At 43.4% G+C, this 60,948-nt stretch overlaps 1 long non-coding RNA gene across 2 annotated transcripts; it reads right to left on the reverse strand.

Moving 5' to 3' along the window:
• Positions 1–27,891: 27,891 nt before the first annotated feature.
• On the reverse strand, positions 27,892–57,932 carry LOC122935832. 2 transcript variants are annotated; one of them, XR_006388831.1, is made up of 5 exons: positions 57,783–57,932; positions 57,494–57,610; positions 52,206–52,294; positions 48,903–49,033; positions 27,892–28,225 (listed from the first exon to the last, which is right to left on the reverse strand). It is a non-coding gene; the product is annotated as an uncharacterized LOC122935832 (long non-coding RNA). The 2 variants fall into 2 exon arrangements; XR_006388832.1 differs by lacking the exon at positions 48,903–49,033.
• Positions 57,933–60,948: the final 3,016 nt, after the last annotated feature.

Genomic DNA, 60,948 nt, shown 5'->3' on the forward strand with positions numbered 1-60,948 from the left:
TGCATTTTATCAACTGTAGTACCTGTAGCGTTATCTACTATGCAACATGCCCATGTGGGTTAATCTACATTGGCATGACGACACGAGAATTGCGTATACGCGTTCAGGAACATCAGAGTGATATACGGATGGCGTCGAAAGTGGGAGCTGATGATAGGGAACGAATATTGAAGCTCAAACCAGTTGCACGACATTTTCGGTTGAAACATAATAATCGATGGCAGGACCTGAGGGTTCGTGGTATCGACAGGGTGAATTTGGGTTCTCGAGGAGGTGACCTCTTCAGACGACTTGAACAAGTGGAAAGTAAATGGATAATCAAACTTCAAACTCAAGTGCCATATGGGTTGAATGATAAGGTGCCTTTTGCATCATTTTTGTGAATGCTTCCTCCTTGGATCTCCGTGCTTTGTCCAGGTTTCTTTATGTTTATGTGTATGGCAGTGATTGAAAGGTGTTCATGAATAGGCGGTGGATAGGATGGGGGGCTGGTTGATGTATACAGAGGCTTGAGGTATGAAGAGGGGCCGTATGATGGGTCTATGTGTGATTTGGGATGTGGAGAGTGTGAACATTGGTGGTATTGGATTGTAGGGGATTGACGCCTGTACAGGAGAGAATGCGAAATCTTCACGGTGTGGTGGGGGACACTTCCCCCCCCCTATTTTTGAGGAATTTTGACACTTATATACATGGTCGTGGTTCACGGCCTGCACATAGCCAACTATATCTAATTTTGTTGCTTTAGATATAATTAAGTATGTAGAATCAATGTAATCTATACTGTTATTCATTCACTTTAGTTTTGTTAAACTAATAATTTCTTTTTTAGCACTTCATTCTACACTAAGGGGTCTGTGAGATAGGAGGCCTTAGATTACCAATTCCTGCCATAACAAATTGTGTATGACAGGAGGAGAAGAGGATGATAGTAATAACAACGTTTAATGTCCTCTCAGTATGTAATCAAAGGTCCCCCAATGAGGTTGAGCAATAATCGTTTGGGTCACTTTTATGGTACTGTGCACACTGCCAAATTATGCATCATGGCAATTTGGGTTCAGTTATAGCTATTAATAATTCTTCATTCTTCTTTCACAGCACTTATATTGGAATAGGCTTGCCCTATGCTTTCTCCTGCGCATGCGTCATAATTGTAGCATGTCACATCGAGTTGCTGAGCTATTCGATGCGCATGACTACTACCCCTGTAAAGTACATGGCATCTGTATAGTGCAATTGCACTTCAGGTTCCTGCACTTTATGAACATATACATATATGTATATACATTAGAGTTTAATTTAGATGAATGAGGAGAGGTTTCATGTACGTATATATATGCGCATTCTCTTCTGACGTCTGACGAATATTTGACTTAGACTGTTAGAATATATATATTCATGCCTTTACAATAACAACTGTGTTTTGCATTGTAAGATCTATATATGATAAGTTACCACCATTCCCTATAAATTAAGTTGATGTTTTCAACATATCACTATGTTCCATCTATGTGCCCTCACTCGACATGGCGGCTGTGGCGTGTCCGGCAATCTGCGCATGCGCCGCGCTCGTGTGCCGCCGGCCGCTCCGGAGTGACGTGTGTCGTGCAGGAAATGCGTGACTGCCTTCCTCCGGACTGGCGCGGCGTCGCCGGATGTGTGGTGGCTTGTGTGTGGGGGGCCGAGCGCTGCCAACGACCGCCGTGCGAGAATACTCAGGTGAGCCTGGGAAATACAATTAAATACAGGTTCAAGAACCAATGAAACGCATCCACCTGACCTATTTAGGGATAGCCTTTCCTTCTGCCAACCAGTACCCCTTGAAAAAGCTGTACGCGAAACGTGCGTTGGGGAGTGGACCGGTGGTGTTGCTACACGATATATTCAAATCAATTGGTCAGTATTTTTTCTATCATGTGCTGAATTTAATCTCAATTATCGTTACTGCCTTATTTTTGACAAATGTGGTGTATATCTCACACCAACTTTGTGGCAAATTTTGATATATATGCATGTGGATATTATTGTGGTATCTACTAGCCACAGCTTGTGGATACTATATGTCCTCCAATTGATGACCAATTGGGTATAGTTATGCACTTGCACTTTATATTCAGATATATATATCGGCAGCTCACCATCGGTCCCCTTGGTTTTTAATGTGTATTGTAACCTGTGTGTATTGTTCCATTTGTGACCAGTGCTGATCATGTGTCTTCTTTGTGATTTTCAAATAAATTGTGTTATTTTTGGACCATTGTAGTATTTTTTGAACTAAGTGTACCTTACTTATCTCACTCCTTCAATCGGTTATATATATTCTAATTAGGGGTGAGCCCGTAATTTTGTTAGGGCTACATATAGGTTTTTGAACTACTATAGAGACATCCTATGTAGTCAGTTGGCCGCTGCCTATCTGCGCCATCCTCTTGCAGGTCTGAGGGGGGGGGCCCTCTGCGTTCATGTTCCACTGCCATGACTGCTGGGGGGGGGGGTTGGCAGGAGCAGTTCCAGCTTCATCTGCAGCAGCCTGAGTCTAGAGTTGCTGATGAGCAACTTTCTTCACCTATAATCTCTATTCAGGTACTGCGCGATGCACTCCCTATGCACCTTCACTACCTGTCAGTGCCTAAGAACACACAGTATACATTAACTAAACACCCTGAGATTGGTGATTCTGAGTCTTTGTCTGTTCCACTGTATGTCCTGTGTCTTCTTTTTCTTTTGCTCTCACATCAAGAATGAAGGGAATTCGGGAGTCTGGACCCTATTGATTTAGCTGATATGGAGCTTGAAGAAACTACTCACCAGCAGCTAGACATAGAGCAGAACCTGAACCTGCAGGTGATTGTATAGTTGGAGTACAACCTTCCGCCCGTCATCGAAGATCCGCTGGACTGCTGGGCAGCCAAACTGGATTTGTGGCCGCAACTGGCCAAGTTTGCCCTTGAAAAGCTGTCCCTCCTGGTCAGAAGTGTGGCATCAGAGCGGGTGGTTAGTGCGGCGGGGGCCATAGTTATCCCTTTTTTGGAAAAATTTGTAGATAGCTGTAACTACGGTCAAGGACAATATATGTCCTTTATGGCCCACTGGGTAAATGTGGTTCCTGCCCAGCCACACCAGCAACTTGGCCAGGGGACGCCACTTTCGCCTCCATGTTCTCACGCCGTTGGCCCTGCGATAATGTCCGCCTCTGCCTCCTCATCCTCCACTGTGTCCTCACCCTCCACTGCAGGGACAATTCACAGTGCTCCTCCAGCATACCACATGTGCAGGGTATGGCGGTGTCACGCTGTTCTACACCTCATTTGCCTGGGCGAACAAAGTCACATGGGATGAACTGCTCCGTGTCCTTCATCAAGAAATCAAATCCTGTCTTTCTCTGCGACCGCTCAAAATCGGAACCATGGTGACCGACAATGGGAAGAACATGGCGTCAGCGCTGCGTCAAGGAGGGCTGAGTCATGCGCCTTGCATGGTGCACGTGTTCAATATGGAGCTTGAAGAAACTACTCACCAGTAGCTAGACATAGAGCAGAACCTGAACCAGCAGGTGATTGTATAGTTGGAGTACAACCTGCCGCCCGTCATCGAAGATCCGCTGGACTGCTGGGCAGCCAAACTGGATTTGTGGCCGCAACTGGCCAAGTTTGCCCTGGAAAAGTTGTCCTTCCTGGTCAGAAGTGTGGCATCAGAGCGGGTGGTTAGTGCGGCGGGGGCCATAGTTATCCCAAGAAGAACTCGCCGTGGAGAGACTGACCTGTATCATCATGAATCAGGCGTGGATCAGCCAGGATTTCCACCCACCAATGCCTGATGCGTCAGATTAGATCATCCATGCTGCCTCACCCAAACCTTGACAAAAGAGACCGGTTTCTTCTGGTTACCTGCCTTAGCTACTATTCTGATGCTGCCACCCGCCTGATGCCACACATCTCATGCCAAGTGCTCCTTCTTACACCCACCTCCCTACTCTGTCACCGGGTCACTCTGTGGTCTCCTCATGCTACTGCTACTGCTGCTGCTGCTGCAGCTATCTCAACATGTCACCTTGCCACTCTGTGGCTTCCTCATGCTGCTGCCACCTTCACACTCTGTCATTGTGCCACTCTGTGGCCTCCTCAAGCTGCTTCCACCTCACCACTGTGTCATCGGGCCACTCTGAGGACTTCTCAAGCTGTTCTCCCACCCTTCCTTCTCCATGACTGGGCCACTATTTTGCCTTTTTGGCCTGGATGACATCACCATTTATTTGACCCATCTTCTGATCTGTCAGAAGGAAGGGAAAATTAGATGCACAACGGATCCTGTCTATGTAGCAGCTGTAAGGCCTGTATGGTCCCATCACAATTGGCTTGTGATTTGGTAGCCAAAAGAAGGAGTGGGTACAAAACACAGAAGCCATGCAAATATTCCATTCACGTATCATATCTGTTTTGGATCCAATCCAGTTTTTTGGGGGCTTTAGCAATACTGATGGATTACTGACCAAATGCTGACGGAGTTTTTTTGGGGTTATTGTTCTGACGGATCAGAGGAAGGGCAAAATAATCAGCGAGGTCAACACAAACTTACTGCTAACACCCTCTCCACTCTGTCAGTTCATACCTAAGGTTATTTTTGGCCGTGTAACTGCCCAAATAAGTGAAGTGTGCAGTGATTCTAAGAGTGACGCCTGCCATCTGCGTGTCATACTGACTCACAGCACTGGTGTACCGCCCATAGCGGCAGACCACGCAGTTGCTATGGGGCCCGGGAGTTTGAGGGGCCCGGGCAGGCTAACTGGCTCCACCCCCTTTCCAATTGAAGTACGTCTCCCTTCCTCTTTGGCCCTGCAGCCAGCCACCAAATCCTTTCGTCTGCTCTGCTCCTTCCCCTGCATAGTATCTCTACAGCAACAGAGCACTGTGTGAGAGAGAGGACCTGGCAAGGTTAGCAGCGCTTCATGGCTCTAACCTCCTGACCTCCCAACCACTGACCTGGAGAGCCCTGGCCTGCAAGGTAGTACAAACTCCATGAGCTGTTGGGATTCTTATATCACACAGGGACACAAGCAGCAGACTGCACACTCTATATGACCGTTATCTAATCGCTCATACGCAGAGTTGCCGAGAGGGAGGGAGACACACTAGGGTGCTGACGACTGGTTAAACCTATGTGTGTTATGTAGGTGTAGAAGGGAGTTAGAGTTAGTGGTTGTGCTGGTGTGTGTGAATATATATATATATATACACACAGACCTGTTCACAGCTTATTCATCTCACAGCAGCTTCCCATAGATTTCAAACCCCCCACATAGACATATGCTTGAAATTCTGAAGGGGGGGTTCAGTCCCTGCCCCTCATTGCCTTATTACTATTTCTAATAGGGCAATGAGGGGCAGGGACTGGATTGCCCTCAGAATTTGAAGTATATGTCTATGAATTCTTATTAGTGTTGAGCAGACTTGTGTTTTCAAGTTTGGCGTACAAGGTTCAGGTTATCTAAGAATTCCGTTATAGATTCCGCTACCACGGACCATAACTTTTGGTCTGTGGTAGCGGAATCTATAACAGAATTCTTAGATAACCCGAACCTTGTACGCCAAACTTGAAAACACAAGTTCGCTCATCCCAATTATTATGTGTGTGTATATAAATATATATATATATATATATATATATATACTCACACAACTAATGACATCTGCATGTATTTTATTTTTTATAGGGGGGGCCAATTCTGAGTTTTGCTATGGGGCCCCATGATTTCTATGTACACCCCTGACTCACAATATTGTTTCACTACCACAGCAGACTCCCTATGCATGTTACTGCAAGGCAAAGTTTTCTACACCAATATAAAGGCTCTCTGCAGCCAGAAAATAGCTGTTTTTTAACGCGATTCACTACGAATAAATTCTGATCTAATTGTTTTGCAAAATTCGGAGAACCCGCCATCTCTAATCCAGAGTAACCGCCGTGTGCAGCAGGGACAGCAGCTAGACGGCCTGGGAGTGACTCAGTAAGGTCCAGGTAGGGTGTCATAGGTATCTGGAGCCATGCTGACTGCAGTGCATCCCACAGCTTCTGGAGGGTGTGTGGGGGAGGATCCATAGAGTAAACACTGTGATTGAAGTGGTTCCATAGATGCTCAATTGGGTTTAAAGAGGTTGTGTCACTTCAGCCAATAGTATTTATCATGTAGAGAAACTAAGTTAGTACAAGGCACTTACTAATGTGTTGTTATTATCCATATTGCTTCCTTTGCTGGCTCATTCACTTCTATGGAGTCAGGGCTGCGTGAAAAATATACAATATAGAACATTCTGTGATTTTTCCCTGAATGCAAAGATGATTTGTGAAAAACTCCTGTATACTGACCTATTCAAATTTAATGGGTCAGGATTCAGTCCGGAAGCTATGGGTTTGCTACACACATTGCATCTCGATGTGAAAAGTGCTTGTCTGAAAGAGCCCTTACCACAGCCATTTTGTTGCTATCAATCCAGTAAACCTGAGCTACCAAGTATGTTCTGTTCACAGCACAACAGCTACTGGCCTTGTTCACACTTCAGTGTTTGGTCAGTGATTTCCATCAGTGATTTGTAAGGCCAAATCCAGGTGCAGGTCAAAATCACAGAACAGGTGCAGATCTTTCCATTATACCTTATCTCTGTGTAGGCTTCACTAATGGAAATCACTGACCAAACACTGAAGTGTGAACGAGGCCTAACACTGTTTTTACGTTCTACATAGTTCTGAATTTAAAAACTCCAGGAAAGTTATATGTCAATGGCAGTCTTGCTAGAAATCTAGAAAACAGAAGATGCTTTGGTGGTTGCTTTCCTAAGAACTGGCTTTCCTTTTTTGTTTCTTATTTCCTCTTTTGATTATTGTATATTAATGATTATTACTTGCCCATACCATCAGAACAGTTTTCTTATAATTATCTATAACTTATTAATTTATAAGCTTTTTACTAGTTAAAACTGAATGTAATATTCCTTATAGAAATGTTTTCTTAACTGTTCTGCACTCTGTGGTTTTTCCACATCTCTGTTTACTTTTGGAGACTTGAACCAACTCCTACAGGTAGCTCATCATTTTCCATTTTATGCCGACCATAACATATCTGATAATGAATGCCTGAATTCAAATAATATGCAAGTAACATATTGGAAAAACTCAGCACTTGGCAATCCAAATGGCTTTTTCACAAATGTGGTTTACCCAGCTGGGATATTGCTGACCCTGCTCAGTTTTCCCATTTACTCAGGACCAGAAAGGTAGTCTAATTTTATGTCGGCAGCATTCTAACCAGCTCATAAGGGCTCATGCACACGACCGTGTGCTGGCCGGGCCCATGTTGCGGACAGCAGATTGCTGTCCGCAATGCACGGGCACCGACCGTGGGGCAGCTGCATGCGGATCACGTACCCATTCACTTGAATTGGGTCCGTGATCCGCATCCGACGATCCGCACCGCAAAAAAGGGCGAAGGGACGCGGGCTTCCGATCCGTGCCTCCGTTCTGCATCTCCCGGATTGCGGACCCATTCAAGTGATTTGGTCCACGATCCGTAATGCAGGATGCACACGGCCGGTGCCCGTGTATTGCAGACCCACCGTATGCGGGCCGAAGTACAGCCACGGCCGGGCAATGGCCGTGTGCATGAGCCCTAACTCACATGAGATACTAAGTGACAGGACTTTACACCATATTTTGGATTACCACTGTAAACTGTATATGCACAAAACCACTCTTAACAGACTTTGTGGCATAACCAGAACTTTGCATAAAGATTATGATTGACGGTATTGTAAGTACTGGATTAATGTCTGCAGTATCAATGTATTGGCGGGAAAAATCTGATAAGATTTTCAGATTTGTTGCAGAAATCCAGACTGAAAAGCCACCCTCGCACATAACCTGAAGGTGCATGCAATGTAAAGAAGAAAACCGCAGCATCTGTCACGAGAAGGGGGTGGGGAAGGTGCAAACTGACTCCACCCACACCTTTGTCCCTGCCTACTTGCACTTACCCATCCTAGGCAACGGAGCACAACTGGGTGGTGATCCCTAACCTGAGTAAGTGCGGGAGAGACAAACAAAACAGAAAAACACAGAGAGATCCAACTAGCAAGGTAAAAACCAGGAGGTCAAGCCGTTACCAGGGAACAAGCAGAAGCAGCGTCAAAGTACAAACCGGCAGTCAATACCAGGAGAAGCAAGTAAGACAAAGGGAGCAGACGAGGACAAGTCTAAGGCTCCATTCACACGTCCGTGATGTGTTGCGGACCAGCAACACACCAGCCCGGCACCCCCATAGAAATGCCTATTCTTGTCCGCAAGCTGCGGACAAGAATAGGACATGTTCTATCTTTTGCGGAGCTGCGGACTCAAAGATCGGGGACGCGCTCCGCAATTGCGGATACAGACAGCACACTGTGTGCTGTCCGCATTCATTCTGTCCCCATAGAGAATGAATGGGTCCGCACCCGTTCCGCAAAATTGCGGAACGGATGCGGACACATTCTGCGGACTTGTGAATGGAGCCTTAGTCAAGCAGAAGTCAAATACCAACAGAAGCGACAGTACAGGAGGAGCAAGCAAGGGACAAAGTCAAAAATCAGCCGAAATGCTAATACCAAGTAGCAATGTCAAAGGGAATATGCACAAGGTATAGGACCTTAATCACAGGCAACCTGTGGCCAGCAGGCTGCCTGTTAAAAGGGGGAGAGAAGGAGTCATGTGACGTGGCCAGCGTCACATGACTCATCCCCCTGCATACAGCTGAGCGCCTAGTTCAGCGCTCAGACTCTTCGCAGGAACTATGGGAGCAGGGGATGGGCGCCCCCGTTGCTCTAGATATGAGGACGCAGTGCATATCCTCGCTCCGAACTTATTGCAGGGCGCCAGCGGCACTGGAGAGACGGAGCGCGAAGCCGGCACCCTGTGACAGCACCATATCCATCACATAAAGTTTACTTTATTTACCAAATACTTAAAGGGATTTTCATATTGATGGCTTACACTCAGGAGAGGTCATCAATATTAGATCGGCAGGGGTACGTCTCCAAGCATCCTTACTGATCAGCTGTATGAAGAGGGAGCAGCATTCTGTGAGCGCTTAGGAATCTTCATAGACCTTGTAATGTCACATTCATCAGACACATGGCCTAGACCTCCGGCACTCCAGCTGTGGTGAAACTATGACTCCCAGCATGCTCCATTAATTTCTATGGAGTTCTGAACAACAGCCAAGCAAGTGTGCATCTTGGGAGTTGTAGTTTTACCACAGCTGCAGTGCAGGAGGTTAGCCATCACGGGCATAGACGCAGCTCATTCCTATTCAACTGAATGCGGCTGAGCTGTAATACCAAGCACAGCTGCTATCAAATGGATGGCGCTGTGTTTGCTAAGCTATGAGGAGGCTAGGTCACTTACCAAAGCTTCCGTGAGCTCCACAGCTTCCTCAGACAGCTGATCGGTGGGAGTCAGATTCCAGCCGATCTGATATTGATGCACTATGTTCATCCCAGCCCTATCCTCAGACCCATCCCATCTCATTAAAACATGACTCACTTGTTTTCCCTTCTTTTAAATATGCAGCCATTGCATCCATCTTCAAGATGTCAGCCCCATCCTCCTACTTCTTTTTTCCTCAAAACTGCCAGGAACATGTTTAGCTTGAGGTGACCTCCTACAAATAATCCGACCCCCTTTTTGGGTTCCAACCCCACTACTCCACTGAATCTTCCTTAATCACTAATGATCAGCTAACTGCCACAGCCAAGCAACATTAGGTCATTATGTACCTAGCCGGAGGCCATAAAGGGATAACCTAAACATATGCCTATGTCTGTACTAATAACATGAATCTTAAGCTGGCCTTATTAAACCTGCTTGTGGCTCTATTAGCCCAAAAACCTGTCAATCACCTACCTAAGGTGCCCAAGGTGACGTCCGTTAATACAGGGTGCCCGGCCGCACCCATCGCGTCTGGTGCCCAGCACAGCCTTCCCTGTCTATTAGTACGGACATGGGCATATGTTTAGGTTATAGGGGTAAAATCTCATGACAGAATCCCTATAAGGAGGGCTCAGGCCCTCTGTGAGATTTCAGACCCAGGAGGGCCTATGACCAGTCCGTCCTGTATGCTGATCACACCCAGATTTAGCTCTCTGGCCCAGATATTACCTCCCTACTATCTATAATTCTAGAATACAGTATATATTAGCTACAGACGTGGACAAAATTGTTGGTACCCTTTGGTCAATGAAAGAAAAAGTCACAATGGTCACAGAAATAACTTTAATCTGACAAAAGTAATAATAAATTAAAATTCTATAAATGTTAACCAATGAAAGTCAGACATTGTTTTTCAACCATGCTTCAACAGAATTATGTAAAAAAATAAACTCATGAAACAGGCATGGACAAAAATGATGGTACCCCTAACTTAATATTTTGTTGCGCAACCTTTTGAGGCAATCACTGCAATCAAACGCTTCCTGTAACTGTCAATGAGACATCTGCACCTCTCAGCAGGTATTTTGGCCCACTCCTCATGAGCAAACTGCTCCAGTTGTGTCCGGTTTGAAGGGTGCCTTTTCCAGACTGCATGTTTCAGCTCCTTCCAAAGATGCTCAATAGGATTGAGGTCAGGGCTCATAGAAGGCCACTTTAGAATAGTCCAATTTTTTCCTCTTAGCCATTCTTGGGTGTTTTTAGCGGTGTGTTTTGGGTCATTGTCCTGTTGCAAGACCCATGACCTGCGACTGAGACCAAGCTTTCTGACACTGGCTAGTACATTTCTCTCTAGAATTCCTTGATAGTCTTGAGATTTCATTGTACCCTGCACAGATTCAAGACACCCTGTGCCAGACGCAGCAAAGCAGCCCCAGAACATAACAGAGCCTCCTCCATGTTTCACAGTAGGGACAGTGTTCTTTTCTTGATATGCTTCATTTTTTCGTCTGTGAACATACAGCTGATGTGCCTTGGCAAAAACTTCGATTTTTGTCTCATCTGTCCACAGGACATTCTCCCAGAAGCTTTGTGGCTTGTCAACATGTAGTTTGGCATATTCCAGTCTTGCTTTTTTATGATTCGTTTTCAACAATGGTGTCCTCCTTGGTCGTCTCCCATGTAGTCCACTTTGGCTCAAACAACGACGGATGGTGCGATCTGACACTGATGTTCCTTGAGCATGAAGTTCACCTTGAATCTCTTTAGAAGTCTTTCTAGGCTCTTTTGTTACCATTCGGATTATCCGTCTCTTAGATTTGTCATCAATTTTCCTCCTGCGGCCACGTCCAGGGAGGTTGGCTACAGTCCCATGGATCTTAAACTTATGAATAATATGTGCAACTGTACTCACAGGAACATCTAGTTGCTTGGAGATGGTCTTATAGCCTTTACCTTTAACATGCTTGTCTATAATTTTCTTTCTGATCTCTTGAGACAGCTCTTTCCTTTGCTTCCTCTGGTCCATGTCGAGTGTGGTACACACCATATCACCAAACAACACAGTGATTACCTGGAGCCATATATATAGGCCCAATGGCTGATTACAAGGTTGTAGACACCTGTGATGCTAATTAGTGGACACACCTTGAATTAACATGTCCCTTTGGTCACATTATGTTCTGTGTTTTCTAGGGGTACCATCATTTTTGTCCATGCCTGTTTCATGAGTTTATTTTTTTACATAATTCTGTTGAAGCATGGTTGAAAAACAATGTCTGACTTTCATTGGTTAACATTTATAGAATTTTAATTTATTATTACTTTTGTCAGATTAAAGTTATTTCTGTGACCATTGTGACTTTTTCTTTCATTGACCAAAGGGTACCAACAATTTTGTCCACGTCTGTATATTCTACAAACTCATGCTTTCAAAAACTCAATATTGAAAAATCTTATTTCATGATCTTTCCCCCACCTCACTCAACCTCGCTCCCGCACCTGACCTACCTCCCTTTCCTCCCTCTCAAATGTCCATTTTTGATTCTGCTGTGTCTTTTAAACCACATGTCTTTACCACCTCCAACTGCCTCAAACTTTTCCTGTATCTGCTCATTTGTCAACAACAATGCTAGTGCATGTCTCATCATCTCCCACCTCTCTAAATATTTCTGACTTAATCTCTGATCCTCCATCTTTGCTGTCCTCGTTTGCTTCTCAAATAATTGTCTCACAGATTGCTTCCATGCATCCATACTCTTGAACTCACTACCCCAGCACATCAGACTCAACTCCAAACTTTCAAAAACAACCTCAAAACCCACCAATTCAGAATAGCCTAAAACATACAATAATACTGCTGCCACGAAACAACCATATGAGCATCTTCTACCCTCATCTAACATCCTCTCTCATTACCGACTGGTGTGCCACACAGTTCATGCTTCTTACACTTGTTTCTTTTGTCATAATGGATTATGTGTGTAAACCTATAACACAGTGGGTGTGGGTTCACTGTATGACTGAACGGATTTGGTTTAGAGTTACTCCTAATTGGGTTATATAAGTGGCTCTCAGTCTTGAGAGAGAGCAGAGCCACTAAGAGTAATGGCAACGCCCCTGTTGCCCCTAGCGGCTCATTTGGAAGTCACAGATCGGCAGAGAACCCGAACAGCGGAACAGGTGAGTACTCCGGTGACCATCTCCACTGGGTGCAAGGAGATGCTGGCGGGCACGACCGCTGATATTTCAAAGCCCCTTTCAAATGAACAATGTCCTGGGAGTAATGGTGCTTTAAAATAAATGACAATAATCCACTTATGGCTTTGGGTCAAAAGCCTCCATAAAAACTGCTACAAGAATTGGTACAAAAAATGCATGCAGTTTTTTGAACCAAAGCCAATAGTAAGTTCAGAAAGTAGAAGTCCTTTTATTAGGTTTTTTTTTACACTTTTTTTATTTGCTGCATTTTTAAAGGGGTTGTCTGCTTTTGTAATATTGATGACCTATTCTCAGGATAAGTCATCAATATCAGATCGCCACTGCAGGAACTCCGGCTAATTAGCTGTTTGAACAGAACACGGCTTTCCTACGAGGGCTATGTTCTCCTCGCTATTTACCTACTTGCTGTCGATATAGCAGCGACGAGCAGGTGTCATTATAACTTCGTTGTCCCTATTCACTTCAATGCGACAGCTTTTTCCTATTCAATTAAATAAAAGCAGCTGTACCATTGAAGTGAATGGGACCGCAGAGTTGTAATTACGTCTGCTCGACACTGCAATGTCGATGACGAGCAGGTAAATGGTGAGAACATAGCCCTTGTACAAGCTCTTCGTTCTTTTTAAACAGCTATTCAGCGGGGGTGTCGGCAGTCGGGTCCCCGCCAATCTGATATTGATGATTTATCCTGAGGATAGATCATCAATATTAAAAAAGCAGACAACTCCTTTAACAGCGATTTTGTTAGGGTTTTCTGTGCAGCCAGTCTTTAGTAAGTCTATAGTAAGTTATGAAATGCACTACAAGGCTTTGTTTGCTCACGATTGCAATGTATTTGAGCCTTGGTAGTATTTTTGGTGATTTTTTAAAATGCAGCATGGTATGAGTGTGGCTTTTTTATCTGGCTTTCTCTGTAAGACTTAAAATTAAGTAAACAATTGTGCACCAATAGCTTCATTAAATTAATCATATTTCAGCTTTTAAGATTTCTAACGGAGCCAGACAAGGATGCCCATTATCGCCCACATTATTTGTATTATGCTTGGAGACATTTATTCAGGCTTTGAGACAGGATCCCGCTATTGAAGGCCTGAGGGTGGGTAATAATGTCCATACTGTAGCGCGTTCGCAGACGATATGCTTCTTTTTTTAACGAAACCCGAAGAGGCATTACCTGCTCTCCTAAAACAGCTAGACAGATATGGCTCATTGTCCAACTTCAAAATCAATCTTTCTAAGTGCATAGCCTTAGGTATTAACATCCCTCGTTCGGTGTCAAAGTTCCTTGAGAGGGATTTTCCTTTTCAGTGGCATGACTCCCATATTACGTATTTAGGTATTAAAGTAACGAAGGACCCCAACCAACTATTTCACCAGAACTACCCTCCATTGCTTACAGACATCAAGCAACAGTTGACTGATATCAAATCCCTTTTTTGTCCTGGATAGGGAGGAAAAATCTGCTTAAAACCTATATCTTGCCTAAACTGCTATACACTATGCAGACACTGCCAATCCCACTTCCCCAATCTTTCTTAGCAAGGGTTCGCAGCCTTTTCTCCTCTTTTGTTTGGAGTAATCATAGAGCTAGGTTAGCATATAAAATCTTAGCTAAACCCATTTTTAGAGGAGGTTTTGGGCTTCCTGACATGGCCACCTATTATAGGGCTATTCAATTGAGGCTGCACTCTGAAATCAGCAATCTTATGACGAATAAATTGGGATGCAAAATAGCTAGGCATTTATTGGGCCCTAGGGGCTTGACGAATTTATGGGATCCCAAATTAGTAGTGAGGTGTAGCAATAGCCGAGATAACCTAGATCCTCTCAGAGGAGTCTTGGCTGTATGGTCTAAGATGTCAGTACTCATCCGCCCTTCTCCCTGCTTGTCACCATTTACACCCATATGTTATATACCTTACTTAGTTGTGAAAGGTTTTCAAGACGACTTGGGACTTTGGGTGGCACTAGGCACTGGAGCAATAGGAGATATATTGCAACAGCGAAAGTTCCCTCCCATTCACGACCTTAAATCAAGGTTCCCACATATTCCATGGTCATCCTTACATTATTCACAATTTCGGAAAATATGTAACCAATACATAGCGTGCATACCTGAACGTCTCGACCCCTCCTGGTATGACCCAATCTTGCTTCAGCAGACAAAAAGAAGGGGTCCATCTCTAAGATATACAATAAGATACTAGATAGTGAAGATCCCACTAGACCCCTTTTTATCTCCCAATGGGAAAAATATTTAAATACCACGTTTGACTCTGGCATGGTAGACAGGATCCTATGTCATTCCCACGGGTACTCTAGGTGTATCCGGATTCAGGAAAATTCCTATAAACTGGTTACAAGGTGGTATAACACACCGGCCAAACTTCATACCATGGACTTGTCACGGCTGAGGATGGGGAAAACCCTCAGCCGTGCGATGCCAGAAGATGTTACGCGCTGCTTGACCAGGACGACAGTATTAGGGAGCAGGTGACCTCCTATCGCGTCCCTAAACTGACCCTGACTCCTATCCATATGAGTCAACCCTGAAGGTGGGAGGACTCATGGACTCATACACCGGATACCTTGGGGTCCCTACTAGCCCTCAGGATTGCCCTGGAACAAGGAGCAGGGTAAGACGACCTGTTCCTTCTGGACACGAAGGAACAGGAGTCTCACTGGCCAAGCTGCAGGGAAAGGAACATAAACAGCCTATGGATATGGCAGGAGGCTGAAAAGCACTTTCACACCTACCTGCCACATAGACTGGATCCCGTGCAATACAGCAAGTGTCCACACCCAAACACCAGTGGACACAGCACACACACAAACACACAGGAACCCAGATCCATAGGAGCATAACATAACAAAGGAAAACATCAAATGGACATCAACATAAACTAAAGAGTCACAGATAGTTTGTTTATGACCACAAGGGTGGCCCCCACTGGCAGATGGAATGCACAGGAGGCTGCTCCAGCTAAGCATGGCTGAAGCAACCCACTGAGACATGCCAGACACAGAGGCTTTATAGGCCTAAGTGGCCACACAGACACACCCAGTGTCTCACACACACAGAAAGGGAGTTAACCCTTCCACTACCAGGGAAGGGAAAACACCACTAAAAGGGAAAGTGCACAGAATACATGATACCAAGTGCACACATACACACATGTCAAACGGAACCGCATGCACAACATAGCAAGCTGCCATGATACAGCTCAGACTGCTATGCTGCCACATACATACTGTTGCCAGCGGCAACCACAGGTGAGACAAATACCACAGCCCTCACCTGTGATTGACAACCAAACCAAAGACCGCTGACAACCGCATGCGGTTCAGGAGTCATGACCATAACCATGGCCGTGACAGGACTCCTCCCAGTCAGACAGGTGCTGGAGGTGCAAGAAAGCAAAGGGAACTTTGTTGCACATCTGGTGGGACTGTCCCTTGATCACCCCATTCTGGGATATGATATCTAAACATATTCAAGAGATATGCCTTTCTTCCTCTCCACTTACCCCTATAGGGGTCTTTCTTAATTTGCCTAGTGTTAATTTCAAATTAACGAAACACTCACTGCTGGCTTCATTAGTTGCAGCGGCGAAACTTTTAATTCCAATGTATTGGCTTTCCAGCAAGTTACCGTTACTGACAGATTGGATTGATAAAGTGCACGAGATATGCCAACTGGAGGAAATCTCTAGTTGGAGTTCCCTGTCTCATGACAAATATTTGAAGGTATGAACTCCATGGTTGAAGTGGCAAACTAGTCATTGTACTGTCATCAGTGCTAGGGGTTTTGCATCTACACAACCAGGGGGCTGATGTAATTCACATAGCTTTGTATGGCGTTCCTCTCTGGTTAGCAGATATAGGAATTAGTTCCTCGTTACTGTTGGTGTATAAACTCATATAAGGCTGGATAGCCTCACAGCTGACGTATGAGAATCAGAAATGTACCTGTTTAGCCATGATTTGTGGGGTAGGAACGCAACTGGGGTTTAGGATGAAACACGTTGGATGACTTAGTAGTCACGAGATATATACACATGCATAAGTTGTATCACTCAATTATCACATTTATCACTGCTTAATGTAATTTCACTCAGGTCTTTGCGATACCTCTGTATCAGATGAAGGATGTACCTTTTATATAGACGGAGGTGTGTGAAACTCCTCTTAGATCTATGCCTCGTTCATTTGACAAAATGAATGTTTTGTGCATTGACGGCGGACAACTTTGTCCATATGCGTGTAACAATGCCACCTGCCACACTGAAAACCCTCACTGAGGTGACCCTGAAGGCTGGGCAAGACAGTACAGGTAGAGCATACTATTCCAATCTGCCTGACCAGAAGTGCATTGTGTCAGGTTACACGTTATGTGCCAGAGAAATGCCAGAGTACAGGTAGGATTGAACCTGGGTGTTCAGGTGGTACATCTTCTTTTGCTGATGTTTGTCAGCCTGGTTTGGCATATGGAAAAATTTCTCCATCATGTTCATGATACGGAAATGGCTGTTGCAGCTTTTGCTGCTTGTAGTGGAGAGGGCAGGAGTTAGGTAACTTTGCAGAGGGCAGAAAAGGGCCATCTCATCCCTCGTCAAACACGCTGGTGGCAGGTGTCTGTGTCACGGTGGCGACAGTTGGCAGGACATCAGTGAGACTGGCAACACGTAGTTTGATCTGACATGTTTTGAGTTTGGATCAAATGACTTCTGTGTTGTTTCTGGTGCTTGCCACACCTTCTTTCCCCAGGTGTAGCTCGTAGGGTCATTTAACCTTCTCTATTTATAGTTGCTTCTCCTATAATGCTGTGCGGTGTATAGCTTCTGTTTGGACCTTTGGAAAGATTGTGGTTGGATCTTGGCTGAGTTCCTGGTGCTTCCATTGCTCCTTTGAAGTTAAGTCTTTCCTTTCCCTTTAGTATTTTGTTTGAGTTCTGTGTTTTGCATTTCCCTATTGTTTGTATTAAGCCTGAAGGAGACTCCTGTTCGTCTTTCCTTTTGGAGGAACAGGTAGTCTCGTCCTTGCCATTAGTACCAGGGTCCTATAGGGCTTGATAAGACTCTAGGTCAGTGATGGTGAACCTTTTAGAGACCGAGTGCCCAAACTGCAACCAAATACCCACTTATTTATCGCAAAGTGCCAACACGGCAATTTAACCTGAATACCAATATAGTATATCTTCCATGCACTTTATCATTTAGCTATAATAGCTTAATAGCCTACATTCAGTGCGCTGCCTGTGCCGTTCATAGTGCGTCCTGTGCTGATGAATGGCAGGAAAAGTCTAAAGCATATTGATACGCCATAGACTTTTTCCAAGGCGCGGGTGCCCACAGAGAGGGCTCTGAGTGCCGCCTCTGGCACCCGTGCCATAGGTTCGCCATCACTGCTCTAGGTATTCCTGCGTATGAACTCACCTACCTTTGGGGTCTGTTTATACTGGTAGTCAGTCAGGATTTTTAGGGTTTTCACTAGAAGGTGTCCATTTTCCTTCCCTAGTTCTCAGGCTAGTTCTCAGGCATGATTCCTTATTCCCCCCCTTCCCTCCTATGCTCGGTGTGGTGTTTCCCCCTCCACACCGAAGCGTGATATTATAAACCGCCATAACCGTCATTTTTTGTTTGTTTGTGTGCAGCCATGGATCCTATTGCTGCACTGGCAGGTGAGCTGCAAGGGCTATCTTCGGAGGTAGCTGACCTCCGCACAACCGTCTCGCAGATGCTGAATAGTGATAAGCGGCATAGGCAATATTCAAATTTGCAATATTTCACAAATTTTTGGCTGAATATTCACCATAAATTTACTTGATTGCGTCAATGTAATATATTCGTGATAAAAATTAGCGATTAGAATATTTGCGATCAACACTAAGGGGTAGGCAACCTTCCTATTGGTTGCTAGGGATGTTGCTAAGTGCCGATATTCGCTATAAATTCACGATTAGAATATTCGCGATCAACACTATTCGCGAATACGAGTATATAGCACTATATTCTAAATATTTGCGAATTCTCAAAGTGGCGATATTTGCGATTAAAATTTGCGCTCAACACTAATGTAGAGATCACAGGCTGTTGGTTCTGGTAGTGGTGGAGACCAAGAGTATCTGGAGCCTAAAATTGCCCTCCTGGACAGATTTTCTAGGGGATGTGATGATTTCATTTTGTTTAGGGAGGCATGCAAACTGTAATTTAGGCTACGTCCACACTCATCTGGGGATAAGAAACAGCGAGTCGGTGTGGTTATTTCCTTGGTTAAGGGGGATGCACAGTCATGTGCTTTTTCTCTGCCAACCAGATCGCAGTCTCTCCAGTCAGTAGATGAATTTTTAGAAGCTTTGGGTCTTATCTATGACGATCCGGATCGGACCTCTCTAGCCAAAACAAGCTGTGCGGCCTTCGACAGAGTGATCGTTCCACTGAGATGTATTGCTCTGAGTTTAGGAGGTGGGCTACGGATACGGAGTGGAACGATCCTGCCCTCTGTAGTCAGTTTTGTCAAGGGTTATCAGAGAGACAGAAGGACGCTTTGGCCTTTTATGAAACCCCAGTGTCTCTGGAGGCTGCCAAGTCTCTTGCTATACGCATTAATAGACGCATGAGAGATAGATCTAGGGGCCCCCACTCTCAGGACGTACTATCACATGTTGTATCGTCCTCCTCTGACACTTTGGGTGAAGCTACTCCTGGGTTTATGTCTGGGGACGAACCCATGCAATTAGAGGGAGCTACTCCTGGATCCGCTTTTAAGCATACTGGTAATAGGAAGGGAGTGTGTTTTTTCTGCGGACAGAAGAGATATTTTATAAGAGTATGGCCATACATTCAACAGCAAACAGAAAAAAGAGGGACATTTAATTCCCATCTGACTCTTGGAGTGGTGAGAGGAGAGTCAGAAAATGTGCATTTGTCTTTGACCGGTAGTACCTGATTTCTCCTGGCTGCTGAGGTGGAGTTAGAGTCAAAAACTGTGGGGATTGAGGTGTTTATCGACAGAGGGGCTGGGATGAACCTGATTTATGCTCAGTTCGTCCGTATGCACGGGTTGTCATCGAGTGCATTAGAAAAAAACATTTCAGTTTTTGCTATTGATTCTGCACCTCTAACTCAGAAGTGTTTATCTTAAGTGGTGCATGATATCAGATTAAGAGTGGGTGACTTTCATCAAGAATTCATCTCGTGTTTTGTATTGGAGGCTCTCCCTGCTCTAGTGGTTCTGGGTTTACCATGGTTAAGCAAGCACAATCCAACCATCGATGGGCAAGCTAGACAGATTCTGGATTGGGGTGATTATTGCATTGACAATTGTCTGAATACATTGTTTTCTGTTTTAACTACTAAGACATTACCCTCTTTTATATCTGATTTTGCCAATGTATTTTATGAGAGTGGATGCCAGGATTTACCTCTGCATTGGGAATATCAACCTAATTTCCTGAGCTAAGTAGCCAAAATCTAGATTGTATAACCTTTCTGGACCTTAAAGACTGGCCATGAGAGAGTACATTGCAGAGAGTTTGACTAAAGGACACATAAGACCTTCCAAATCTCCAGTGGCAGCAGGGTTCTTTTTTGTTAAAAAAAGGATGGAGGTCTTTGGCCATGTCTGGATTTCCATGAAGTCAATTGGATTACTGTCCGTAATCCTTGCCCTCTTCCGTTGATTCCCGATTTGTTTACCCAGATTGTTGGTGCCAAGGTGTTCTCCAAGTTGGACTTAAGGGGGGCATATAATCTGTTGGTGCCAAGGTGTCACGGCGGACAGGAACTCAGATACACAGACAACCAAATACACAAGTGTCTAGGCTAGATGCTGGGGACAGGTCACCTCCTAGCACATCCCTGACTTTTCTCCCTATGCTGCTAAGCCCACATTCAGACTTTGATTGTAGGTATGAAGTGTCCTCGTGCCTGGACTGCAAACACCCTAGAATCCCTGAGATGGTGAAAGGGGAGAAGGGGCAGAAGACACACAAATAGCCTAGACCGCAAACAACACAAACAGAAATGAAACTTATCTGAGCTGGAACAGACAATCCTTCCTTCCTGAATCCAAGACCAGAATGAATTGTATAACCCACACAGCCCTCTGGGATTGAAGGCAATTTAAGCCAATGACCCCACCCAGAGCACCTGAAGGAAGGCGGATCCAGCATGATTCCAAAACAAACAAAAGGTTAGACACGTGCTGCCAATCTGACAGACCTCCGCACACCATCCGAGCAGGGCATGACACAAGGTGTCCTCCAAGTTGGACTTAAGGGGGGCATATAATCTGGTTAGGATCAAGGAAGGGGATGAATGGAAGACAGGTTTTAATACTCTGAGCGGGACTTTGAGTTTTGGGTTGACCAATGTTCCTGCTGTTTTCCAGCATTTTGTGAATTACATTTTTCCTCACCTTGTGGGGAGGTTTGTAGTCGTGTATTTGGATGACATTCTAATTTATTCTCCAGACGTGGGGATACATCAGGATCACATTAGACAGGTGTTACAGATCCTAAGAGATTATAAATTGTATGCAAAATTAGAGAAGTATGTTTTTGCTGTTCACGAGGTGCAGTTTTTGGTCTACCTGCTGTCATCTTCAGGTTTTCGAATGGATCCAGAGAAAGTCCGTGCTGTATTGGACTGGGATCGACCTGAAAATCTGAAACCTCTTTGGGGTTCACCAACTATTATCAAAAATGTATTCAGAACTATTTGACAATAGTAAAACCCTTAACTGACATGACTAAGAAAGGAACAGATGTTTCAGTGTGGTCTGATCCGGCGTTGCAAGCCCTTTCTGCGATTAAGGAACGATTCTTTTCTGCCCCTATTTCGGTGCAGCCAGATGTATCACTACCTTTCATTGTGGAAGTGGACGTGTCCGAGGTAGGGGTAAGAGCAGTTTTATCGCAGGGTCACCACCAGGTAAATGGCGTCCATGTACCTTTTTGTCTAAAACATATTTGACTTATTTTCACCCACTTTTTCCACTAACTCAGGCGGCGTAATGAGATCAAAATAGGCGGACCTGCGCAGTGAGTAGTTAGCAGTAAAAGAGAAGAATACGCATACGTGAAAGACGAAGCCCATGATAAGATCCAATCAGTGCAATGTAGACGGAGTGAGAGGGGGGACACAGGGGGTGGAGAGGTAAGGAAATCTGCCATAATGCTACCCTATCAATGACAGGGTATCAACCCTTGCATTGTCTACACGCCTGAGACGAGAAACATTATTGGTGACAGGAAAAGCAGACGTCATCAGGAGAGTACATAAAAAGGGTTGCCCTCGCCGGCTCATCGTCAAAGACTGCCTGATTCCCCTGAGGATGTGAGTTGAAAATAGTGTGAAAATAAGTCTAATAATAATAATGATAATAATGACTGTGTGTGAATAAGTTGCAAAGTCGGTCACCTTGGTGTTAAATTGTGAATACTGAAGTAGGGCAAAACCGTGCTGTTTTAGATCCTAACTTAGAGTGGTGTCACAGGAGGGATGAGTAATGTTTGCAGGTAATAGTGGGAAATATTAAATAGCAGAAAAAGAGGAATGGCAGGTTTTCTCTCTAATCAAGCAACCACAATTTTTTGCTGAGTCTGCAAAAGTTTTCTCTACTCAAAGACTGCCTATTAACATACTAGATATAAATCAGGCATTCAAAGAAACAAGACATATAAACACTATATCCGCTCCCTATGGGAAGTCACTAGTCTTGAAACAGATCTGCAACAAAGAATTGTATACCATGGGATGAGAATTAATATGACACCAAATTCACATCAGGATGATGTAGAATTTATCCAAGGTTGAAAGCAATTACTCACAGAAAACTCGCTACGGATGCATCCTAGACTATGAGAAAAAACTTCTAACAAAAATCTCCAGTAAATTAGAAAAATAAATACAGGATATCCAAGAGTTTCGTACTCAACCTGACTTCACTAACCTTGAATCAAAACTGCAATCAAGGCAACTGGACGTACTGTAGATTTCTTGAAAACGTTTCACTCGTTCTTCCAACAAGCTTTCTCAATTCTGAGTGATTGTACAAAAAATTCTGGGAATAAATATGTAACTGAATCCTTACATCTGGTAATTAGACCCAGCATTGGATGAAAGGTGTTGATTCCATTATCCTAATTGGAGTCAGTAGGTGATAAAGACTTCCCAGTAAAAGGTGTCAAGACAGCATTATACGTGGCAGACAATAGATGTCTAACCCCCCCACCACCTCTATTCAAGCTTGGCTTCTCCATTTTTACTTGACTGTCTTCAAAGGTGTGACCTGTTCCTTTTAGATGTAAGTACACGGCTGAATCTTGACCAGAGGTTTTGGATCTTCTATGCTGGGCCATACGCTGATGTAGTTGTTGTTTTGTTTCGCCGATATACAGTTCTGAGCATTCCTCATTGCACTGGACTGCATACACAATGTTGTCCATCTTGTGTTTAGACGTTGGGTCTTTGGGGTGAACCAGTTGTTGCCTCAGTGTGTTGCTGGGTTTAAAGCAAACAGGAATGTGATGTTTATTAAAAATCCCATATATAGCTGGGGTGTCTGAGAAACTCAAAAGGATTTTTAATAAACATCACAATTATTAACACTTTGCATTTGTGAAGAACCCACTTCATTTCGGGAGACCAGCAGCGCAAGTACCGTTGAAACCTAGTGACTCATTTTATTTCATTTTATTGCAGAATAGATAAGAAGGAATTTGATTCAGGATAAATTTATCTCAAAAGAACAATAGGTAGATCCCTAAGTAACACAAACAAAAACTGGAGACAATATACAGACAGAAACATCTGAAGCAGAAGGAGGTACACTGTATCCAAAAGCAGGAGTAAAACATAAAGCGAAAAATAAAACCACCTATTCACAGAGGATAAATCCTCCCACACCCAGCCAAACAACATGCTTACAAAATTAAATGCAACAAAATACTGGGGCTGTACAGCAGCTTTTGTTATCGTCATCTTCTGCATATCTAGGACCAACAGGGCAGACTATCCCTCAAATTTCAAACACGATACCACCTCCCTCTTTTTTAGTACCAGCAGTACATTTAAGAGACAGGGACAAATGGGGATACAGTCAGAAAGCATAACTGGTGATGAAACAGATAAAAAAATATGCAAATTATCAACCATTCTAAATTAATATTACAACCGATACATGAAACACTAAGAAAAGGATTGTCCTTTACACCAGCTCCAATATTCGATTGCTTTATGTGGGTGAAAGGTATAAATCTGTTAGCAATACACAAAGAATATAAAAATAAAGAGAGAGGCTGTGGAAAAATACAGAAACGAGAAATAGCAGCTCTAGAAACTCTCGAGCAGCTATCAAGTAAAGGAAGAGGTGTACCCCCCCCCCCCCCATTCAGCACCATTACTCCAAAGTAAAAATTTACCCCACCCTTCAGTAGATATGCAAATATACAGGACGTTTGTAGATATAGTGACAAAAGACCTACAAAAAAGAAAAACAAAAAGTAACAATGTAAACAACAACCTAACAGAGGGTGAGAGGAAGGCAATGAAAGAACTAACAGAGAACGGCCAACTAATTATTAAACCCTCAGGCAAAGGAGGAAATGTAGTGCTAATGGATAAAGAGGACTATGTAGAAATGGTAATGACACTTCTTAATGATGACAGCATGTGCAAACTCCTTAGTGAGAATCTAACTGAAAAATATACCTCGGAATTGAAAACCATTCTTAAAAATGCAGTTGATAGTAATTTAATTACTAAAGAGGAAGTCAAAGTCCTCTTCAACCCACGACCTACTATAGGTACTTTTTATGCTATACCAAAGGTCTGCAAAAAAAGAGAACAAATTTCAAGAAGACGAATAGTTTCAGGGAATCAAAACCTATGTGAGGGAATAAGTGAATATGTAGACCAGATTATTTCCCTATTTCTGAAGCCTCTTCCGTCTTATTTAAGAGACACTAAAGACACTGTCATCAGGCTCCAGGAGATACAGGTCAATAAAAATACCCTAATAGCAAGCCTCGATGTTGAGGCACTTTTATACTATTATGCAACATGAACTTGGTATATCTGCTGTGGAATCCTTTCTCAAAACAAAGGGTATACAAAATCAAAAGCACAATGTTTTTGTTCTATCACTCTTACGTTTTTTGCTAACACATAACTATTTTGTATTTAATGGAAAATATTATTTACAGACTAAGGGAACAGCCATGGGGATGATTTTGTGCACCAAGTTTTGCGAATTTGCTTTTAGAGTGGTGGGAAGATCAAATTGTATTCACTGAGAAACATCAAAAATACACAAATCACATTTTATTTTGCGTACATTATATAGATGATATTTTAATTTTTTGGGGTCAACACTGATTCACTGTTTTTGAATTTGTAGAAAACCTAAATGATAGCACAGTAGGCTTATCATTTACAGCTGAGATTCAGCCAAAAAGTATGTTTCCTGGATCTAAATATAATCATGGAGCCTGACTGCAGTGTCCAAACCTCTGTATATAGAAAACCTACCTCTACTAATCATTTCCTGCATTAGAAAAGTTTCCATCTATCCCCCCTCAAAAAGGGAATATTGGTGGGCCAGTATTTACAAGCCATACAAAATTGTTCCACTATGGAGGCCTTTGAGCAGGAGAGTGGCCTCCTGTATAAAAGATTTCTAGCTAGAGGATACCCTAAAAGATGTTTAAACCGGGACTATATTAAAGCCAAAAATATGGATCGAAATCAACTCTTGGCAATTAAAAAAGGTGACTCTGACAACAAGATTATACAGTGTATTGGCACCTTTGATATACAGTGTGAGAAAGCACGAAAGATACTACAGCACCATTGGCATATCTTACAAGCAGATAATGATTTAAATGAAATATAGATTGGATAGATTGTGGTTGGATCTCAGCTGAGTTCCTGGTGCTTCCATAGCTTCTTTGAAGGTAAGTCTTTTCTTTCCCTTTTGTATTTTGTCTGGGTTCTGTGTGTTGCATTTCCCTATTGTTTGTATTAGGCCTGAAGTTCGTCCTTCCTTTTGGAGGAACAGGTAGTCTCGTCCCTGCCATTAGTACCAGAGTTCTATAGGGTTTGATAGGACTCTAAGTATTCCTGCGTATGAATTCACCTACCTTTGGGGTCTGTTCATACTGGTATTCAGTCAGGATTTTGGTTAGGGTTTTCACTAAGAGGTGTCCATTTTCCTTCCCTAGTTCTCTGGCCTGATTCCCTGTTCCCCCTTCCCTCCTATGCTCGGTGTGGTGTTTCCCTCCTACACCGAAGCAGGACAGTCTGCTTGCCAAAAGCTGTAGCAAGCTGCGTACACAGTGTATCCTAGTAATGAAGTAATTTGGCCTCCCTTTTTGAAACAGGAAAATTCCCCTATTTTGCTTTGATAGTGAGCACATAAGAACTGGCATGATGTACTGTCACACATCGCGCTGCTGGGCTATGTAGAAGGAGTGGTACCAGCTGGGAATCAGTTGTGTACTCCTCCTACACAGCAGCAGCACAATGTGTGACAGTACATTGTGCTGTTGGGGAGCACTGGCTGCTTAGGTGGATGGTGAAGTGGGGAGTGGACGGTTCCCTGCTTCAACATTGAAATCAGCTGTCTCTGCGTTCTATGGACATAGCTGAGAGAGACACATAGCTCAGCCGGGCAGCATTCAACAGAGTGCTAATACACAGTGGGGACAAGTCAAGGATAAGGAGGGAGGCGGAGAAGGCAGTGAAGGGGCATCAATGGAGGCAGGGAAAGGCTGTGCAGGGCTGTGAACAGAGGAGAGGGGTGTGCACATACACAGAGAAAGCCCCTTCCTGACTCTGCCCCTCAATAATGACATGTCGACAGGCAGTGCAGGAGGGGGGGGGGGGGGGGGCGATAGTAGTATGTTACCCGTCGTTGTGATGTCAGGAAGACAACAAACCAGGTCACATGACTGGTTTGTAAAGAGAGCAAATGCAACCGAATAGGTAATAGGCAATACAACCATATGTTATTAGGGCCAGGGCATGTTTAATGGAACAAAAAAGTATAATTTTAGTCCTGCAGATCTTCCACACAGCAATGCTTATGTCTTTCAGCACTGTGGAGAAAAACTCCCAGACAGGTGGATCTCGAACAGAAAGAGCTTGGCTTAGGTGTAGCACCATTTCCCAAGCTGACCATAATAGAAGCAGATATGGCCGTACCATATTTTTGTGGGATTCTGGCCGTACACTGCCTCTGCACTTTATTGCTGCAATCGCCCTCCTCCTTCTATATTCCTTCCTCCTCAGCACCCCGATCCAATTTCTATCCAACAAGCAATCATCTTCATCCTCACCCTCCATGCCACTTTCATCAGACTGTGATATGTCATTATGGGCTCCTTTGCCCCCCCTTCCTATTCCCTGCTCTGTAGATGCCCCAAATGCCACTGTAACTACCACTGCCCATACTGCCACCACTGTGGCTACAGGTGCCACTACTACCACCAACACAACTATGTATGTGGTCCCCTGCCTGAATGTCCTCCTCATGGCAGTCCAAACGGTTACTGTTCTCACACAAATCAACAGGAAGACTATCTGAGTTTATTCCACAGCATATGGGGATTTGTTGCCACTTCTTCGAAAAAAAGAAGGCGTCTCAGTAGCAGGCGGCACTGAAGACAGAGAGGACAAAACTAAACCTTCTCTGGGGTTGTAAGGAGGAGGAGCAGGAGGAATGCTGTGACTTTGGCTCCAAGGCACAGTGTCAGTGTGGTATCCACATTATCCTGCTGTGATTGAGAGGAGGAGTGAGCCATCCATGCCACTAAGTCATTCTCTTTCTCCTCAATATTAATGTGACACCTGTCGGAAGCCAGGGAAAACTGTGGCCTACTACTACTACATTTTGTTATGAGGCCTATCAATAAAAATCACAAAATCTATTCACAACCCCTTGAGAGGAATCCTAGGGATCTTCATTTACACTAGCAAATCTTATTACAATCACTTTGAAACAAATGAATAATAATATTAATAATTCACCACTGGGTCTCTTTTACACTGGTGCTATTGACTTCCGTTATTTTGCTCTGTTACTAGAGCAAATCAACGAAATTAACAGAAGACAAAAAAGTTCTGCATGTGAACAAGCCCCAGGAAGAAAGAATACCTAAGAAATACTGTAAAAAGATATCATCTTAAATAAAACAAATGCAGTATGTAACATTAAGATTTAATGTAGTTTTTAAATGTGTGTCTGGATATGATATTCACCTAATACGTCAATTGACAGCTGATACCATCTTCAAACAGCCATAAAGTACAAAAGTCACTCTGCAGGGGTTAGAACCAAACCGGATACGTAAGCGCATGTTAGTACAATGGTCTGCAGACCTTATGTTTGTGGTTGATGAGTCAGTCTACAGGAAACTTTTACCGTTTACCCATTTTCTCATGTTGCCGTTACACGTACTGGCTTAACATTCATCCTAATGTTTGCTGCTGACAAATGAAATTCACACCATTTATCATCTGACAAAATGAACGGTGTACTCTCTAGTCTAGGAAAAGACAAAAGCAGAAATAGGTAGTTAGAAACAAATGGTAATTGTAAAGGAACAGGAAATATAACGTAATTTTTCACAACTTCCTCAAACATTCTTCTAGACAAGGAACCTGCTTATTTACCATGTTCACACCTAAGATTTACTATTACGACACCTTCACGTGTGTCACGACCATGGTTATGGTCGTGACTCCTTCAACCGCAAGCAGTTGCCTGCGGTCTTGTTCTTGTCAATCACAGGTGAGGGCTGAAGTATGTTGCTTCACCTGTGGTTGCCGCTGGCAACATTATGTATTGGCAGTATAGCAGCCTGAGCTGTGGCTAGGCAGCTTGCTGTCAAGTGCATGCGGTTGCACCTGCGACGTGTGTTTATATGTGTGCACTTTCCGTTCTGGTGTGCATGGGGTTTATTGTGTGTGTATTCCCCTTTAAGTTGCTGTTTTCCCATGCCTGGTGTAGGAAGGGTTAAATCCCTTCTGTGTGTGTGTGTGTGTGTGTGTGTGAGCAATGGGTGTGTCTGTGTGGGTGTGGCTACTTGGGCCTATATAGCTTCTGTTGTGATTCAGAAGCTGAGGGGTACTCCAGCCTTGTAGTAAGCTGGAGGCACCCTCCTGGTCTCTAATGCCATCTGCAGTGAGGGCCACCCTTGTGGTCATAAATGTTGTTATGTGATGTTAAGTTTATGTCTATGTGGTGTATTTTATTATTGCAGCTATGGTTCTGGGTTCCTGTGTGTTTATGTGTGCTGTGTCCTTTTATTTCTTTGTGTGGACTTCAGCACTTGTGTCCAGGGATCCAGTCAGTGTGTCTGTGGCAGGTAGAGGTGGAAGTCTTTCACTCTCCTGCCATATCCATAGTCTGTTTATGTTTATATCCCATTGCAGCTCAGCCAGTTTAGACTCCTGTTTCTCCGCATCCAGGAGGAACAGGTGGTCTACCCAGGTCCTAGTTCAGGGATCGGCGGAGGGTGAGTAGGGATCCGAGGTTCCTGAGCATGAGCCCTCCTACCTTCAAGGTCGGCTCATGCAGCTAGGAGTCAGGGTCGGATTAGGGATGCGTTAGGAGGTGACCTGCTCCCTTATTCTGTTGTCCTGGCCGAGCAGCGACTAACATCTCATGGCATCGCATGGCTGAGGGTTTTCCTCATCCTCAGCCGTGACAACGTGGCAGATTTTTTTGTGACTGAAAATCGGCTCCATTCATCTGTATGAGGTCTGCAAATATCTATGTGCTTCCAGCCAAAACAACCCCATTCAGATAGAGCTGATTTTGGTCGCAAACAATTTCTGCAACCAAATCTGCTGTGAAGGCACAATCTAACAGCGTATTGCAATGATACCTTTAGTGCTTAGGAATTATAGTATTATACAGCTTATCATATTGCCACACAATATAGAAACATTTTGTTAAAAGGGTTGTCCCACATAAATATTCTACACTTTTCAAACCAGCACCTTGATCTGAATACTTTTGTAATTGCATGGAATTAAAAATGTAGCATAGCCACTGAGTTATTTAATAAAATGCATCAATATGGCACCACCTGCTGTTTGTTTTTTCTCTTATTTCTTTGTCCTGCTTACTGAGAAGGTCGCACATGCTCAGTTTCATCCTTCCACTGCTTCCTGAGCTGTGGTAGGAAGAGCTGAGACACGCCCCTTTAGCTGCAGCAGAAAATACACACCCCTTGAGCTTCCAGCTTGATATAAATATAGCAGAGCAATGAGGGTACAGGGCTGGTTCTAGCTTTGTTAAAAAGAGGTTGGCATGTTCTGTATGATGTCTTATTTTTACAATAATCATGAGATAACCCCTTTAATCATACCCATAGCTATATTCAAAAGCCGGGAGAAGTAGCAGCACTTATGGGTCAATGGAACACTTCCAACAGATCATTACGTGGCAGTGCTTGCAGTGTTAGGCTCTGGTCCACGAGCCCCAGAAAACAAATAATAGAAAAAATACCACAGCTCTCCTTGACTTTCCAAAATCAGTGAAGGAGGTTTATTCACCAAGTGAGCAATGCCACGTTTTGACTTCAAAATAGCTATATTCACAAACTCCTTTTACAGACATGGATGAGCGCTGGGGCCGGAGTACAGTGACCGCACCGGCCCCGCCGCATTTGCATGACACCAGCCCCTCCTCCCTCCCCCCTCCAGCTGATACATCGCAGACTGCGATAAAAAATGGCAGCATCATAAGTGATTCAGAACTCCTCTGCCATCCTTTCTTTTCCATGAAATCACAATTCAGGAGCACTTTTTTAAAGCACTTTACATTGTTTCAGTCCTCTGTTTATTCTTTCTAGAAATGTATTCTAGAAATTTATGAAGAAATTAACAATTGAGTGTTATATTTGGTGGTGATTCCCTGCTCAGTCTGACATTGTACAATCAGTGCTGATAGTGTAGATATATTAACAGGAAGACCACGGCACTCAGAAAAGAATGTTGCATAAATATCTTATTTATTTTCTTATTTTTTGTATATATATATCCATCCGAAATTAATTCATATTTGTATACTGGCCAACGTTTCGGTCTTATTCATGACCTTGATCACGGCCTGAGTTCTGTGAGTAGTGGAGGTATCGGATGGCGTGATAGTGTAGAGGCATACCCATTTGAGACACCCTGTTGTCAATTATTAATACATTTCAAGAAGAATGGCACAAATAAAAGTGTTCCAAAGCTATTACCACATAAAGTAACGCATGTGAGATTAGTAAATTTTGACCTGGACACTGGGACACCAATGACCCTTGGTCATGAAAGGGTTAAAGTATCCCTTTAAGGACTGCATGCTGGCTGCCTTTGAGTATATGAAGCTTCTCCTTTTTAATAAATAATGTAATTTCCACAAGCACAATTACCTAACATCGTTCTTTCTAACTGTATAGAGAAGAGGATGGTGTCAGTCCTTACAAAATAACATTTTACAAAAGGTTTACTTAACTGTACCAAATGTGTTTCTTTCTTCACTCAGTAAGTGATGCTTCCTGAACGTTTACTTCCTCACAAAATTGTACTTTAAATCCGAGGACATCTGTATGACCTTGCATTCCACGCGTATCACACTGCCTGATATTCGGGCTCGACGAGCGCTGGTGGATGATAAACATGTCCATGGACGCTCATTTTCACCTGCCTGTTACACAGCAATGGTCGCCACTGCAGCAGTTCCTCCCTGGTTCAGTTCTGTTATCAGCAGCACATCCTGATTACACAGGAGACATGCTGTCAATAATCCTGCGTCTTTCTTACCGATAAGATGAAATGATCGGAAACGAGCGTTTGATCTAATTGTGCCCTTACAGAGCATTGGGCAGGGCAAAAAATATTTGGGGTCATTTATCAAACTGGTGTAGCAACCAATCAGATTCCACCTTTCATTTTTGACAGCTCTTTTGGAAAAAGAAAGGTGGAATCTAATTGGATGCTATGGGCAACTATGACAGTTCTACTTTACACCAGTTTGATAAATGACCCCAATTGTTTCTATACTCACATGTTCAAACTTCAGACTTAATGGGGTTCTCCAAGCTTCAAACTTTCAGCAGTACTTAGGCTACTTTCACACTTGCGGCAAAGTGATCAGGCAATCTGCATGCAAACGAACAGCATTTGTAGATGGATCTGTCTTACAAATGCATTGCAAGAACGGATCCGTCTCTCCGTATGTCATCCGGAGAAACGGATCCGTTATATATTTTTTTCACATTTTTACCGATCTGCGAATGTGCAGACCGGAACGACGGATCCGGCATTGCGGTATTTTTAATGCCTTATCCAGGACTAATACATTTCAATGTAAATTAATGCCGGATCAGTGACTGAACTGATGACATCCTGATGCATCCTGAACGGATTTCTCTCCATTCAGAATGCATGGGGATAAAACTGATCAGTTCTTTTCCGGTATTGAGCCCCTATGACGGAACTCAGTGCCGGAAAAGAAAAACGCTAGTGTGAAAGTACCCTTACTCGCCAATTTTGTGATTCTGACTGGGATTACATGACCGCCCAGCTGGTTGTAGGCTTTTCTGCTCAGCTGTATAATGTAATCTGAGCTTGGTGCGGGGAGGCGGCTCTCAAATGAGAGCCGCGGCCCTGCTGTAACAGCCCGGAACAGTAGGAGTGCCGATCTGGGCTGTTTAACAATTTACATGCCTGGGGCAATGGTGCCTGCCGCATGTAAAGTGCTGACAGAGGGAGCGGACTCCCTCTGTCTCCCATCATCATCCCGCAAATGCGATCGCGGGGTGCCAAAGTGTGTGAAGGCTGCCTGGGGTCTGATGTAAGTCCCAGATCAGCCTTCAGTAATTTCCAGCAGGCTGCGCCAGAGAGGCACAGCCTGCTGGTCAATGTCAGATTAGCATTGCCATTAAAATGCAATGCACTATAGGGATAGTGCATTGCATTTTAAAAGCAATCAAAAAGGTGTTTGTTATAGTCCCCTTGTGGGACTATTAAGTGGTAAAAAAAACTTTAAAAAAAACGTATTTCTTCTATAAAAAAAATCCCATTAAAAAATTACGCATTTTTTTCCCTTGAAAATATGCTTTTCAATGAAAAAAATTGCCAAAAAAATCTTCCCCATATGTTTGGTATTTCTGCATCCATTAACGACCCGGACTACATAAATATAATGTAAATTATCCCCTACGGTGAAAGCCCTCACACAACTCTATAGAAAGAAAAATAAAAAAGTTATGGGTCTTAGGAAGTGGCAATGCAAAAACATTTTTTTCTTTTTAAAAAAAAAGGGGTTTATTGCAAAAAAGTTGTAAAATGTAAAAAAAAAATATATGTATTTGGTATCACTGTAATAGTACTGACCCAGAGAATAAAGATATTATGTTATTTATACCGAAAAATGAACGCCGTAAAATTTATAACATAAAAATGCAGTGGCAGTATTGCTGTTTTTCCCATCTCCCTCCCAGAAAGAGTTAATGAAAGTTAATCAGTAAGTTATGTGTACCCCAAAATGGCGCCATTAAAAACTTCAACTTGTCCCGTAAAGAACAAGCCCTCATAAAGCTATATAGATGGAAAAATAAAAAAAGTTATAGCTCTTGGAACGCGACAATGAAAAAAGGAAGAAAAAAGCTTGGTCAGTAAGGCCCAAAACAGGCTGGTCACTAAGGTGTTAACTGCTTTCTACTCTAGTTAAGAAATTGAGATCCTGCATAGAGCATACCCCTCCATCAAAGAGGACATGTCAACTCTTCTGATATGTCTGTTTTAGAAAGTACCTGCATTCCCCATGATTTAACCACTCTAGAACACCTTTTCTGATAACCCTGCATTATCCAAGCCATTCTGTTTTCTCGTGACACATTGTACTTCATGATAGTCATAAATTTGAGTCAATATATTTCACCTTTATTTATGAAAAAAATTAAAATTTGCAAACATTTTTTTACAAAATTTGCAATTTTAAAAATTTCTATTTCTCTGCTTCTAAAACAGAAAGTGACACTTCATAAAATATTACTTTACATTCCCCATATGTATACTTTATGTTAGCGTCATTTTGGAAATGTAATTTTATTTTTTTAGGACGTTACAAGGCTTATAGTACTTTCACACTTGCGTTGTTTGATTCCGGCAGGCAGTTCCGTTGCCTGAACTGCCTGCCTGATCAGGCAAACTGCATGCAAACACGTGTCATTTTTCTGACTGATCAGACATTTTTCTGACTGATCAGGATCCTGATTAGTCTGAAAAATGCCTGGTCAGTCAGAAAAATGCATTGCAATACCGGATCCGTTTTTCCAGTGTCATCAGGCAAAACGGATCAGGAATTTATTTTTTTCTCATTTTTAAAAGTTTGCGCATGCGCAGAACGGAAGGACAGATCCGGCATTCCGGTATTTCGAATGCCGGATCCGGCACTAATACATTCCTATGGAAAAAAATGCCTTCAGGCAACTCTTCAGTTTTTTTAGCCGGAGATAAAACCGTAGCATGCTACGGTTTTCTCTTTTGCCTGATCAGTCAAAATGACTGAACTGAAGACATCCTGATGCAAACTGAACAGATTGCTCTCCATTCAGAATGCATGGGGATAAAACTGATCAGTTCTTTTCCGGTATAGGGCCCCTAGGACGGAACTCTATGCCGGAAAAGAAAAAAACCGCTAGTGTGAAAGTAGCCTTAGAAGTTTAGAAGCAATTCCTAAAGAAAATTTCCAAAACCCACTTTTTAAGGACCAGTTCATGTCTGAAGTCACTTTGTGAGGCTTACATAGTGGAAACCCCCATAAATGATCCCATTGTAGAAACTACATCCCTCAAGTTACTCAAAACTGATTTTACAAACTTTGTTAACCCTTCAGGTGTTCCACAAGAATTAAAGGAAAATGGAGATGAGATTTCTAAATTTCACTTTTTTGCTAGATTTTCCATTTTGTTAAATTTTGTTCTTTAACACATTGAGGGTTAACAGCCAAACAAAACTCAATTTTTTTTACTCTGATTCTGCGGTTTACAGAAACACCACACATGTGGTCGTAAACTGATGTAAGGGCGCACGGCAGGGAGCAGAAGGAAAGGACTACCGCATGGTTTTTGGAAGGCAGATTTTGCTGGACTGGTTTTAGATGCCATGTCCCATTTAAAGCCCCCCTGATGCACCCTTACAGTAGAAACTCCCAAAAAGTGACCCTATATTTGAAACTAGGGGATAAGGTGCCAGTTTTATTGGTACTATTTTGGGGTACATATGATTTTTAATTGCTCTATATTACGTTTTTTGTGAGGCAAGGTAACCAGAAAATGGCTGTTTTGGCACCGTTTTGTTATTTTTAATTTTTTACAAGATTCACCTGACAGGGTAGATCATGTGCTATTTTTATAGAGCAGGTTGTTACGGATGCAATGATATCAAATATGTCTACTTTCTTTATTTGTTTCAGTTTTACATAATAAAGAATGTTTGAAAAAGAAATAATGTTTTTGTGTGTCCATTTTCTGAACGCCATATTTTTATATTTTTCTGCCGATCGTCTTGTGCAGAGGCTCGTTTTTTGCAGAAAGCGTTGAGGTTTTTATTGGTACCATTTTTGGGTACATAGGATTTTTGGATCATTCATTATTATACACTTTATGGGGTAAGGTGACCAAAAACATGGCTGTTTTGGAACAGTTTTTATTTATTTATTTTTACAGCGTTCATCTGAGGGGTTAGGTCATGTGACAATTTTATAGAGCAGATCTTTACGGACGTGGAAATACCTAATATGTATAATTTTTCTTATTTACTTAAGTTTTACACAATAATAGCATTTCTGAAAAAAATTATGTTTTAGTTTCTCCATAGTCTGAGAGCCATATTTTTTTATTTTTTAGACGATTGTCTTAAATAGGGTATCATTTTTTGCGGAATGAGGTGACGGTTTGATTGGTACCATTTTGGGGGGCATACGCCTTTTGATCGCTTGGTGTTGCACTTTTTGTGATTTAAGGTGACAAAAATGACATTTTTGGCACTGTTTTTATATATTTTTTTACGGTGTTCATCTGAGGGGTTAGGTCATGTGATATTTTTATCAAGCATGTTGTTACGGACGTGGCAATACCTAATATGTACACTTTTCTTTTATTTATTTCACTATTTGAAATAAAAAAATGATGTTTTAGTGTCTCCATGTTCTGAGTGCTATAGTTTTTTTTATTTTTTTGAGTGATTTTCTTAGGTAGGGCCTCATTTTTTGTGGGATGAGGTGACAGTTTTATTGGTACGATTTTGTTTGACATACGCCTTTTTGATCGCTTGCTGTTGCACTTTGTATGATGTAAGGTGACAAAAATAGCTTTTTTTGACATAGTTTTTATTTTGATTTTTTAATGGTGTTTATCGGACGGGGTCGATCATGTGATATATTTATAGAGACGGTCGTTACAGACGCGGTGATACCTAATATGTGTAGTTTTGTTTCATTTTTTATAGGAAAAGGCAATTTTTTTTTATTTAAATTTTTTTTTTATTTTTTTACTTTTATTATTTTCAAAAAATTTTTTTATCAAGTCTCACTTGGGTCTTGAAGATCCAGTGGGGCTGTTGGCTGTATTATACTTTGCAATGCTCTTGCATTGCAAAGTATAATACTATCAGATTTCCTGTAGGTGGCAACACCGGACGCCTTTGCAAAGCCGCCGCCATCAGACACAGCAGGGGGACCGCATCGGGGGCAGGGGGCAGCGCTGGAAAAGGGGGGGTACGGCCAGCATTGAGGGGGCACAGATGGGGGCAGGATGCATGGATGGGGGGGACCGCATCAGGGGCAGGATACATGGATATGGATGGGGACGGGGGGAACCGCATCAGGGACAGGCAGGGACAGATGGCAGAGGCAGGAATCACGGGGGGGGGGGGAGGGGGTGGAGGCGCACGGGGGGTGCATAGATCGGGGGGCACCAGGACACATTACCTGATTTCAGGATCTGATCTGCAGAGCGCAGATGAGAACCTGGAACAGGCACTTTTTCACTGCCGTGATCCGATTGGTGAGTCTGCACAGACTAACCAATCGGATCGATTGCCGGTAAGGGACCACTCGGATTGGTCTCTTGCTGGCATTACTGCGTGGCAGCAGCAGGGCAGGGGCAGAAGCTTTAATCCAAGCGTTTTGCAGCGCTTGGATTAAAGAACTGCCATGACGTCTATACACGTGCTAGCTGCACGGGGTATGTGCAGCTAGCACGTATATAGCTGTATGGCAGTCGGGAAGGGGTTAAGATTTGCCATCAATATCAGATAGGTGCAGGTTCCACCTCTGGGATCTGCTCTTATCTCGAGCACAGTGCCTCTGAAGTGAAAGAGAGATACCACACATAAACAACTTGCTCTCCATTCACTGCTAAGGGACTTACAAAAATAGCTCTCATGGTGGTGAATGCTGAGGAGGCTGCACTTGTGCTTTCCTTAGGATGACCTATCCTCAGGATAGCAAAAAATAAGGTTAGATCAGCACCTCCCAACAATATGAAATAAAGTACAGATGCAAGATACCACGGCTGCAGTCCAAAAGTAAACACTATATGCAACAGCAATCTTCTCCATGTGCAAAAACACATGTAAACACTGGAAACATAGATAATTCTGGATTGCTGTTATACTTACGATATAAATATTAGAAACTCTTTGCGCACAAATTGTGTTGGGCCCATCTACCACCAACAAGGTGGCTTCCAACAGACAAGACCTACACTCAGGGCAATCTAAAATCTAGCTAAAATCTTCATTACTACCCTGCTCTCAAGTCCAGTGACGTAACTAGAGGTCTTTGGGCCCCAGGGCAAGCTTTGGATTGGGACTCCCCACCCCCATTAACCTGCAACCCCATTACCTCGGCCCCTTCCCCACCACTCGCTCTGTATATATATAATTTGACCCCCACCCAGACTTTATATATTTCACTTGGCCACCACCCAGACTGTATATATTTCATTTGGCCCCCACCCAGACTATATATATTTCATTTGGCCCCCACCCAGACTATACAGTGGGATGCGAAAGTTTGGGCAACCTTGTTAATCATTTATGATTTTCCTGTATAAATCATTGGTTGTTACGATAAAAAATATCAGTTAAATATATCATATAGGAGACACACACAGTGATATTTGAGAAGTGAAACAAAGTTTATTGGATTTACAGAAAGTGTGCTATAATTGTTTAAACAAAATTAGGCAGGTGCATAAATTTGGGCACCACAAAAAAGAAATAAAATCAATATTTAGTAGATCCTCCTTTTGCAGAAATTACAGCCTCTAAACGCTTTCTGTAGGTTCCAATGAGAGTCTGGATTCTGGTTGAAGGTATTTTGGACCATTCCTCTTTACAAAACATCTTTAGTTTATTCAGGTTTGATGGCTTCCGAGCATGGACAGCTCTCTTTAAGTCACACCACAGATTTTCAATTATATTCAGGTCTGGGGACTGAGATGGCCATTCCAGAATGTTGTACTTGTTCCTCTGCATGAATGCCTTAGTGGATTTTGAGCAGTGATTAGGGTCGTTGTCTTGTTGAAAGATCCAGCCCCGACGCAGCTTCAGCTTTGTTACTGATTCCTGGACATTGGTCTCCAGAATCTGCTGATACTGAGTGGAATCCATGTGTCCCTCAACTTTGACAAGATTCCCAGTCCCTGCACTGGCCACACAGCCCCACAGCATGATGGAACCACCACCATATTTTACTGTAGGTAGCAGGTGTTTTTCTTTGAATGCTGTGTTCTTTTTCCTCCATGCATAACGCCCCTTGTTATGGCCAAATAACTCAATTTTAGTTTCATCAGTCCACAGCACCTTATTCCAAAATGAAGCTGGCTTGTCCAAATGTGCTTTAGCCCACCTCAAGCTGCACTTTTTGTGCTGTGGGCGGAAAAAAGGCTTCCTCTGCATCACTCTCGCATACAGCATCTCCTTGTGTAAAGTGCGCCGAATGGTTGAACGATGCACAGTGACTCCATCTGCAGCAAGATGATGTAGGTCTTTGGTGCTGGTCTGCGGGTTGACCCTGACTGTTCTCACCATTCGTTGCTTCTGTCTATCTGAGATTTTTCTTGGTCTGCCACTTCGAGCCTTAACTTGAACTGAGTCTGTGGTCTTCCATTTCATCAATATGTTCCTAACTGTGGAAACAGACAGCTGAAATCTCTGAGACAGCTTTCTGTATCCTTCCCCTAAACCATGATGGTGAACAATCTTCAGGTCATTTGAGAGTTGTTTTGAGGCCCCCATGTTGCTACTCTTCAGAGAAAATTAAAAGAGGAGGGAAACTTACAATTGACCCCCTTAAATACTCTTTCTCATAATTGGATTCACCTGTGTATGTAGGTCAGGGGTCACTGAGCTTACCAAGCCAATTTGAGTTCCAATAATTAGTTCTAAAGGTTTTGGAATCAATAAAATGACAACAGTGCCCAAATTTATGCACCTGCCTAATTTTGTTTAAACAATTATAGCACACCTTCTGTAAATCCAATAAACTTCATTTCACTTCTCAAATATAACTGTGTGTGTCTCCTATATGATATATTTAACTGACATTTTTTATCGTAATAACCACCGATTTATACAGGAAAATAATGACGATTAAGAAGGTTGCCCAAACTTTCGCATCCCACTGTATATATTTCATTTGGCCCCCACCCAGACTGTATATATTTCATTTTGACCCCTGTATATAGTTGGATGATTGGCTGCCCCTCCCCCCTCTTACTCTGTATAGATTATATTTTTTTGTGGCCCCCTCTTATATGGCTGGTGTGGACCCCCCTTTCTAAAGTCAGTTCGTAGGGCCACTGCCAGGTGCCCCCAGTATGGCAAAGCTCCTTCCAGGCTGCCACCCTCTCTGTATAGATTTTCTTTTCTTTTTGTGCCCCCCGGCCCTTTCTAAATTCAATTGATAGTGCCGGCTGCCCCCAGTATGGTGCGCAGTGTGTGGATACTTAAAAAAAAAAAGAATAAATACTTACCTCTGCTCTGCTCTGTTCCGCGTTCGGTCGGTCCTCCCTTCTCACTGGCAGCATCATCACGTCTTGACATTGAGCAGAAAGGGTGTACGTATGAAGATGTGCGCAGCCGGACTAGCCACTTACTTTCTAAATAGACAAAGCAAAGCGGAGGGAGACGAGACTGGGCTGGGACTGACTCCCCCCCCCCCCCCCCCCCTCTGGGCCGGGTCACACCCTTTGCGACCGCGATCATTACGCCCCTGCTCAAGTCTATCCTGTGTCTAACCTCAACCACTTGAACTGTGCACTGCCTTGATTTAAAAAAACAGCTTTCAAGCCTAAGTTACTGTTCAGACTGACCCCAGTGAGTCAGCTGCCAACTACACTGGGTTTATCCCAGGAGGTATCGTTCTGGTTGCTAACCCGCAGCAAGTCCAGAATGCTGTAGAGGGGTTAAAGGGGGAATACAGAGGAATCACCAGAATAACGCCCTTAGACCGCATGCACACAACTCTATTTTTAGTCTGTGTCTAAGCCGCATTACGGTATTTGTGGATCGCACAAGGAACCATTCATTTTTATGGGTCCACAAAAGAACTCACAGCACACAACTTATATAACTTGTTCTATTTTTGTCTGTTTTGCAGATAAGAATAGGCTTTTTTTTTTACAGTGGATCCAATGAAAATTGCAGGATGCACACGGACCACATTCATATTTTGAGGATATGAAATTTACAGTCTGCAAAACAAATATGGTCATGTGCAGGAGGCCTTCGGGTTAGCCCTATGCCAAACTGGTTCGTTGGCACAGTGGGTGAACACTTGCTGATCCCTAATACTTGTTCACTCACTCTGAATTCTCTGCAAAATCTGTCTTGGGAGACAAGATGTCAGCTAATAGAGAGATCAGATTACACACTGACCATAGAAGTCCATAGAGAGGAGAGAGGGGAGGAGCTGCCCACTGAGACAGATGCAGAAACACCTACAGACATGCTGCTGCAGCTAACAGTGAGTTTATCCATCTCACCCATCACAGCCATGATGCTTCTCTGTGAGTAAGAAAAGACGCTGAGACAGATATGCTACTGCAGCTAATAGTGAGTTTATCTATCTGACCCAAAGTGCTTAGTTCACATCAATACGGTTTACTACTGCAGTATAATACATCAAATATATATTTCAACAGCTCATTAGAGAGAGGCTGTTTTATCAACAAGAAGTTTTTGCCTTGCTGGGTTAATTGTTGAATATGTGATAGGTTATTCATATTGTACTCACCCCAAAAAAAACTTTAAAGGAGTTTAAGAAAATGAAAATTACATTATTATATTATTATAATTACATTATTATATATATTCCCAAATACCCTTCATTAGTTATAATAGATATTTTTGTCTGGGGAGCAATCATCAGGGGAAATAAAATGGCTGCCGTCCTATTAGTACACACCAAACTTGCCCTAATCACACAGAAGGACAAGTTACTTTGTAACACTGAGGTAAAGAGCTGCCTCATCCTCCTCTCCTACTTGTCAGGGATTATGATCCTTAATACAGCTGATAAGATCTTCAGCTGAATCTCTGTAGGAATAAAGTTCATGAGGAGACATGAAGTACAAAGAGGAGGATGGGGTGTAGTGATGAGCAGCAGCACGTGTATGCAGTTTCCATTGCCACAGCCCCACATTACCACAGTCTGTCCTGTCCGTCCTCTCTGTACTTCATGTCTCCTCGTGAACTCCATTCCCACAGAGATTCAGCTAAAGTTATCATCTGTATTCAGGATCATAATTCCTGACAAGTAGAGAGAAGGATGGGACAGTCCTTTAGCTCAGTGCTCTGAAGTAACTTGTCCTCCTGTGTGATTAGGAAAGGTTATGTGTGTACTAGTAGTATGGAGGCTCTTTTATTTCCCCTGGTGATTGCTCCCTAGACAAAACGAGCCAATATAACTAATAGAAGGTATTTGGGAATATATTTATAATAAACTAATATTTAGGCCGAATGCACACGGCCTTTTTATCACGGCCGTGAGCGGTCCGTGGAACCACGGGCTGGATTCCTGCTGAGAGCAGGAGCGCACGGCGTCATTGTTTGCTATGACGCCATGTGCTCTCTGCTGCCACCGCAGTACAGTAATACACTGGTATAGATCATACCAGTGTATTACTGTGTTGCGGCAGCAGCAGGGAGCGCACGGCGTCATAGCAAACAATGACGCTGTGCGCTCCTGCTCTCAGCAGCAATCCAGCCCGTGGTTCAATGGACCGCTCACGGCCGTGTGCATTCGGCCTTAAAAAGTTATTCCTATATTAAACAATGGGGGCATATCACTGGTATATGCCCCCATTGACTGATAGGTACAGGTCCACCTCTGGGATCTTCACCTATCTCGTAAACTGAGTCGGCAAAGTGAGGAAGGGTGCACTGCGTATGCGCGGCCACCCTCCATGGCTATAGTGTCATCCATTGCCTAGAACTTTGCTGTAGTAGACCAATTGCATGAAGCTATGGAGCAAGAAAAGTTGCATGTACTGTATGTTTAAAGGGATTTTCCATAATAAGCACAGTATAGGTGATAAGTGTCTGCTCTGAGGTTCCAACTGTATGGACCCTCAGAAGAACAGGACTCTCATCCATCATTTAAATGGAGAGGAGGTCAGGCATGCATGCTGAAGAAAGCCAAGCCCTGTACTCAGCTATCTCATTTAGTTCCATAGAGTTTGGATGGAGCGTAGGTGCACATGTGGGATCACTGCTCCATTCAAATGGGGAGAGGACAAGGGACTCCATTCTTGTGCTCAGTAGGGGTCCCAGTGGCTGGACCCCCAGCTATTAATTATCACCTGTAGGTGATGAAAACTGATTACAGCCCCTCAGTAAATGCAAGAGATAAATTACACTGCACAAATAAAAAATGGTGGCAAGGTTATCTACTGAAGAATTGTCGCCTAAATAAAATTTCAGCCAAAGAGGTTAGCTTGCAGCAGAGTTTGGGTATATTCACACACAGCAGACATTTGTGCAAAAAATTTACCTTTTGTAGCTTTGCTTTGTCTTGTGTATAATTGCTTAGACTCAGGTCAGGGAATAATTTACCCAACGAAAGCTTATTTATTAGTACGTACAAATATATATTTACTATCGTGCATACCAATCTCAGTCAAACCACATTTGTTATCAGTCCCAGCTATTTCATGAACTGTCCAGCTAATCTCTTGTAGTATTGCCGGACAACATATGAATTAATGAATTATTACTGAATGTATATAGCCTTGGATATTTATCAGTTTGTATTTCAAACATTACATGAAGAGAAATAATTTTGACTGGAACCACATTTATTTTTATTGAGAAGAACACGTCATAAAAAGATACTGGTATGTAGAGCCTTCTACAGTGGTTCTGTGATAAAGGTCGGTGAAGACAAGCAGTTATACTTGTTCCACCAGTGTACAACTAATGTTACTGCAAGTGTTTCTGCGAATTCTCGAATTGATGACGCATATTCGCCCAAATATTAGCAAATTCGAATATTGCCGCTGCCGCTCATCACTATTGGTTGCTGCGAATGGGCCTGATTTGGCGGCATGCGGTCAGACGCATTGTGGGGTAACACCCTCAGTTTGTATATTACAATAAACTTGTATTGCATTTTTTAGGATGTAAACATGAAATGCATGAAACATCTACACAGATCAGCCATAACATCTCGGCCGTGTATTGTTCAGGTTTTGTGATGCAGTTTTTTAAGCCATAGCCTGGAGTGGATTCAAAAAGAGGAAAATTGCCTCCCTTGGCTTCAAAAACTGCATAAAAAAACCTGGACATGTGAATCCAGCCTAAAACCACTGATGAAATACATACCAATGACACCTGTGAAGGGGTGGAATATATTCTTGAAGTTGATGTGTTGCAAGCAGGAAAAATAGACATATGTGAGGATCTGAACTGGGTCTCAACATCTCTAAACTGGCAAGTGTTGTGAGGTGTACCCAGTGGTTGGTGTACAGACAACAGGTAAACCAGTGACAGGGTCATGGGCACCCAAGGCTCTCTGATGATCGTGGTGAGTAAGGCCTCTTTCACACGGGCCAGATTTCCTCGCGGGTGCAATGCGTGAGGTGAATGCATTGCACCCACACTGAATCCTGACCCATTCATTTCTATGGGGCTGTGCACATGAGCGGTGATTTTCACACATCACTTGTGCGTTGCGTGAAAATCGCAGCATGCTCTATTTTGTGCGTTTTTCACGCAACGCAGGCCCCATAGAAGTGAATGGGGCTGTGTGAAAATCGCAAGCATCCGCAAGCAAGTGCGGATGCGGTGCGATTTTCACGCATGGTTGCTAGGAGATGATCGGGGACCCGTACATTATTATTTTCCCTTATAACATGGTTATAAGGGAAAATAATTGTATTCTTAATACAGAATGCTTAGTAAAATAGGGCTGAAGGGGTTAAAAAATAAAATAAAATAAAATAATTTAACTCACCTTAATCCACTTGTTCGCGCAGCCCGGCTTCTCTTCTTTCTTCTTCTTTGTTGTGCAGGAGGAAAAGGACCTGTGGAGATGTCACTGCGCTCATCACATGGTCCGTCACATGATCCATCGCCATGGTGATGGATCATGTGATGGACCATGTGATAAGCGCAGTGATGTCATCAAAGGTCCTTTACCCAGGTCCTGAAGAAAGAAGACAGAAGAGAAGCCGGGCTGCACAAACAAGTGGATGAGTTAAAAATTATTTATTTATTTTTTAACCCCCTCCAGCCCTATTTTACTAAGCATTCTGTTATAAGAGAACCATGTTATAAGGGAAAATAATACAATCAAGGGTTTGGGTACCAAACATGCCGATTTTTCTCACGCGCGTGCAAAATGCATTAAAATGTTTTGCACTTGCATGGAAAAACTGCACATTTTCCCGCGACGCACCCGCATCTTATCCGGCCCAAATCCGTGACGCCCGTGTGAAAGAGGCCTAAGGCCCCTTTCACACGACTGAGTTTTCCGCACATGTGCAATGCCTGACTTGAACGCATAGCACCCGCACTTAATCCTGACCCATTCATTTCAATAGAACTGTGTACATGAGCATTTTTTTCACGCATCAGTTCTGCGTTGTGTGAAAAACGCAGCATGTTCTATATTCTGCGTTTTTCACGCAGCCCATGCCCCATAGATGTGAATGGGGCTTCAGTGAAAAACGCATTGCATCCGCAAGCAGTTTTTCACTGATGTTTGCTAAAAGATATTGATTGTAAACCTTCCGGTTTTTATCACGCGCGTGAAAAACGCATTGCATGCGCGCTGAAAAAGTGGCTGAACTTGCTTGCAAAATGATGCAAGTTTCACTGAACGCACCCTAAAGGCATCCGGAGCCAATCCGTCACGCTCGTGTGAAAGGGGCCTAAAGGTTAGCCCATCTAGTCTGATCCCACAGAAGTGCTACTGTAGCAGAAATTGCTGAGAAGGTTAAAACTTGTTATAATAGAAACATGTCAGTGGGACGGACATTCATTAAAAACTGAGGGAGATGTGGCCCATTTATATGGGGGTGCAGACCTCTTAATAATTTTGTTGAATCTACGATACCTGTGTACCACAAACTGAAATCTACAAAAGCTTGGCGCTGACATCAGTCTCAGTTAAGATTTACCCCAGTTATCTGGAGTAAAGTATAGCAATTGTGTCGGGCCACCTCAGATTGCACAAAATTTGCAATTTTGTATACCAGAAAGCTTTGGAAATGACCCCTACCAGGGGCGTAGCTAGAAATGACTGGGCCCCATAACAACATTTTTTTATGGGCCCCCCTCTCCCGGATCTCCCACCCCCACATACCTCTCAGACCCCCACCCCTTTCAGAGCTCCCACCCAAACACCCTTCCAGGACCTCCCACCCCAACATCCCCAAACCCCTCCTAGATCTCCCACCCTAAATCTTCCACCGCCAGTCCCCAGATATAATGGTCCAGACATCAAGTGTCCTGCTTCCCCCTACTCCCCATATATAATGGTCCAGACCTACAGGATCCTGCTTCCCCCTACTCCCCATATATAATGGTCTAGACCTCCAGGATCCTGCTTCCCCCTACTCCAAATATATAATGGTCCAGACCTCCAGGGTCCTGCTCCTCCCTATATAATGGTCCAGACATCCAGGGTCCTGCTTCCCCCTCCTCCCTAAATATAATGGTCCAGACCTCCAGGGTCCTGCTCCCTCCTAAATAGAATGGTCCAGACCTCCAGTGTCCTGTTTCCCCCTATATAATGGTCCAGACCTCCACGGTCCTGCTCCCCCCTTCTCCTTAAATATAATGGTCCAGACCTCCAGGGTACTGCTCCCCCCTCCTCCCTATATAATGGTCCAGACCTCCAGGGTCCTGCTCTACCCTAAATAGAATGGTCCATACCTCCAGTGTCCTGCTTCCCCCTCCTCCCTAAATATAATGGTCCAGACCTCCAGGGTCCTGCTCCCCCTAAATAGAATGGTCCAGACCTCCAGTGTCCTGTTCCCCCCTATATAATGGTCTAGACCTCCAGGATCCTGCTCCCCCTTCTCCTTAAATATAATGGTCCAGACCTCCATGGTCCTGATCCCCCACTTCTCCTTAAATATAATGGTCCAGACCTCCAGGGTCCTGCTCCCCCCTCCTACCCAGATATAATGGTCCAGACCTCGGGGATCCCACTCCCCCCTCCTCCCCAGATATAATGGTCCAGACCTCCAGTGTCCTTTTCCCCCCTATATAATGGTCCAGACCAGAATTCCAGGGTCCTGCTCCCCCCTTCTCCTTAAATGTACTGGTCCAGACCTCCAGGGTGCTGCTTCCCCCTCCTCCCCAGATATAATGGTCCAGGACTCCACAGTAAGTTTTACCAGTCCCAGAGTCAGCCAACCCTCTTCTCACAGCCACTTGAACGTCTGCATGCCCACACTCCAGCAGCGCTGCCAGGCCCAGCAGCACGCAGCTTCGCTGTACGCTCCGTCTCCTCCACTTCCGGCCAGTTGGACTGCCGCCCAGACTGGGAGCGGGAAAACTCCATCTCCTCATTGCAGGTATGCCTCTGTGCCTCCGGCTGCGCCTTATCGCACCGCCCACAGCCTGCAGGCCCTGCAGATAGCGCTTTCTCTGTCTGTCCCAGAGGGGCCTGCTACCCCTGTAGCTACGCTACATGAATAAAAAAATAAAATAATCCTTAGCCGGCGGCCCGGGCCCCCAGTGGCGTTGGGCCCCATAGCCATTGCCATGGCTGCTATGATGATCCCTACGCCCATGACCCCTACAGTGTACTGCAGCTTGCTGCATATGGGACTAGGTAGCCATAAACAAGAGTGCCCATGCTGACCCCTTTCGACTGCCTACTATGGGCACTGTGTACATGAGTATCAGAACCAGAGCATGGAGCAATAGCAGGAGACAACCTCTTCTGATTAATCATTTTTCATTTTTTGGATGGCTGGCTGCATCTGCATCACTTACCTGGGGAAGTGCTGGCACCAGGGTGCATTATGGGAAGGAGGAAAGCCGGCAGGTACAGTGTGATCCTCAGGGAATGTTCTGCCAGGAAACCGTCCTGGCATTCATGAGGGTGTTACTTTGACATGTACCACAGACCTAAACATTCATGCAGAGCAATTTTAACTCTTAAGGGAAGCTGTATTTCCTAATGCAGTGGCCCTTTTTAGCAGATTAGTGTGCCCTGGAACACTGCAAACATTTATCAGGAATGGTTTGAGGAACATGGCAAATAGTTTTAGGTCTTACCACCAAATTCCCCAGATCTCAATTTCATTGAGCATCTGTGGGATGTGCTGGTAAAGTCCTACTTATGGAGACCCCACCTCACAGCCGTTCCGTGGGCATTCCGCATCACGGATGCGGACCCATCCACTTCAATGGGTCCGCAAATCCGGGAATGCGTAATGGTGCGGAACAGAAGCATGGAACGGAACCCTACGGAAGCCATACGGAGTGCTATACGGAGAACATGTCCTATCTTTTTGCGGAACGGACAGATCGCGGACCCATTCAAGTGAATTTGTCCGCGATCCGCTGCGGCTGCCCAACGGACTGTACTCGTGCATTGCGGCCCGCATTTTGCTGGCCACAGCACGACCATGGCGCACACACGCTAGTGTGAAAGGGGCCTTAAGAACATTTCCTCAACATGCAGACAGATGACAGCACCATTGCAAAGGTGTCTAAATCAAACGCACCAAGCTTAAACACTACTCAGCGCAAGTGAATTGTCAAATAAGGTAGAAAATAAGATTCTCATAACATTACTATGCTGTATTACTGCACTGCCTGTTAAAGTTCCACTGTCTTGATAAAATTGGCTATTAAAAGGGCATCTATTAAGTAACCATAAAGTATTAGAACAATGGGCGCAGAACCCAGAATTTGAGGTTGCTGTTGATCGCGTCTACAGTCATTGTGAAATCTGAAAACAGGACCAGCTCCTTCCCAGTTGTTCATTCTATTTTAATATACATGATGGTCCAAAAGAATGGCAACATCTGAATAGATGGAAAATGATATTTGGGAACATCATCCTGTGTGTGGCATGTTGCTAAGGGAAGTGGGTAAAAGTTATGACTAAGGACTAAGTGTCTGAAACGCGTCAACTGGTGTTGGAGTGTGAGGTTTGATCCACATGCTGTAATTTTAGCGACACAACAATTACTTTGCAGTGCTGGAACTTCATTTACTATTGTTTTGCTACCAAAGGACTTTCTCAACAAAAGGTGAGCTGGAATTTTACTATGAAGGGGGTAAATCTATAAGGGGAGCCATTTTGAAAGCAGCCATCTTGGAACCAAGTCGATATTTTCAAATAGGAAGGGGTGCATGTGAAAATAAATTTGATGTACCTTTATTCTTGCCAAAGTTATTAACGATTTTCTCTTTGTTTCAGACCCAGATATGGCTAGGAGATTATAACCCGAGGAGTGGACAAAGATTGTGCTGATCTCTATGGAGCGCAGTACCCGAGTTATTGGATTTAAGCGCTCAGCCAAATTGCTTGCCAAATTTCACCAAACAGGTTCTATGTTGGACCTGCCAATTGTGGGTTCTGTTGCAATTGCTGTGACACCCATTCCACAAACTCAACACGCCATTGGGATCTTCCTCATTGAGATGATGCAGCAACAGTAGCCAGCCAATGGTGGTTTGACTCACCCCACTCTCCTGTGACAGATGCTGGGCGCTACGATGCGGGCTCTTGCTGAAGAACGCCAGGATGGCCATTGTTGTTGCTTCATCTGTGGCAGTTTTATTGCGTCCACTTCTTGGCAGGTCCAACACAGAACCTGTTTGGAGAAAATTAGAAAGCAATTTGCCATCTGTGCCATGACGGATGGGTGGTCTGTTAGGGTGCCGAGTGTTGAAACTGACTGCAGTGACTCGGGTACTGCACTGTCTGGAGATCAGCACAATTGTATTGTACTGTAACTTGTACCCCTTACATTTATGTACTGTATTACTCTACATTGCATGGTGTTGTATGTAATGGCAGAAACAATGCTATTGCACTCATTTTCTACAGTAGTTATACATAAAAGGTGACATAGGCTGCTTCTGTAATAGAGCACCACATAGGCACTCCTCCCTGTTCATTGTATAGCAGTATACAGTACAGTATTATGTTTCCTGTACGTCCCTAAAAGAAAGACTTTTTCACAAGATGTTTTGGTGTGGTGTATACCAGGATACAATCAAAACAGTACGAATCCTAAACTGGATTATTCTCATAATTACTGTGGTTACTAAAACACCTAAAGAGCAGATACTGATTTATGGATGATGATTTGTGATAATGGAAAAAGCAGCCGGACACAGGTCCCTCACTGACGTAAATAGGTCTAGCAGGAGCTGATGTGCACATTATTATTGTAGTGTAATTAAATAAAATTATAATTGTAACATTTACGTAGTCTGTAATAAGGGATTAAATAGTCCATACTTCATGTCAGCAATGACAGGTTTATGTGCTGTAAGCAAACATAACTGCAGAAATAGTAAAGAACTCAAAAACCCCTTTAAGGCCCCCATAAATATTAGTGTATTGTTGGACGAACCCGCTGAGAATGGGGGGCAGGGGCTGGTATAACCTGGGCATCTCCTCTATATAACATTTATGTACAGCAGGTATAAGTTATACATCTTCTTGTATATAGTGATATGAACCATGCTGGTATAACCTGGGTATCTTCTGTATATAATTATATATGTACAGCTGGTATAAGTTATACATCTTCTTGTATATAGTGATATGAACCATGCTGGTATAACCTGGGCATCTCCTCTATATAACATTTATGTACAGCAGGTATAAGTTATACATCTTCTTGTATATAGTGATATGAACCATGCTGGTATAACCTGGGTATCTCCTGTATATAATTATATATGTACAGCTGGTATAAGGTATACATCTTCTTGTATATAGTGATATGAACCATGCTGGTATAACCTGGGTATCTCCTGTGTATAATTATATATGTACAGCTGGTATAAGCTATACATCTTCTAGTATATAGTGATATGGACCATGCTGGTATAACCTGGGCATCTCCTGTATATAATTATATATGTACAGCTGGTATAAGCTATACATCTTCTAGTATACAGTGATATGGACCATGCTGGTATAACCTGGGTATCTCCTGTGTATAATTATATATGTACAGTTTGTATAAGTTATACATCTTCTTGTATATACTGATATGGACCATGCTGGTATAACCTGGGTATCTCCTGTGTATAATTATATATGTACAGCTGGTATAAGCTATACATCTTCTAGTATACAGTGATATGGACCATGCTGGTATAACCTGGGTATCTCCTGTGTATAATTATATATGTACAGTTTGTATAAGTTATACATCTTCTTGTATATACTGATATGGACCATGCTGGTATAACCTGGGTATCTCCTGTGTATAATTATATATGTACAGCTGGTATAAGCTATACATCTTCTAGTATACAGTGATATGGACCATGCTGGTATAACCTGGGTATCTCCTGTGTATAATTATATATGTACAGTTTGTATAAGTTATACATCTTCTTGTATATACTGATATGGACCATGCTGGTATAACCTGGGTATCTTCTGTATATAATTATATATGTACAGCTGGTATAAGTTATACATCTTCTTGTATATAGTGATATGGACCATGCTGGTTTAACCTGGGCATCTCCTGTATATAATTATATATGTACAGTTTGTATAAGTTATACATCTTCTTGTATACAGTGATATGGACCATGCTGGTATAACCTGGGTATCTCCTGTATATAATTATATATGTACAGCTGGTATAAGTTATACATCTTCTTGTATATAGTGATATGGACCATGCGGGTATAACCTGGGTATCTTCTGTATATAATTATATATGTACAGCTGGTATATGTTATACATCTTCTTGTATATAGTGATATGGACCATGCGGGTATAACCTGGGTATCTCCTGTATATAAATGTACAGCTGGTATAAGTTATACATCTGCTTGTATATAGTGATATGGAACATGCTGGTATAACCTGGTACATCTAGTTCATTGTATTTAGCTATTGTGCGCCACTGTCCCCGGTACGATGTCCTCCTTTTCGGGGTGTGATGTTCTCCTATTTGGGGCTCTGCAAGTGGCCACCCTAGCTGCAGCTATTGCCAAACAGCTGTTCAGCAGGGGTGCTAGTTGTCGGATACCAGATCAGCTAACGATGGCCTATCTTGAGGATAGACCATTACTTAATAAAAAGTGTACAACCCCTTTAACTGTCAGCCTAGCCTCCTGTACCTGCTGGAAAAAACACACACTCATCTGCTCCCTGCTGCTCTGTTCGGCCCCCTGGCTCCCTTCAGTGTACTTCTGGTCTGTGCCCTGTAAACTTCTGAATGGACTGGGTCAAATGCACCTCTGCAGCCAATAACTGGCCTCAGCAGTGACATGTAATTGGCTGCAGCGATGTACATGACCCCGTCCATCTGAAAATGTACAAGTTCGGAGCTGGATGACTGCTAAACGGAGCAAGAGCAATGGAGCAGCAAGGAGCAGGCGAGTGTGAATTTTTTTTTTCAACATGTACACAGCAGTCTGTTAACTGACCGTCCTTTTGATGGGAGGATACCCCTGCATATGAAACAAACACAAGTAGTCGCAATAACTTAGGTTAAGTTCATTATAGAGTCGTGGGTTCTGGCTACTCATACCAAAAAGTGCATTGAGGTCTTAGCACCTGGTGTAACAAATCCTGAAGAATGTCCTGCATCCATAGTCTCAGTAATAATACAGAGTAATAATACTTGATACTGGTTGCTCGGTGCAGCTGCTATTACAGGGAAGTATTCGGTGAAATCCTAGACACCTGCCATGCAACCAACTTTGGGAAGTGTTTTCTGTAGTAATGAATATGTTAATATTGTTATATCATTGGTGGCAGGTTTACCCATTTTGGTTACTTACCTTGACATCCACCTTGACCACTGCAGTTTCAGAAGGCTGGTAGCAGGTTTTGCACACTAGCGGTGGTCTGGACAGTGATTGCAGTTTCCCTAACAAGGACAAGTTGATACATATTATGAAACTTTCAGAATCTGGGTATTCCCTTTCTTGAATGTATTCTGCAGACTGAGCCGTACATTTCCAATATTTTGTGATAATACAATTTTTTACTGACCAATAGAATTCTTTATTGGACGTGTATATAATCAGTTGGGTACTCACTGTCTACGTTTCTTACAATTGGCTTGGCTTTGGCTTGAATGCAGTACACATCTGTATACAGTTGCTGTTGACTTTTGTAGGAGAACAGTCCCCTAGTGGCGATGTAATAATCATTCAGCCACCATATTGACCTGAAAATTTCAATCTGAGCAAGAATTTAACTATTATAGGGGGGGGGGGGGGGGTAGTAAACCTCCTTGACAGTTGTCCAATATTTGCCACCTTGAAAAAGGTGTTAATAATATCAGTGGCATAAGGAGTTTTCCACCTCTGCTCTGGTTCTATTTCTAGCTCATAGGGTCACACTATGGTGGGTGGTCAAAGAATACTGCTGCTAAAGTCTTATGAGTTTGTTAAGAACACATTCACTAAATGGTGTCTTTGTTTCTTGGATTCTGGAAGGAATGTTGCCTGCACACATCCAAGTCAAGCTTAGTGCTGACCACAGGGGTGCAGGAACACTGGAGAGGTAAGAAGCTAAAATTATAATCATAAGAACAATGAAAATGTAATTAGCCAAGGGAAATCATGTCATTTCAGGGCACAATGCTCAAGTACAAAAGTTACTATAGGACTTTTATTTTTTAAAATAAGATAGTATTTGTTGAAAACTCCAACATCCCTCCCATCCATCTCCCATGATAAATATTAATCTGATACCAGGTACATATGCAGTTCAATTCAATTCTTAGGATACATCAATAAAATGACATAAAATAGAGACAATCATGGGTTAATCACGTTAGACAAGACAATCCAGGGGCATGCCAATATTCTATGCTGGTAGATACACGATGTAACCCTACTACATCATTCTAACATAGAGCAAATGAACGGATTGCAAAGATAAGGCCTAAGAGGTCGCCTAAAGTGTAGGATTTGGGGTGACATTCACTGGCCATTCTTGTACATTGGTAGTAACATTTTCTTAAAGGGATTGTTTGAATTACTAAAGTGGTAAAGGTTCCATTGTTCCAGTACTGCTGATCCAGTTCCTGGGGCATGATGCCATGTCCATTGTTTATATGACTGCTCAGCCAATCACTGGCCTTGACTGGATCATGACTGCTGAGGCCAGTGATTGGCCGAGCAGTCATGTGAACAGTGGATGTGACATCTCCATTTCTAATCCAATAGGGACCAGAAGCCCCGAGGAATGGACCCACAGCATCAGAATGGAGGGACCTCTACCATATGAGTTTTCATCCTGTCTGTCCCAATGAGAATTTTAAAAACTAGAGGATAACACCTTTAATGTTCGTCTTATTTGAAACACCCTTTTTTTTCGAACTGTATTCAACTTTTTTTTAGCCCAGTACTATTTAACTAATATGAGGCAGTCAATTTTGTAGCTTGGTATGGAATTTTTGACCTGGCTATATTAACCATCAAAGGGATTTTCTGGGTAAAAACTTGTTTTAGCTGCATTATTTGTAATGTCATATCTACTGATATAGATGGCATTTCTGGTGATCAAATGTGCCACTCCATTACTTTCACCACTGTTAATATGGCCACAGCACTCCTTAATCTAGGGAGTGATGGTTAACCTCTGTGGTGAAACTACGAATCCCAGCATGCTCCATTCATTCTATGGAGTTCTGAGAACAGCCAAGCAAGTGTACATCTTGGAAGTCATAGTTTTACCACAACTGGAGTGCCGGAGGTTAGCCATCACAGCTCTAGGGTAACACCAATGAAGTAGAGGTGCCTGATTATACCCTTCAATGTAATTCTAACCCCTCTCTCCCTCCAGATTTTACAGTTCAAACTCCCCATGTTGTAGGAGGGTCTAAATTGACAGGAGGCGGGGCAACAAAAGAGGGGTTATCAAAGCGCCATATACCACAGGGCCACACAATTTATTGCAACAAAAGCTGTCCCTCTGAGTTGGCCATTAATAGTGGCCATTTTCTCTCCTCCTCTTCTAGTTGTGATATGGAGCTTAGGAGGTGAGATGTGGGGCATAGTTGAATTCAGCAGGGCATGTCGCTGGCCGGGTACATGATTCTCACAGAGTTAATTACCACTGATAGCTTATTATGTACCAAGCCAGTGGCAGAGATGGGGGCTTGGGCAGCGCCCACCAGAAATTTTCCCTGTAAGGTCTATGGCCAATCTGCCCGTGGGCACACCGACCACTGGGGGCATGCCTGCCATAATGATCACTGGTGTTAAAAGCAGTGGAACAGACAGCGGATCTGATTGCTGGAATAGCCATATACATGTATCTATAAGTAGCCTCAACATAACATTTGGGACAGTTGAAACAAGATTTTCTCTAGAAACCCATGAATTCATAACAAATACGTAGGCCCATATTTACTAAGTCTGTAATATTTTATGTTACACAAAGTAAAGATGGTTGTTGGCGAGATTTGTGACAAAGTTATTAAAAGACAGTCACCTCAAAAATTTGCCACAACCCCATTGCTCCTAGAGACTCATTTGCCTATATTAAAACTTCATTTTTCTCAACAATGCAGGAACATATGAACATGGGACCAGCACAGATGCCTTCAACTGCCAAGTGCACATGATGTAACCGGTCAGCCAGTTTCATAGGTACAATTCTGCTGACAGATGACCTTTCAGTAATATGTTTGACCTAACTTATGTCTTCTGGAAGACCAAACACACTCTTCTTGTGGTTTTTTTTTGTGTTAATTTGATGACTGTACAGTAGAGAAAATTTTCCACATATTTTTTGTTTTAACAGATGCCAGTCTTCAATAAAGCAGTTCTAGGAGCGCTTCTCAAGCTAATTCTGTAACCCGTCAGTGCACCTCACACTTTGCAAGGAGTATATGTAGCTTTCTCAGTTTCAAGCTGTGTTATGTAGCCAACACCAGCGTGCAGTGGCTGAGATCCAAGACAACTTCAAACCTGACCATTTAATCCCCCAGATAACGCCTTGCCTCCTGATTGCTTTTACCCAGTGAGACGCACTCATGAGGTTCTGAGCGGTCGTACAAACAGGTGGGTTCCCCAGGCCATCTATATGAAGAGTCCTGTTACACCCTTCCTCTGAGTGTCTTAGGGTACTGGACCGGTACAATCACCATAAACTGCAATAAAAAAAGTATTGCTGTGTATTGTGCAAGTGATTGAGCCGTCTCATATTCACATTCCCTAAAGGGACAAAAAACTGTTTCAAATTAAAAAGAAAAACACACAAATATAACAAATTCTAAATTCACCATTTATCATATTAAAAGCCTTTTTCACATCTGTATAGGAGGCTCTATTCGGGGCTCCAGTCGCATATTTCACCACAAAATTGTCCTGGTTCTGAAGAGGTTAAAAAGGGAATCCGTCACCAGGTGTATGTTGCCCTAACTCCTAACATCTGTAGGGCATGATGATGAATATTCATATTCATGAGTTTTTGCCAGTCTCTGCCCCCATACCATTGATTGACAGTTTCCTTCCTACTGCAATCAGCAGCAGGTGGCCAAGGAAAGCCAGGTGCTCATGAATATCAGGACTAATGGGAATGTGCTGGAGCGGTTCAATACAAGATTTAAGCAAAACTGCTAAGATAATTAAAGAAAGTGACCCACAGTTTGGCTAAGAGGGTCACGGGGATCACTAATTGCTGCCTTTAGTTAGAACACCATAAGTCCTTCTGCACACGAATGAATGTGTGTGCCCCGTGGCGCGGCTTTCAAAATGCAGGAACACTGACTGTGGGGCAGCCGCAGCAGATCGCGGACCCATTCACTTTAATGGGTCCGCGATCCGCCCGTTCCGCAAAAAGATAGGATATGTTCTATGTTTTTGCGGAACGGAAGCACGGGACGAAACCCCACTCCGTGCTTCCGTTCCACACTATTCCGCATCTCTGGATTTGCGGACCCATTGAAGTGAATTGGTCCGCATCCGTGATGCGGAATGCAGACGGAATGGTGCCCATGTGATGCGGATCCGCAAATGCGGTCCGCAATATGGCAACGGGACACCTACTGTCGTGTGCAGGAGGCCGAAAAAACTGAAAGTATTATAATTAAATGTTATTTTTTTATCTTCTACCAGTCAGTGTTCACAAAACAATGCCAGCCAGCCACCATGTCTTACCTTTTTCTATGTCTTACAGGAATTTGAGTCATTGAATTCATGTAGACATAGTTAATACCAGCACTTACTAATGTACTGTGATTGTCTATATTGCCAGCCTTTGCTGGCTTGATTAATTTTTCCATCACATTATACAATGTTCGTACCCAGGGTTTATGACCACCCTGCAATCCAGGAGTGGTGGTCGTGCTCACACAATAGGAAAAAGCGCAGGCCTCTCTGGTGGCCGGGCCAATGGGAGTCCACATAGGCACACATGCTCAGCAGCTCCTGTCCCAGCCACCTCATATCTGCACAGCAGCAGTGGCCGTAACCCCTGGAACCAAGCAATGTACAATGTGCTGTACGATGTGTGTGGACAATCACAATACATTAGTAAGTGCTTTGTATTAAATTTGTCTACATGATAAATGGCATTTGCTGAAGTGAGACAACCCCAGTTTTCCACAATAACTCTGCATTGTAGTTATGTTCCAAAAAGTGTCCATGTACTTTGGGAAAACTTTTGATATGTCATAGTGAAATATTAAAAGTTACGATTGGTGAGGGTTGAAGTGCTGGGACCTCAACTGAGCGCTAAAACGAGGAGAGAAAAGTGCTCACATAGCTCCCTCTCTCTCCTCCCTGCAGGAGATGGAATTGAGATGGATTGAATGCAAAGTATCCTTCAGCAAGGAGAGAGCACACTATGTGAGCACTTCTCTCCAACATCTAGCCATCAGCAAGGATCTCAGCAGTTGAGCTCCCACCGATCAAAACGTTCAATATTGCTCTATGACATATTAAAAATGTTCCCAAAGTACATGCGCACTTTCTTTAGTAAGCAGCATTGTATATCTGTATGAGTTATGAGGGCCTACTAGAATGGTTCTTTAAGGATCAATCCACCCTCTTCTCAGCCTACAAGAACTGTAACAGTCAACTTACTATAACATACAAGAGATCATTACCTGCACATATATGTCTTCAATATATGATACCACAACAGTCTCCACTTTGTACTGTCTACTTTCACTAACATTGTCTACTCAGCATTTCATATTCAGGTAATAGAGATGATGAAAAACCTGAAACAACAATCATAAAGTGTAATAAAATGTCAAGCATTCAAAATTAATTTTGATTATTACAAAAATGTTGACCATTCATTTTACACAATTATGGCAAAACTTTTTATTGCAATTAGCTAGATTGCCAAATCTTTCTAAGGAGTAGTCTAATAGCAAGTACTGCACTTACCTTCCATGTTTTGGTTCTGCTTACAATAATGTAGACCTACAATTATAAGAAAATATAGATTTCCGATCAGCTTCTTACAATTCATCACCAACCACAGTAGTAATCTGTGTATATAAAAGTGTGGACAGAGAAATGGCTTCTTGTCAGAGACCTTGCCTCCATGACAATTTGGGTGAACTTTTGCCTCTGGGAGAACCTTGACATTTTGTGGTCAGTTCAGTGGCAAACATTAAAGATACTAGGCTGAGCAGCAACGGTTAAAGGTTAGTTCAATGACCAGCAGGATAAGTTTTTGAGTGTAACATCATAATGCACTTTGCACATTAACTCTGTACTGTATTATACAAATGTCCCAGCATTGTAATATTAGTCCGATATGCCTATGACTGCATGGTGGGGTACATCTAGAAATGTGACTGGGGTCAGTGCAAGGGGTGTACAGGAGCCATACAGTTAGACTGCCAGCCAAATGCTCTCTCAGCAGTACCACCACATGCCTCCATTGCAGTGCCGGCCATATGCCCCATCAAGTCAAAGCTGAAAAGATGCATTCTTCACCCAGTTGGAGTGTTGTTCTTGACATGTGTCATCGTGTGTAGGCATGTACGCAGTAATTCGCAGGCCACGGGGACAAAAGCCACGTGGTATGAATATTGTCATGATTTACATATATGCAGCTTGTGGTAGCAATACACACGAGTCACTATACAGTGCATGTACTGATCACTAAGGGTATGGCCAGACTTAGCATAAACACTGTAGATTTTGTGCAGTGGAACTAAATGCAGAAAATCTGCATCATTACCAGTAGCATTAAAGTGGATGAAATTTTAAATAAATGTTATCCACATGCTGCAGAAAGTATGCAAAGAGAAGTGTGACAGTATCAGTTGGTAACCAATATCCTACTTATTCCCACGCATACAGAAGCTATCGGTTACCAATGGATGCTGTCAAGAAGATCACAAGAAGATGAAGTTAAGTTTATCATTTACGCTGGAAATAAAAAAAAAAACAATTTATAAACACGTGATTTTTTTCAGAAATAATGTAATCTTCATTGCTCAGCAGTTGAAGGATTTTTTTCTTGTGGCTATTCCATGCTACTAAAACAGTGTTTTACAAAATAACCAAGACACTTATGACTATAGCACAGAGACATACCCCTCTTCCTTTGTTCAACCTTGAGTGCACCCGGGACAGGGCATCCGCGTTTCCCTGCAACCGGCCTGCTCTGTGTTCTACCGAGAACTTAAAAGGAACCTGTCACCAGGATTTTGTGTATAGAGCTGAGGGCATGGGTTGCTAGATGGCCGCTAGCACATCCGCAATGTGTTGGTGTCCTCTAGCGGACTTTGGTACTGGTCCTATGAGATCCTTAGAGATTCTTTTAAACGGGACCTCGATGATCGGGAGAGGTACTAAGGGACTACGGAAATGGGGCTGGGGGCTAGTTATCTGAAAGGTCAGGCAAGACTTACAAAACTCTTCCACCTCTCTAAACACACTGGGCCAGTAAAATCAGTGTAGTATACGGTCCTGTGTTTTCTGCAATCCCAGATGACCCCTGAGAACATGTTGTTGGTGTGCTAGATCTAGTACCAGTTTGTGATAAGCCTTGGGCACCACCAAATGTTCAACATTCTCACCCCGGTTGTTGTAGTTCTCGGGATCGGGATAATGTCGGGTCCCTGTGTTGTGCTGTACTGAAATTATCACCAGAGACAATCAAGTCTGCCAAATCCTCCACCTCCCCAACCATCACATTCAGCGGGGTTGTTCCCCCCTTATCTACCAAAGTGGCGGTCCCCCTACCGCTGGCCCTTCGGCGTCGAGTTTCCCAGGGTTCTGGCCTCCCACCTGAGCGAGTCCAATCCACTGGACTTATCCCTGACTTGGGGACCGGTAAGTCTCATAGCTGGCTATAGTTTCGGGAAGCACAGGAGGTCTCTTCCTATTATTAGTTCATAGTGTAGATTTGTGGCGACGGTCACTTCATGAATCTGCCGGCAACCGTGGTTAAAGACACCAGAGCGGTGGGGTAGTCTTTTAAGTCACCATGTATGCACATTACCTCAACTTCCCGGCCAGTAAACTCAGCGGGTTGCACCAGGGTCACCAGACTCCCCGGGTCCAGCAGAGCCACCGCTGGGGTGTCTCCCACTTCCACCAGGCATAGGTGATTATTATCAAGAGACTCAATGGTACCTGTTGCACACAGCTTCCTGGCATATAGCGACCGACGGTAGCCATAGTTAGTGTCCATGGTCTCAACCATATGAGGAAAGTCAAGTCAGCCTTTACGTGACCAAGCTCAAGACACCGCCAACAAATCATCGGAGCCAGGTCCGCAGTGGGTATCTCCTGGGCAGGCTTTTTCACCTCCAGTCTCCAGGTCTGGGGTGGGGATTTTCCGGGTTTAACTGCCCCCTTCCCAAAAGAGCCCCCCTTTAGTTTCCTGGTACTCTCATATCGTTCAACCAGGTCCACCATCTCAAGGGTATTAACAGGAGACACCTGGCCAATCCAATGTTGAAGAGTGTATGGCAACGGCCTCCAGAACATATCAGCTAAAATACGGTCCAGCATATCCGGTTGTAGCCATTTTTGCAAAAGGTGGAATAAATCATAATATTGGGGTCTCGCCGGCTCAGCCGGGTTAAACTCCCACTGGTGCACCATCTGGGCCCGGACCAACACATTCCCCTCGAGCCTCGCCAGGATCTCACCCTTGACTTTCTGGTAATCGGCCGCTTGCTCGTCCGGTAAGTCGAAATACACCTTCTGGGACTCGGATACCAGGAACCGAGCGACGACCTCAGCCTACTGGTCTTGGGGTAGATTCTCCCTTATGGCCACTTTCTCAAATACCGCCAGGTATCGCTGTACAAACCGCTTTCTGGGCATCGTGAACACTCAGGGTCTGGGATGCCCTGCGTCTGTAGAGCCATCACGTGTTGCAGCAGCAGCTGGTTTGTTTCTTGCTGCTGCTTATTAGCCTCCCGCTGTTGCAGGTTAGATTCCAAGAGGTCCTTCATTACAGCTTCCATTTTGCCGAGTAACACGGGTTGAAATTTGGCTGCTTTAATCCAGGACATACATCCATGCCCAGAGGAAAAAAAATAATATATATGTCAGCTTTTACGCCAGCCTCACTGCGTATGCA

Source organism: Bufo gargarizans, chromosome 4 (genome assembly GCF_014858855.1).
Source record: "Bufo gargarizans isolate SCDJY-AF-19 chromosome 4, ASM1485885v1, whole genome shotgun sequence".
NCBI lineage: Eukaryota > Metazoa > Chordata > Amphibia > Anura > Bufonidae > Bufo > Bufo gargarizans.